Source organism: Nelumbo lutea, chromosome 1, assembly GCF_056320005.1.
Source record: "Nelumbo lutea isolate HS-2025 chromosome 1, American lotus-T2T, whole genome shotgun sequence".
In the NCBI taxonomy this organism is placed as follows: domain Eukaryota; kingdom Viridiplantae; phylum Streptophyta; class Magnoliopsida; order Proteales; family Nelumbonaceae; genus Nelumbo; species Nelumbo lutea.
Window position 1 is genome coordinate 40,768,075 of NC_142684.1, and position 72,089 is coordinate 40,840,163.

Genomic DNA, 72,089 nt, shown 5'->3' on the forward strand with positions numbered 1-72,089 from the left:
AGTTACAGCATAGAAAATTCCAAGAAAGGAAATGTTCCTTTCAGGCACGGAGTCACTCTCTCCAAGAAGATGTCTCCCAAGACTTCTGAGGAGATTGATGGCATGAAAGACGTTCCCTATGCCTCTGTCGTGGGGAGTATCATGTATGCCATGCTGTGCACACGTCCTGACATAGCTCAGGCAGTGAGTGTAGTAAACAGATTTCAGGCCAACCCAAGGCAGGAGCATTGGACTGCTGTGAAAAAAATACTTAAATACCTTCGAAGGACAAAAGAGTTTTGTCTAGTATTCGACGGTAGCTCACTACAGATCCAAGGGTATACAGATGCCGATTTCCAGTCAGACCCAGATGATAGAAAGTCTACATCTGGATATGTTTTCACGATAGGATCTTGTGTTGTTTGCTGGGAAAGTAGCAAACAGGGGTCCACTGCAGACTCCACGACCGAGGCTGAGTACATTGTCGCAAGTGAGGCTGCCAAAGAAGCCATATGGATGAAGAAGTTCATTCATGAGTTGGGAGTAGTTCCATCCAACACATCACCCATCCCATTGTTGTGTGACAAAAATGGAGCCATTGCTCAGGCTAAGGAGCCACGAGCCCACTCGAAGTCGAAGCACATCGAGAGGAAGTACCACGTACTGCAGGAGATTGTTGGTAGAGGGGACGTCCTGATTCAGAAGGTAGCGTCAGCGGAAAATGTAGCAGACCCATTGACAAAGCCACTATCACAGAAAGTGTTTGAGAAACACGTGGAAAGCATGGGACTCCGGATAGTACCTGATTGGACCTAAGTGCAAGTGGGAGTTGTTAGACAGTTTTGTATGCCCTTATCTTCAATCAAAATTAATGTACTTTATGAGTTAATTGTAAATGATTAAGGCGCGAATTTCAAAAAATTTTCTTTCCCTTCAGGATCTTGACATCAGTTCTTTGAGAAAGGATTGAAAAGGAAGTTGTACTCACGTACCATTCTACTGATTCTTGCGAAGGACAGAGTTCTTGGGGAATAACACTATTGATTCTGCTCCATCCTGCACTCTGCCATTTTCAGTGGGAGCAGTCTTTGGATCCTTCCTTGGGCGTGAACACCTTCGTTGGGAGATATTACTTCTCCGTATCAGGTATAATTCTCTCCTATTCCTTTTGGTTCAGATCTGGTTCAGTTTAAGGTTCAAGAATGATCCTTGAAAATATGATTTTCTAAATAGGGAATGTGATTCCCAGTTGAAGAGAGAGAAAATTTTTTTAAATTCGCCCCCTTATTCCACAATCTTTGGGCATCCATGAGATGGATCTCTCATCACTTCAGGCCTGGCCGAATACACTGTTATGGACAGTGCACCCCCTGAAAACCCATTAGATGGGCTCTATGGGCCCAACACTTACCCTTAGTGGTCCTTGGGCCAAGCCACCTTGTAACACCCAGGGACTGTGGGCAGATGCAAGATTAGCCCATTAAGTATTATCCTCAATGGTCATACACTTAACCTCTCAGCCCATAATGATCATACACTGCCCGACAAGAGAGGACCTCTCCCTCGGCTGCAAGGAACGGTGTTGCACTCTCTCATGTATGGATCCCGTGAATTAAAACCTACTTGCAAACATTTCGAAATCATAATATATAGACTTTTATATCTCATATAAAATATATTTTGCAAAGCAAATCTCAACAATTGAAATCGGCTGCCGACAGTCTTGGTTTCCATCAGTGAGAGTGCATCCCCGATCATTACCTTTGTCCGACAAAGGGGCTGATCCTGTCACTATGATCACCCACTCAGATGAATTCTCAGATTGTGCCAACATAACTAGGTTTTGACCCCCGCTAAGGATCTCACTGATTGGTAAATCAAAGACAGCCTAATCCGACACCTAGTGCAGTATCATAATCGAGTTTAGGGGTCGAGTGTAACTTTCCAGTTTTTGCCCATCAATCTCCAAGGTCCAAGGCAATACTGGAAATCTGGTCCAGTTCAAATATTCAATTAATCCCACACTGTATGTGCCTAGGGTCTCACACCGGTAGCTGAGACAAGCCAGCCCAACTGACTTGGTGGCACCACAGTGTCAGCCTTGTCAGGATTGGTCTCCCCAGACCGACCCACTGGCTGTGAACATTCAAAAATAACACGAGTCTCATTAAGTGTCCAGTTTAAGGGTATCACACAGAAACATACCAATGGAACATGAATCAAATATGCGCTTTTATTCATTTACAATAAATTCATAAAGTACATCATTTTGATTGAAGCTAAGGGCATACAAAACTGTCTAACAAACATAACAATAAATACTGAAATAACATAAACTTTTACAAATAAACTAGTTGTTTGTTGAACTGATGTTGTCCAAGTCAATCCAGGAACTTGATATTCTTCTTAGGAACACGCAAAGACCTTCTGGGTCTATTAATACTTCCCCCGCCAGGAGGAACCTTGTCCTCAAGGTTCAACGTAGGAAATTGAGTCTTGAGAAGTACCACATTTTCCCAAGTAGCATCTTCAATGGGCAACCGTTTCCACTTAACTACACATTCTTCTAAGAACTTAGAGCCCTACTTTATCCAGCGTATCTCTAAAATCTTCTCTGGTTCCTTCTAACTGAGATCCGTCACTCCCACAGCCGTCACCATGAGATTGATTGTCGGTGTGGCATTCAAGAAGAAGCAGTTGCGGACCTTGGAATTTATGGCCAGGAGTGAACCTCTCATTGCAACCAAAACAGAGACCTTGAACTCGTCTCTTTTGCATTTCTTCCCAGCTCAAACATTTAGGGGTCACCGGCGAGGTCCGCAGCGCTTGAGGGGCATTTGCAGGAGAAAGGTACTGGGGAATTGGTCTGGCAAACCTCCGCTGCCTTGCGAGTTGCTCGTCCTTCATCCGTGCCAACCCGATTGCCTCCTTTAAAGTCTTGGGTTTGAACATGCGAATTCCATCTGCCTGATTTCAAACCTCCCATGAAAGTGCCAACTAGGGATTTTTGAGACCAGCCCTATACCCGATTGCCCAATTTCTCAAATTCCCGCTGATAGTCCCGAAGGGACCCAGTTTGCCTTACACGAGAAAGAGCCTCATCAAAATCTTCTCCATCCGTCGGTCTAAATCGAGACTAAAGCTCTTCAGAAAACATGGTCCAAGTCATCGTCCGATTTTCCTTTGTATGTTCGGTTCAGCCATTGCCACCACTGGTTCGCTTCACCTTCCAAGTGAAAAGTCGCCAAGACCACCTTCTGCTCTTGAAGAGTTCTCTGAAATTCAAAGAACTGAGCTACACCATTGAACCACTTTGTTGGATCATCCCCTAAAAATCATGGAAACTCAATTTTGGTTCGAAGAGGGAGAACATTCAGACGGTAGTTGTCTGGTTCATCCTGTTGGTGCCGATGCGATTGACCCCGCTCCACTGAGTGCGAAGTTGTAGATGCTTTTGAGGAGAGAACCACGTCAGAAAGAGCCCCAAAGACTCCTCAATCCGCTGCATTCGATCTCCCATTCTAAGCCCAAGCTATTGCACTTCATCCTGTAAGCCTCCCAACCCTTACAAAAGAGACGAGTTCAAAGTCTCTGTTTTGGTTGCAATGAGAGGTTCGCTCCTGGCCATAAATGCCAAGGCCCGCAACTGCTTCTTTAATGCCACACCGACAATCAGTCTCATGGTGACAGCTATGGGAGTGACTGATCTCAATTAGAAGGAATCAAAGAAGATTTTAGAGATACACTGGATAAAGCAGGGCTCTAAGTTCTTAGAAGAATGTTTAGTTAAGTGGAAATGGTTGCCCATTGAAGATGCTACTTGGGAAAATGCGGTACTTCTGAAGACTCAATTTCCTACATTGAACCTTGAGGGCAAGGTTCCTCCTGGCGGGGGAAGTATTAATAGACCTAGAAGGTCTTTGCGTGTTCCTAAGAAGAATCCCAAGTTCTTGGATTGACTTGGACAGCATCAGTTCAGCAAACGGCTAGTTTATTTGTTGAAGTTTCTGTTATTTCAGTATTTATTGTTATGTTTTGAATTTGTTTTGAGTCAGTATTTTCCATGACTTTGTTTCCTAGAGTCAAAGTCAGTTAGCTAGTATTCAGGAATAAGTTGTTACGTGGACTAGTATTTATGTTTTGAATTTGTTTTGAGTCAGTATTTTCCATGACTTTGTTTCCTAGAGTCAAGGTCAGTTAGCTAGTATTCAGGAATAAGTTGTTACGTGGGCTAGTATTTATGTAATCACTTTAGTCTGGAATAGAGCAAGCTGAATTTTTTTTCAAGTGGTCTATATTTCACCAAAAGAAAGTCATTTATTACTGGTTTGCATTGAATCTGATTGGGACTTGTCATTGGTATCAGAGCCACAATGGCAACCAACAAAGAGCGAATTGAAATATTAGAGCAAGCTGAATTATTTTTTCAAGTGGTCTATCTTTCACCAAAAGAAAGTCTTTTATTACTGGTTTGCATTGAATCTGATTGGGACCTATCAACCTTAGTTGGTATACTTATGGTGAACATAATGTTGATAAAAGAGCAGAGTTTTGGCAGACCTCTTTACTAGGTGTTGTCATCTTATCTCGTATCCCTAGTGTGCAATTGGAGATTTAACTCAACCCTTTCCAAGGATGAAAAATATGGTGGTGATGATCCATTTGTAAGTGGAATACTTAGCTTTAGAGAGATGCTTAAAAGAACAAATTTTATTGATCCTGGATTCAAAGGACCTACTTACAATCGGTCCAATAAGTGTAACATCAATCAGCTAGTTTTTGAAGTACTGAATAGAGAGCTTGCTTCTACATACTGGTGTTCTAGATTTTCTGGTGCTTCTGTTAACCATTTGCCGGCCACTGAAAGTGATCACTCCTCGATTCTCCTAACGATGATGCCACGTCAAAGAAATTTTTTTCAATTCAATCGTGTTGAGGCTGCTTGGACTAAGGATCCAGACTTTTCTGAGGTTCTCAAAGACTTCTGGGGAAGGTTTGCTTAGCATGAGTTTCACCTCAAGTGTGGTGATTGTAATAAAGCTCTGTTTAAATGAGTATCAGCTAAGGATGACATTTGTTGGAGGTAAAGGGCCCAATGTGACTGGATGACTTCTGGTGATAAGAATTCAAAATTCTTCCACTTCATGGCCATCATCAAGAAGAGAAATGAATTGTTTATTTAAAAATCCTTGATGACAATGTTATCACCGATCGTAATGCTATTTTGAATACACTATTGCAATCATTTCTGTGTTATGCTTAGTGCTGAACCAAATGATGGTACTTTAATTTCTGCTGATAAAAATGAAGATTCATGTGGAATTCCCTCAAGTGAAGATGTCAAAGGTGTATTCTAACGAGTCCATTGAAAGCACCGGGCCTGGATGGACTTCCAACCATGTTCTATCAAACCTCTCGGCAGAATTATTAGTAAGAGATAACTAAGTATATTTAGAAGGTTTTCAGAACTTCTTCATTTGGTAAGGTGGTTCACAATAAGGGTGAGCATTTATTGGTTTGATTTGGTTCCAAGGCAAAACCTAGAGCCTATCTTCCAGGTTTTTGAAACCGGGAGCATTGATTGTGGAACATGTTCTTTCTTTACCCCCCTTTAAAAAAATGAAATGTCTTCTTTAAAAACTTGACTAACATAACCCCTATTTGTGAACTTAATCCCTCTCTAATTGTGAGGATTGATCTATATCTATATTACTATAATAGGAAGTGTGGAGTAGATTTTTTCCTGTTTTGTGATTTTAGTCCCTCTCTAATTGCAAGGACTACAAATTTTACATTCCATCTACTACTTTTCATCTCATTTAATTCCCTCTCATTTAGTCTTAAATTTTAGGTATTGACTCCCATTTCTCTCATTAATCCTATATTTAAATTATTTTTCACTAACAAATTCTACTAATAAAATCTATGTCTAATATTTTTAATAATACAAAACTCATGTTTTTTAAAACCAACCCAAAAGCAAAATCATTCTTTTCCAAGTGGTGACTAAGTAATTCAACCGTTTGAATCAAATCATTCAACCCATAATATCAACCTTTGGGCCAAATGTGTCAACCTTTGATGTAATAATTACATAATACAAATTAACAAAAAGATAAAAACACAAAAAATATGAAAAGATATAGTAATTTTGCATAAAACAATTGGACAAATAATATTCATCATATTAAACAAAAAATAAATGTGATAAATCAGAATTTTTATACACGTAGAAATATTAAGAAAATTGTAAAAAAATCAAATACATATATCTACACTGCTGAATGAGCTTGTCGGACTTTCTTTAAACTAAAATACTTGTTTTTTTAAATTTAGTTTCTATCTAATTGTGATGCAAAAAATATAATTTGAACTACTACTTTTCAATTCCCTCATTAAATCTCACAATTAAGATCTTAACTCCAATTCTCTCTCATTGTATCCTATATTTAAAGATTTTTCTCATCAATAAATACTATTAATTAGATCTAAATCCAATTCTTTAGTAATCCATAACCCATGTCTTTTAAAAACAATTAACCCAAAAGTGAAACTATCTTTTGTTCACATGGTGGGTAAGCAATTCAACCATCCGAGTAAAATGGGTCAATCCATGATGTATGATGAAATAATAAAAATAGAAAAACATAAAAACATGAAAGCATAAAAATATAAAAAGCATAAACTTTGTAGAAAATTTTGACACTTTTACTAATATCATCATCATCTAAAATCGAGACATACAAATAACTTATCAATATAATTCAAATTTTGTAAATATTACTTTTACATTATTTATTATATTCAAATATTAAATTGAAGAAAAATTATCAAATCATGTGACTCAATAATCAAGTTAGACCATGATCTTGTAACCATGAGTGTTTCGATTCAAATCTTCACATTCTCAGAGTATTTTAGGATTTATTTCAAGACAAGTTTGGTTCCAAGGCCGATACCACCAAGGCCAATCAAAATTGGTTCTCCACATCAGTTCGGGTAGGAAAAACCCCTAGACCCTAGAACCGCCTAGGTAGGGGTTGGTTCCAAGAATTTGGAACTAGGCAAATTGGTCCATGTACTGTTTGTATAAAATAATATCTAAAATATTATTAGACAATAGACTTAAAGCCTCTTCTCAACAAGCTCATTTCCTTGAATCAGAATGCACTCTCCCATCAAGGCACATTGTGGATAATAATTCTGTTATCCCCTAGGAAATCATTCATTTCATGAAAATCAGGTGGTTTGCTGTTAATTACTTTATGTTAAAGCTTATCATGGCAAAAGCCTATGATCCAGTAAACTGGTCATTCTTATTGGAGGTTTTAAGTCAGTTGGAATTTGCTTACCAGGTTTTCCAGCTTGTTGAGCTCTAAATCGGTACCGCCTCCAAAGTGGTTTTGGTAAATGGCCTACCTTCCTTAGGAATTCATTCCTTCTAGGACGATCAGGAAAAGCTGCCCTCTCCCCCTACGATTTTCTGTACGTGACTGAACCTCTCTCAAGAATCTTAACTGCAATCCAGTGGCAAGAGTTAAGGAGTCTATATTAGCAGAAATGGTCCGGTGCTTACTCAATATTTGCTGATGACCTAATCTTTAGTCAAGCAAATCTTAGTTAAGATTCAGGATGCCCAAGCCATAAAACATTCTTTTTGAGATTTACGATTTCCAAAGATCAGTTCTTGCCTAGTCAAGCATGGCCTTTGGCTAACATAGGCAAATACTAAATAAATGGCCCAGCCCAAAACATCAAACAACGTTAGGAAAAGGTATCAGCGTGAAAAATGCCAAGTTCACCTAGCGAACATTTCTTTGTTCACATAGAAATTTCAATCTGCAAAATCTGCAAACAAAAGGAAACGGAATACATTATAAAAGAATAAGTGTACGACCAAGTACTGTATGTTTCTAAATTACATCTCCTGGAAACATAATTACATTAGCTTACATGAGAAATTGCAACTAATCCAGAACAACCCCCCCCCCTTTCCAAATAGCCTCTTGAATAATTAGCTGGACCACAACCTTTGACAACAGAGAGCCAGGTTCATACGTTTGTGTAGGACCAAAACCACTAGAAGACCTTGAGCTTTCTACAATGCTGCTTTTTTTTTTAATCTATTCCAGCATCGGAAGTCAGAACCAGTAAGAATAAGCGCTTCCAAGAAGTTTTCACTATATCTGATTAACACTATGCAACCTCCGTATTTAATAGAGATGATGCTCCGGCAGGCAAATGTAGACAAATAACCAGTGAACCATGGCAACATACAATTAGATATAAAGGCAAGGCAAAAATTCAATTTACTATTGACAATTTGAAATATACAACAAAATTCCTTGGCATCAGTAGATGTTCTCACTTTCTCATCGATTGCAAAATTTTTTGATTCCAGAAAAAACAATTAAATTTGTCACTTACCATTAATAGAACTCATCTGAAATTTAATGCAAAACCAAGAGCCTGCATCAATTGTATGCACGACTCAAGTTTCCACCATGGTACTCCTCTTAGTCATGGAGATCATTTGGCTCTACAACTAGGTTAAGTATTCAACTATTTACACCGGCAGATTAGAAAAAGCCAAGTAACATGCGCTTGTGCTCTTTGCTCAGCCTAGAAAACCACTTTCTTAAAATATTGGCATGAACAGATCTACTTGTAGTAACTGCGTGCTCATTATCACACTCAACAAGTTCTCTAAAATCAAGATTGAGAAGACTTGTAAGAGCATTAACAGTAGCAAATTGAGTAGGAAAACCCCATTTGGTTGAAGAATCTTGATCCAGAAAACCAGACAATGTACACCTCAACTCTTCAACTTCCATCTGTTCATATCCATTCACAACAATCCCAAGCCTGAAAAACAGGAAAAAAGTTGAGTACCCTTAAAAGTAACTAATTCAATATGGAAACATGATAGGTCGCAATAAATAGAAAATTAATTGGCTGTATAAGGGGGAGATTTGTCCAAACGCAATGGAACCCAAAATTACAATAACCAATGATCAATAACCCTACTAATTGGATTGGATGTCACCAGGTAAAACAGGGACAAATGGTGCACACCAACTTGTCCAATCTGTACATGGCACAACATTTTTGGATCTCCATCCTCTTGTAATATAAATGGCTTATGGTGAGAGCTTTACTGAAAAATACTATCTAGTAACCAGAAAAAAAAAATGCATCCTAAATTGTAGGAATTGCATATATCTAATACAGAAGCCAACATAACCTAAATGTTAATTGTTCATGTCACTGCAAAATCAACAAAAGCAGCAAAATATGAAAAGAAGGGGAAAAAAGTCAAAAACCTTATCCAATAACTCTGGGCCAAAAAACAGAAGCCTTCTCTTTATTATTTCAGAAAAAAAAAAGAAAAAAAAGCATTCCCAATAACTCAATAACCAACTCTTGTGAGGTTTCTTCAGACAAGAGAACTGAGACTTGCATATACGTGGGTCCACAGATCAGGCTCTTTTGGGGGATCTTTTGGCCCTGAACAGACAAGGAAAAAAGGGGTTTATGTGATTCAGTTTTATGTAAAAAGATGGAATTAGGTCATGGTGACAGGTCACTCTTTGGGGCAGGTACTGGAGGTGCATTTGGAATTATAAGATAAGCAGTGATGGTGATATGCTTGCTTTATCTTCTGATCTACAATGGCAGAACTGATGGTTGTATACAAGGCTTTAGATTGGAGGAAGTATTACATTATAGTTGCATGGTAGAAGGAGGGGATTCGGTAGTTATAGGATGGTTAAAGAATGGTACCGGATCATGGAGGTACATACTATAATGAGGGAAATAAAACATCTGGCTAGGGTGGCAAGAGTATGGTTGAAGGAGTGAATCAATATGTACAGATTTAAAGGGCAGATAGCAAGGTTAGCCAAATTATAAGGAGTTTGGAATTTCAGCTTGCTCCTTTTTTCTAAAATCAATGGAGTTAACTGTCAATGATCAAGAGAATAATTATTGAACTTCCAATATTGACTGTTGAGATACCAATTTTTCTAGATGAGGTAATCTTTGTATATAACTATATATTACTTTTATATCTTCCTAACAAAATTTCGGCAGTTACTAATTATGCTAACAAAAAACTTATATTAAGTCGATTATATTATAGGGGTTCACAACACAAACACAAACAATAAAAATATTATTACACAAGGTCAGAGATGCAGAAATGATATGAGGGGTGAGAGAAACTGCCATAACTTTGGGTAATAGGTTGTGGCAACTAGAAGTGTAAAACAGCCCAGGCGGCCAAGCCTATGTCTTTCATATATATTATATTTACATATATATAATATTTTATATTAAATGGCATATTTTATGCATATAAATTTATTTTATATATTATAAAATATAAATATTATATATAGTATATATTATAAGTGTCATATTATAACATTTATAAATAAAATATAGGGAAATTTCTACTACGACCCACCACATAAAAAAAAAAAAAGAATTGCACCGGGCCACAGGCCAGGCTGTGCAAGCCACCCCGCACTTCCGTGCCATGCTAGCATAGCTCGCTATAATGCGGGCAGCACAACAAAAGAATGGCACAGCTTACATTACACCTGTAGTGGCATCTCCCAAATGGCCAAATCCCACAAGTAATACTTAATTCTCAAAGGAATTGACTTACTTTTCCCATTTGTCTTGAAAAAAAAAGAAAATGAGAGAGGGAGTAAAGGAAGAAGGGTTAGGAGAGAAATAGGGTGGGAGGGTTTGGATCTATTATGGATTTTTGATGGAAGAAATAAACATTTTTTTTTTTATTATTTTTTTTTATGAAGGGGGATTAGGGAGTTACAGAGTAGTACTTAACATTTTAATGGGACTTTTATGTTTGGGGGGTGGGGGAACAAGGGCCCACCATGTCCGCCCCTGCCTTCATCCAGTAGCTATATATAAGTAATATTGGTTTTAACAAAAAAGTTTGGGGGGAACAAGGACCCCCCACTATACATGGCTCCACCGCTGCTGATCAGAAAACAGTATCATACTAATTACATTAGTTCTTTCCAAAATGAACATGCATGTATCAAGTCTCAGAGGATTCAAATTTTGGCATCTCAACATAGTGTATATAATTGTAAATCTACTTGATTCATATGAATGCTAAGTCAGACACAGGATCAGTCGAGTCCATCACTGGTGTACGACCACTTGTTCTAATTCCAATTGATGTTGGACCCAAATGACCAAGGTATGATGAACCTAGGAGGGTTAGGATATCATTTTAAGGCTAAAGACAGGGCTTTGTTAGGTTAAAAAAATCTTGAGTCCAAACTATAAAAGTTGCAGTTTTATCCCAAAATGTGAAAATTTCAAATTGGGGAAAATAAGTCTAGGATTCCATTTTTAATGAAATTTCATAGGTAAATTTAGAATGGATAATTTTAGATGACCAAGTTTGGTCAGGTTCAGAGTACAATGGGGACAAAATGATGAAAATTCTAGCATTGGAAGAACTCAAAAACTAAGGAAAATGAAACTTTGGGATAATATCCAGAGGAATAAAAGGATGTTCGAACATATGGGGGCACAGGACCAAAAATGGTTTGGTAAAAAGAGACAACAGCCAAAATTGAAAATGTTCAGGTTAATGAAAATTAAAGTAAAACTCACCTAGATCAGTTTCAATACTTCGTGAAAGTTGAAATAATATCTTTTAATCAAGAACTTATGGTTGTTGATAGAAAATAATAGATTCTTGAAAGACTTCAAATAAAACAGAGATAAAGAAGAGAGTAAAGCCTAGAATCACTAAACAGGGTGCCTCAAATGAATCTGGGGCATTGGATCACTCACCTTACAAACTTTAAATCCCAAATAAATTTCATTCATTCATCATATCCATGTTTTGCACTTTACACATATACAGACACTACAAGAGTAAGCAGTCCTAATTAAAACAAGAGGAAATGAAAACTACAGAATTGCCATTGTCATAAAGAAAATTAAATAACTCCAAAGCTACTTATAACCAATGACTGAATTTTCTTTCTTTTTTTTTGGATCAATAACTCACAGATTCCATTAAAATTAGAGAAAAAAGATACAAAGGTACAACAAAAGGGAGATAAACTCTCTTACCTCACCTAACCAAAACAAGACGAGAAAAACTCTCTTGTCTTACCTAACCAAAACAACAAGACGAGAAAAATTACAAGATAGCCCAGAAAAAAGAGCCCCTAGTTGGCCCTTGTTTAGCTACCCCATCAACAAAGGAGCTAGTACTTCTTTTAACCCAACTCATCTTCACCTCAATTTTCTTGGTTATCCAATTGAATTTCCTCTTCTCATTGCTGTAGTTCCAAAAATTAGCAGTATCATTTTTCAGCCAATCCACTACCAGTTTAGAACCACCCTCTATGACCAATTTGGTGATGTTTGGTTCAATTGCCCTTTGAGTTCCTTTGATAACAGCTGATACCTCAGCTCTAAGAGAATCACCCATTCCAATTGGCCCCGAAAAGAGAGCAATTATCACACCTTCCTCGTTTCTTAAGACACCCCCAATACCTGATGGACCCGGATTACCCATGCTACTTCCATCGAAATTAAGTTCAATAAAACCACTAGGAGGAGGAGCCCAAGAGGGTAGGGATGTGCCTTTAACCAGAGCTGATCTTGCAATTTCCTTCCAATTTCTGAAGAAATCAACAGCCAAACAGTCTTTAAACAGGACCAAAGACTTCAGCCAGTGTACCACTCTTACCTGAACCGACTTCAGAATTTCTGGCAGACTTATTTCCCTTATCTGAGAAAATTCTCCCCTTTCTTTCTACCCGTGACTCTTCCTCTTTTTTTCAACCGGCTAAACATGAATGGAGCAAAAAGGCTCTGTACATCTGGTGGAGGTGACCATCTGCATCCAAACAAAGATAAATACCACTCCGAAATGTGATTAGTAACAGAGCAGGAAACCAGTAAATGGTAACCAGTCTCACCTTCAGCCTTGCAAAGAACACACCAGTGGGGAGATAAACAACTCATAGGTCTCTTTCTCTGAAGAAGATCACAAGTGTTGACTCTTTCCAGGATTGCTTCCTAACAGAAACACCCAACCTTCATAGGAACCGGTTTGCACCAGACTTCCTTTACTGGAAAAGGGTGCCCTAACTGACTTGATGGATGAACTAGAGCTTTGAAGTAAGAAGCACAAGAAAAAACAAAAAAACAGAGGCTAATAAAGTCCAGACCCTTCTATCTGATTTAGAGGGATATAAAAATTTTCCTTAAAGAATATTAAGAAGAGACAAAGTATTATCCAGTTTTGACTCCCTAACTGCTCTTCTAAAACCCAAGTTCCACCCAAACCCTGAGGAAGCTTGTGAGGGTCCCAAGAAACTAGAAATAGGATTATTTTTCAGATTAGACAAGACAAATAGAGAAGGGAACTGATCCTTCAAGGGAGAATCCCCAATCCGAACTTCTTCCCAAAATTTAATGAGATTACTGGAATGCAGATCATACCTTGTCCACGGGATGAAGAGAGGCAGAGAAACTTGGACAGCATTCCATGGAGAAGCTTCCTAGCCAAAATTCCAGCATCCCATACATTCCTCTTTTGAATACTCCCTTCTGAATATTCCCTAAACCTAGGCCTCCACACTCTTTACTTCTGCTCACCATATCCCACCTAACTCTATGATCCTTTCTCTCCTCACCTGGGTCCCATAGAAAATCCCTCATTAATTTTTCAAGCCTTCTAGAAATCCTCCTTGGCATTTTAAAAACTGACATAAAATATATCAGAAGGTTGGCAAGGGTAGATTTTATCAAAGTGCCCCCCCCCCGAAGAGAAATAATCTCTCTACCACCCCAAGTCCTTCACTAGCCAATTGGATACCACACACCCTGACATGCTTGCACACTCTACCACTCTCTCCTCAAGATTCACCACAACTATACAGCTTTTAGATTAGACAATTGCTCGAACAGCTATAAGGCAAGTTTCAAATTCCTAAGCCATCTGCAATCGCCATCTTCACAAAAGAGAAGTGTATCATCCGCAAATTGCAAATGAGTTAAGAGATACCCCATCCTTACTAGGGGTGTTCACGGTTCAGTACCCGAACCATGGGCCTTTTTTTCGAAAACCGGTAACCGGAACCGAACCAAAACCATTCGATTAACCTGTTGACCAGTTCGGTTTTTCGGTTTTTTGACTTTATAATATTTATTATAAAAATAAATAAATATATAATAAAAAATTATAAATATATATAATATTATATTTTAAATAATAAATAATATACAATGTATTATAAATATATATATATATATATATATATATATATATATTTATATATAATGCATATTTATTAATTTATAATATATATATATATATAATATACATAAATATATAGAAAATATATAGAAAAACTTGTATACCGGTCGGTTCGGTTAACCGTTGGTTTTTTAACTTGTTAACCGAAACCGAACCGGTACCTTCGGTTTTTTAAAAACTGGTTCGATTTTTCGGTTTTTTTTGGCTCACCCCTAATCCTTACCAACTCTCCATCCTTTTATTAGGTTCCTAGAGTCTGCTCTAGTGACCAATCTTCCCAAGACATCTACTATCAAAGTAAACAAAAACGGAGATAGGGGATCTCCTTCCCTTATTCTCCTTGGAGTTGGGAAGAAATTCACCACTGTCTCGTTCACCAAAATGGAATAGTGACAAGTTCTAACACATCCCATCACCACTTTTACACCATCTCTCTCCGAATCCAAAGTTCAACATTACCTGGAGCAAAAATGACCAGTCCACCAAATCATACACCTTTTCTAAGCCCAATTTACACATCACACCTCTCTTCCATGGTCTTCTAAAATCCTCCACACTTTTGTTTGCTATCAGAATTTGACCAATAATCTGTCTTTCCTCCACAAAAGCTCCTTGGTCCACAAAAGCTCAAAAAAAAAATGACCACACTTTTGTTTGCTATTCACCTAGGGATGCAAACTGATTGGAAAGAATTCGAATCAGGGTATATTTGAATCCTATCCGGCAATGCTCATGTCAGATCCAAACGGATCTGATAGGACTCGATTGGAATTTGAATCCTATCGGTAAGTTAGGTCTTCGAATCTGATCCGATCCAACTTATATTCTTTAAAAATTAATAAATTATTAAAATAAAAATAAAATATACTAATTTAAATAAAGTAAAAAAAAATAATACAAGTGTTTTTTAATCATTTTCATCATATATATACATGTTTTTATAAATAAATAAATAATATAACAAATTTATAAAAATATAATATAAAAATGTATTTATAAATAAATAAATAACATATATATGTATTATATATTTTTAAAAATAAATAATATATATCGGATCAGATAGAGGGTGATGCAAATCCGATCCGATTTCTGACTGGATCCTATTATCCATAGTTGTTAAGGAGACGCCTAGGCGACTAGGCAGTTCTTCATGGTCGGCTCGCCCAAACGCCCCAAGTTTTACATACTAGGCACCTGCCCAGAGACTTAGGCGGGCACCTACATATAAGGCAGGCGCCTATTTACCTTACAATAAAATTATTTTTTAATTTAATTTATTGTTTTGCAATTTTATTGGTGGTTGTATTGTTTTAAAATATGTCTGGTATCAAACTATCACTTAACTCTTGTCTCTTCAAGATTTTTCGATTGGAGAGAGAGGAGAACCGAACACCAACTCGAGCCCCAGCCCACTACGATTGTCCTCAGCTCTGGCAACGATAGGTAAGTTTCTTCTTCTTCTTCTTCTTCTTCTTCTTCTTCTTCTTCTTCTTCTTCTTCTTCTTCTTCTTCTTTATTTATTTAAATGTTTTATTTTGAATTTGATTGTATGCTACTATGCTGATTGCTGAATTGAATATCTGAGTTATGTTTGAGTGATTATATGGCTGATTAAGTGATTGTATGCTACTATGCTGATTATATGGCTGATTGCTGAATTGAAAATCTGAGTTATGTTTGAGTGAAATGTTTTTTTTGGGGGGCTCAATGGCTGATTAAGTGATTATATGGCTGATTTTTATCAGTTTTGTATTTTATTTTATTTTTTTTGGCTGATTATATGCTTCATTATATGGCTGATTTTTTATCAGTTTTGTAACTTTTGTTTTTATTTTTTTATTTTTTATTTTGGCTGATTATATGTATATGGCATTATGGCTGATTTTTTATCAGTTTTGTATTTTTTTTGGCGATTATATGGTTCATTATATGGCTGATTTTTTATCAGTTTTGTATTTTATTTTTTTTTATTTTGGCTGATTATATGGCTGATTTTTTATCAGTTTTGTTTTTTATTTTTTTTTATTTTGGCTGATTATGGCTAATTATATGGCCGATTTTTTATCAGTTTTGTTTTTTATTTTTTTGTTTTGGCTGATTGCATTTGCTGATTTGCATTATGGTTGCTTGCTTACTTAGGATTTAGGAAATATATGAAATTATGAATCTTGCAAATTTGCAATATTGTTTGAAACTTCATTGCTTGCTTTGCTTTGTTAATTGTTAACTATTTTCTAGTTTAACATAATAACATTTTTGTTTATTTTATTTGCTGATTAGGTTTTCTTTCAATAGAAATAGAGGATGACATCTAAAGAGGAAAGTGGCAGTGTTAGGCGTAAGGCTCAATCAAAGGACCCTGCATGGAAATATGCATTTTGGCATGATTTAGAAGACAAAAATACAATTTCATGCCCATTATGTGGTAAAGTTGTTAAAGAGGGAATAAAAAGGATAAAACAACATTTGATTGGGGGCTATGGGGATGTGACTAAATGTCCCAAAACTACTGCAAGTATTGCCAAGGAGATGCAAGAATATATGCAGAAGAATAAGAGGAAGAAACCATTGGATGATTTTACAGTTGAAGATAATCGTGGGGCATGGGAGTAGATTATATCTGAAAGGGGTTCTAACAATCAAAGTAATCAACCCATAGAAGGTGTCTCCATTTCAAGTGGTAGGAGCACTCCAATTTCAAATCCCCCCTTCCACCAAAAAGGAAGGAAAATGTCAAGAGGACCTATGGATAGTTTTGTCAGACCAAATCCAGAAGAAGTTGTTGAAGCAAGGCATAAAGGACAATTGGTTCAAACAAACATTGAAAGCCATTTGAAGAAGGAAGAAAGAAGAAAAGTACATTAACATATAGCAAAGTGGTTTTATCAAGCTGGGATTGCTTTCAAAACGATGAAGTTGAAAAGTTTTGAGGTTATGGTTGAAGCAATTGCACAATTCAGGTCCGGATACAAGCCTCCAAGTTACCATGAGTTACGAAAGCCACTCTTGAAAGGGGAGGTTGAGAAAACAAAGCTAATGTACAAGGAGTATGAGGCTTCTTGGAATACTTATGGTTGTACCATCATGTCAGATGGATGGGCTGATAAAAGGCAAAGATCTTTGATTAATTTTTTGGTGAATTCTCCCAAATGAACTTTTTTCTAAAATCAATTGATGCATCAAATGAAGTTCATAATGCAAGTTTTCTGTTTGAGCTGGTTGATAAAGTTGTTGAGGAGATAGGGGAGGAGCATGTGGTGCAAGTGGTTACTGATAACCACTCTGCTTATGTTGTTGCCGATGATCTTTTAAGGTTGAAGAGGAAGAATTTATTTTGGACTCCTTGTGCTGCTCGTTGTCTAGACCTTATGTTGGAAGACATTAGAGAATTGAGGTCTACAAAAAGTTGTATTGCCAAGGCAAGACAAGTGACTACTTTTATTTATAGGCATCCTCTTATTCTTGCATGCATGAGGAAAAAAACAAATGGAACAGATCTTGTACGATGTGCAGTCACAAGGTTTGCTACCGCTTTTCTAACTTTACAAAGTTTGTATACTTTCAAGGATCCCTTGCGTGCTTTATTTGTTGATGATGTATGGAACAACAATAAATGGGCTAACAAATCAGATGAACTAAGAGCATCAAGCACTGTGCTTTCTATTGGGTTTTGGAAAAATGTAAGAGTTGCTCTTTTGGTTGTTCAACCAATTGTGGAGGTTTTACGATTGGTTGATGGTGATGAGAAACCCACAATGGGTTATTTTTACCATGCAATGGAGTGATCAAGAGAAAAAATAAAAGAAAATTTTAGTGGAAAAGAAAGGGAGTATAAGCCCATTTTAGACATTTTTGATAGGCGTTGGACTAATATGATGCAACATCCGTTGCACCATGCTGGTTTTTTTTCTTAATCCATCCCTTTATTATAAGGCTAAAGCACAAGATGAAGCATCGGTTGGAAAGTTTGAAATGAGCTTTCTAGATTACATTGAGAGAATGGTCGGTGATATTGAAATTCAAGACAAGATCTCTCATAAGTTGGAAGAGTATAAGCATGCTCGTGGTGCTTTCTTTAATGAATTGGCAATTAAACAACATGAAACGAAGCAACCAAGTAACATAAGCTCTCTTTTCTTGAAACTTATATTTATATTTTATTCTTGTTATCTTAAATTTATATTGTTTTAATTCATTTTTTCTACTTTGTAGTTGATTGGTGGCATAGCTATGGACATTGCACCCCCAGACCTTAGGTGTATTGCATTACGCATATTAGGTCTTACATGCACTTTTTCTGCTTGTGAGCGCAACTAGAACACTTTTGAGCATGTAAATTCTAAGTAATGAACCTAATGTTTGGTTTTGTGATAATTATTTATGAAAGCTAAGAACTTAAGATGCTTATTTTATAATTTTTCTTATTTTGTTGTGAATGTAGATTCATACAAAAAAGAGGAATAGGCTTGATCAGAAGAGACTCAATGATCTTGTATTTGTTCAATACAACCAACGCCTCCGAGAAAGATTTACAACAAGGCGTGCAAATCCAAAGCAATTTGACCCTATTTGCTTTGATAATGTAGATGAAACAAGTGGTTAACTGGGAAAGACCCCTCAAATGACTTGGTCCATGAAGGGTGTGATCTTACATGGACTCAAGTTGATGAAGCACTAGGGGCATCTGAAATCCTTGAAGGGTCAAATAGGCCAAGGAGAAGTGGACATGGACGTAGAAATGCAAGTGGAGGTCCAAGTAGAGGTAGAGGTAGAGGTAGAGGTAGAGGTGGTTGTGGGAGAAGTGAGTCTATAAGACAAGATAAAGGCAAAAGTGTTGTTCAAGAAGAAGAAGAAGAAGAGCAGATACGAGACAATGATATGGAAGATAATGAAGATGAACAAGAAGATATTGATGTTAAAGAAGATGATGATGATAATGACAGTGATGATGAGGAGGATGAAGATGTTGATTATGGTGCTAATGATGTTGGTGCATTCAATGGAGGTTTTGGTGATTCTTACTTATCAGACACTCCAATTAATTAGGAATAGAGAATTTTCTTTAAGGATTGTATTGTCTATGATACATTTTAAGTTTTAAACTTCATATTTATTTTTTGTGGACTTGTGGAGAACTGGAGATGAATGATGATTTATAGTTTAGTTTTAACCTATTCATTATATGCTATTATGCTTTTTATTTTTTAATGGTTTCATGACTTTCAAGTTTCATAGTTTCATCATATTATTTCTTAAACTACCAAGCATCAACCAAGGTATGTATTGTCTATGATACATTTTATATGAAAGATTTTATTGATTACGCTTAGTGTAATATGTATCTAGTAAGCAAATATATCTTAAAAAATAGTTTAGGTCCTTTAGGAAGTATAGAAATCCATAAATTAATATATTTATAGATTCCATCGCCTATGTGCATGGGCGCCCCATGGTCGCCTAGCCTCACCTAGTCGCCTTGACAACTATGCTATTATCCGATCCGAAGATCGAATTAAGGGTGATCCAAATTCAACCAAATTGGATCGGATCGGATCTTGGATTGAATCATGATCCGATCCATTTGCACTCCTATATTCGCCAAGCTAATCGGTCTGAAATCTCTTGGGTGAATGGTTTTTTCTTGGGAATTATGGCCACAAAGGTGGGAGTTCAACCCAGGATTAATTTTCCCCTTCTTTATAATTCCTAAAAGACTCCCAAAATGCCCTCCTTCAATATTTCCCAACAACCCTGATAAAAGGCCAATGTGCATCCATCTAGATCCAGGGCTTTGGAGCGATACATAGAGAAAACTGCCTCTTGGATTTCTTCCAAATCAAACATTCTTTCTAACCAAACTCTAACCTCAAACTTCCAAATCAACTTGTTTTTTATTTGACAAAAAGCAAAATATAATTGCATTACTGAAGAAAATGGATTGGATCTCACAACACAGTGAATAATTGCACTATGTAGGAGCATTCACAAAACATTGAAAGCATACTAGATACAAAAATTGAATTGTAGACCAATTAATGCCTTTACCCAGGAAAAGATATTTGCAGTCATCTTTCCGATAACTTCAGTTTGAGAGGGTTTGTTTTCAAAGATTTTGTGATTTCTCTCCACCTAAACAGCCCATAAGGCAGCAGAACAAAGCATGAACCAGATCTTTCCACTGCCAGTCAGGCCCTCCATGTGCCAACTCTCTAAGAATTCAGGCATTGTCTGAGGAAAGACCTAATTCAGCTGAGGTGGGACCAGAATTGTATGCTAAGAGGGCAGTGAAGGAAAAGATGGCTTGCTGTCTCTAAGTTACCAATGACTCTAAATAAACTGCACAAACATAAAATGACCAAGATACCCCAATTGTCTTAAAATACAAAAATACATAGAACTTCAAAAAAAATAGTTTTGGCATCAGACACCAGTCAATTTTTGGAGATGCACTGACTTGTGAATCCCATCCTAGAATAAGGCATCCTTGTAACACTGCCTCTGTTAAGACCAACAATGTTGAGAAAGGGAAAAAATTCATACCAAGCAATGATCGACATACATATAAACAATGCATATGATGCTAATCACAAATCCGTCGCATAAAACCATTGTTCATCAATTTCAAGTGATTCATATCAAGTTACACATTGGAAGATACTTAGGTTGCACTTTTTGGAAATACTGAACTAGTGGAAATATGCACTCTGGTTCAGGCTTGTGTTCATTTTTTGACCCACAAATTATCTTTCAACAAGGCTGCCATTGTGTATCGAAATTCATATTTGCTCTCAAAATGGATGCAACCATCCCACGATTAATATGATCAAGGCAATGACCAGTAGATATTTTCTATAATGATTCAGTCTTATTGACGTTATTTCACTTGTTCAAGCAAATGAGTGGAAAAATATACCCATGCTTGCACCCTATAACAAACAAACTAGTACAAACATCAGTGCAAGGCTGAACCTACACGGATGGTTGCAATCTATTTGCATTTTTCATGATGCATCAGTGTTCTGCATCACAAATAACTGCAACCTTAAAAACTTGCAAAGGTCAATATGCTAATATACCAACTTGTTAAAAACTGAACTGTGCAACAGTATGAAGAATTGACTTTCTTCAAAATAGTGGTCATAATAAACAGAAGGCTTGCAACTGTCAAATATCACATGATGGAACTTGTCTAATATAATCAAAACGGAGCTTACCTCCCTAATTGACCAAGAAGAACAAGAATAGCAGCTGCAAATTTCTCTGAGGTACATGATTCCAGAATTTTCAAGAGATGAGGAATGATTCTTCTGCATGTCCAGTTCCAATTCTGAATGCAAACAAGAGAGAATTTTCCAAAAATTAGATACTACCTTTCTCCCAAAGAAACATTTAAAAATAAACAGAATTAAAAGAAACTTTAATGCTGTCAATACCCAATGGTGATATAGAATCACAAACCTAGTATGTAGAAAAGTTAGTAATAAATGTTAAGAACATGAAAACAGAAGGATCACAAAAGAGAGGATATAGTAAAGACAAGAACGATGAAACACACATACCATGCTGCATGCAATAAGCTCCACCAGTGAAAGAATATCACTTAAGTAACTCAAAGTCCTATCAATAACAGATCTAGATTGAACAGAATTACAACTTTCACAATCATATGAGCTACAGGAGATATCAAAGTCCAAATCTAGAATGCAGAGACCCTCTTTATACTGAGAAATTTCATCAGCCACTTCATCCATTTGGGGCAAGACTGTGTAGTTTAATGAATCAGGATGTTCCATCTCATGTTGATTTTTGATCCCTGGAATAGCACAACTCTGAAGTTTCTCTAGCAAGAACAGTGTAATTTCATCAACAGAAAAAGCACTTTCAGAAAATGGGCATCTTCCACATTTATGAAACCCAGTCCAATTGTCACATGTTGTAGGAGAAGATGTAGATATGATACCAAATGATGAATTTCCTCCCTCAAGAACCAAAACTAGAGATTTGATGGTGGCCATAACAAGTCTGAAGTTGCTCAATGTGAAATACTTTTCTCGACATAGATAAGCAAACACATGGAGAACTTTCAACATCAAAGCATAATCAGATTTGCACATTCGAAGAATGTTATAAGATGCCTCACAAATAAAACTAGTATAATCAACTGCTGCACAAATGGATGCTAAAATAATGCTTCCAGCTATCAACTGCTCATGAGTTGCCCTTTTAGAGGACGGAAACATAGTTATGTCATCTGAAAAGATGTTGCTCGTTGAACTAGGTGGAACCAATGGTTCAAATTGAGCGTCACTATACACCATCACTTGACCATCTATAAGGAAATTCTCCATGAGGCTTAGCAGGATTTCCAATTGGCATAATTCAAAAAACATGCACCTTGTTTCCACATCATCCATTACTGCCAGAAGATAACATTAAATTGATTAAATTAAAGAGGATTCATGGATATTGAAGTATCGCAACAAAAGAATAGCATAGATATAAATATTGTAATGTAAGAGCAAACCTGCTTTAATATGTGCTGCAAATGAATCTGAACAAAGATATGCATCACTAGTCAAGAAATTTCTGAATTTCACAGAAGTGACCACAGCAAAGTTATGCAGCAATGATGAAAAGAAGACACAGACCTTCTCCCTAAAGCAATAAGTGGAGAAAGAAAATCAGCAACAATAATCAATTATTTTAAAACTTAAGATAGAATCTACCAAAAAGGATAGAAACATAAGATAGAATCAATCAAATATCTTTGCGATTGAAAAAACAAAATCTAAAACCATTATCTTTTCTTTGATAAGTAAAATCTAAAATTAAAATCAACAACCTATAATAACATTTCTATGTGATAAGAAGCACACCAACTATAAAACCAAAAGTAGCTGTGTCAATTACAACTCATTCTCAAGACCGCCAGCTGCTTGATTTTAAATAAGAGACTTTTTACAACATCCCTAGCAGGGGCAGAACCAGGTATAAAGATGGGGGGTCCTTGGCCCCTCAAACTTTTTTTGTTGAAACCAGCATTACTTATATATAGCCACTGAGTGAAGGCAGGGGCGGACATGTAACTGTTTCTTTCCCATTCTTTCATAACAGTAAGCATTATAACCATTTCTCCATTCATATCCTTCATCTCTAATCACCCACAGCCCTCATTTACCCCTACAGAATCCATCACCAGATCCTAAGTTAGTGGGACTCCTTCCTTTCCTACATCAAGAAGCTTTGAGGGAACATTATAAAACTATGGAACTAACAAAGTGTTGGAAATCTAAAATGAACCTTAAGACAATAGGCATCATTGCACATATAAAACTCATTATACAACTAAACCATACATAATTAAATAGAACATAGCCATGGCCATGAGGTACAGCATCTTCTATCACAAGTAAATAAAACAAACGAACATTCATTTATGTTCATTTGCTATTTTCAATTTTTCTGTTCTAGCCTGTTGGTTTTCTTAAGTTTAATGTATAATATCATCTACTATTTTTGGATAAAACAAACTTTATCTATTATGTTCTTTTGGAGTTTTAATCTACACACATTTACATTTCAAATTTTCAACCAAAATAATGTATCTTTCATTTTATGGTTGTAATATTTCTAATGGATCAATCGAAACTTTCTGAAGTTCTACTAAATCTAGACTAAATTTTGGACAGGAAAGTTTTACTTCAGTTGCCATTGAAGTGAAAGCATTTAAGTGGAATTAATTCAATTTCCATAGATGTTTCATTTTTGAAACTATTTTTGCAAGGGACCTGAATAAATGAAATGGGATATAGAAGAAATACTAAGGCATAATAAAGATGCAAGTTTAAGCTTAGCAGAAACACACAAAAGAAAAAATTGTAGATCCCCTCGAAATATAAGATACTAGAAAAATTATATATAAATAGTATGGCAGAAATCCACTTACTCAGGTAAAAGGTTTTGCTCAATCATGAGGGCAAGCAGAATTTTTTGCACAGCCCAATCTGTCTGAGAAGCCATAGAGCTCCGAGATAAACAAGATTCCGTAGCACAGAGTATCCGAGAAATGTTGCTTTCCTTCTTTGAGCTTGAAAACACAACACAATACTTGGAATTTCTCACATTTTTAAATCCGGAATTGCTTGCACAAAGAATTTGTGTCTCCTCAGTTCCAGAAATTAGAATTTGTTTAGCCATCTCCATCCCCATGTCCAACCCCCCAACCTGGGGAACCGAAGATTTTCCAGCATCTATTGCATTATGAGACACATTTTCATTATTTTCTAAATGTTCAAAAAACGTAACAGAATTTTTTACCTTATGCAGATTGGAATCAATTTCCACATCAATGACATCAAAGCTGCAAGACATAATGAAATTGTCATTTGCACATTTTCTATGGATGCCCTCCTCTGACAAACAAATGGAGAAATCCCTTTCAAATGTTTCAATGCTAGGAATTTTGATTTCAGGTAAATCCGGTGATAGAGGATTTTCAATTGCCATCCTATACCTTTCCTCATCAACAGTATTATCCAACTCCAGCAGCTTCATATAATCTCCAGTAGACACATTTTCAAAGCATATTTCTTTTTCTTTGCTGCTCACAACAGCATCAATTGTTTCTTCCCTGCAAGGATGATGAGTTTCTCTTAAGCAATTCACAGGTGATACAGCTAGGTTGTAGACAGCTGCATCTTCAAAGTCCTCAATTTCAACCATGTTCATCTGCTTACTCTTAGCATTATCAGTACAAGGATGAAAATTATTTTTTTCAGACACCTTTCTCCTTTTTCTAGATCCATAGTTCTTGGCATGTAGGTCATCAGACGATTTAGAAACTAGACATTTTCCATCTTGCAAGATAGCTGGCTTTGCATTACTTCGCGAAAAAATTGCAGGAGGCAGATTATTTTTATGATTTAACATATCATGTAATGAAGACAACTTTTCTTCTATCTGCAGATGCAACCTCTTATCCTCAGAATATAAATACTCAATACATTCCACTGCATCCTGCATCCTCTTCTTCTTCCTGCCACTAGATTTACTATTTTCATGGTCATTTGACTTCAAACACAGATTTTTTGGCTTTCTATGAACTGGTGTTATGTCATCTTCATTAACCACTGCAAGCTTTTTGTCAGACTTCAATTTGGTAACTTTCCCAGCAAATCCAGGAATTGCTGATCCCTGTTTTGAGTTCTCTTCCACCAATTTTTCTGATGTTTTTACAGAAAAAGAACCTCTTCCATGTGACCCTACCAACTCTCTATCAGAAAAGGAAGCAGTAGTGGAATACATGCAAGAACTCTGTGACTTGTTTCTGACAGATCCTCCAATCAGAGACTGCAATTCAGAACTAATACCTGAGACTGAGACTGGTTCAGTAAAGCTCTCTCCAGATATTGGAAAAAATGGGCCAGTACATTCTGGTGTTGACCCAAGATTTTCGAAGTCATCATTGATTGTGTAATGAGGTCGCCCAAGCTCAATTTTACTTTGCTGATATAAGTTCCATGGTTCTGTACCAGATAGTTTGTTTTTCAAGTTCAACAGTTGAAGATTTAAGTTGTCATTGGCCTGCAAGATGACATAGAAAATTCAATAAAAAAACATAAGTAAAATTCCATATGCTTTGAAGGTAGAGTATCATTTGTTGGGGATGTGAAAACTTAGAAGAAGCAGTGTGGAAACCAGCAAAAGTAAAAATGCTAAATTCACAACCTATTTCTTTGTTTACTCCCCAATCAGAGCATGATGCAAAAAGAACAATTAAGAGATGAGCCTGGTTAATGGGAAGAATAAAGCTCCAACTAGATTATTAGAGTGCAGACACAGGATGCTCCTCAAATGAACCTTTCAAAATACAGGTAGATGACCCCATGGTCTGGTATATGGGCTTCCCCTAATCCTACAGAATCCAGAAATCATAACAGTATTGGATACTCATAACATCAAATCAGAGGTCTCATGGATATGGGCACTTTCTTGGAGGTCTCATCATGGATACTTATAAAATCAAATTGGAGCTGGAGATTCATGATTTAGCCCATATCAAGGTAAAGCTCACATGAAACCTCTGAAGAAAGTGTGAAGTCTGCTTAGAAATCACAAGAGTATTGACACTTGAGAACTTTCCAAATATCTCTCAAGGAGTAAGGCCAAGACCTATGTCTAATCATAGCCCTAGTAGCATGGTGATCTCACCACAAAATAAGGATAAAAACTCTGCTTCCAAAAAGAGAAATGAGAAAAGGAATAGGTGCAGTTGGTCATCATAATAAAGTAACAGTAATGTCCATGCCTCCATGAGCATATGGATAAGCCCACCTAATCCGTTCATGAGACACCCTACTCATGCCTTGGCCCAAGCGATAGGCCAAGTCCTATTCATGTCTTGATCTCCTACTAATCCCATGGCCAGTGGCCTATCCATGCCACCGCCGAGGCAAATTGTCAAGGACTCACAAACCACCATCACCTGAAGAATCTGACGTCCTCGTTCAAGCAACATGCACATCGGTGCTATCAGGTTACACTCCATGTGTATTTGGATTATATTACATGGTCCGATATGCAACCCCACCGTAAAAATGTTCTCTCTAAAAAGTGTATGTTATCTTGTATATATTTGATGCCTATTAATAAAGCTGTATGAAGCACAATAGAAATGCATGTTTCTTATGCCTCTAACTATGCTGGAGGCATACACCTTAAGCATCTATAGTCCTCTATACTGTGCACCTCCAGGTGTTTACTTAACACCTTGCCTAGACGTGTGCCTTTTAAAACACTGGAAGAAAGGATAAGCCAGTGTTATACCAAGAAAAAAAAATTGAAAAGTTAAGCTATCAAGAGAAAACCAAATGGAGACAATTTATAAGAGTTGCTTGGTTAAAAGATGGTTAACAATAATACCAAATTCTTCCAATTCTTCCATAAAACCAAAAAAAAAAATGCTAGAAACTGAGGAAACTGCATAAAAAGGTGCATATCCAACTTGGAGGGGCAAGAGAATCATTTTCTTTTTTTATTGGAATCAGTAGCATTCATTAATGAAGTAGTAAAAGGAGTACAACTGTCAACCACACACAACAAGAGTGTTGACCCCAGAATTTATCTCAAATATTACAATACAGCCCAAAACATATCATCCCTGAAGGTCCCTTGCTTTGCCAAGCAGCCAAGGTATCAGTTAAACAATTTGCTGATCTCCTAATCATTTTCTATTACAAGTCTCTCTATATGATTATATCATGAGTCGTGGAAAACAAGACAAGGCTGGATGGATTAGGCTTCCAAAACATGACAAACAATTTTCTGATCTCCTAATCATTTTCTATTACAAGTCTCTCTATATGATTATATCATGAGTCATGGAAAAGAAGACAAGGCTGGATGGATTAGGCTTCCAAAACATGACAAACCAATAAGCAAAAGACTTGGAAAAGCTATTCTTAAAGGAGTCGGAAGCCCTAATGACTTGGGGGGAGTAAAGTTTGAGCGCCTAAGGCCTGATGATTTACCACGACTTTCTTCATGATATACTGGAGTATATTGCAATATGGTATTTTGAAACCACTTAACTAGATCATTCAAACAAAGGCTCAATGCTGCTATCATCTTGGTTTTTGAAAAGAAAGCAAACTCAAAACTACAGGATTTGAAACCAGTCTCATTGGTAGCATATACAAATTGTTGGCAAAAAAAGGCAAAAGGTAATGAAAAGTTTTCTCAGCTTCATTATCTTCCCCCTGTCAAGGTGCTTTTTGAAAGGAAGGAAAATACTTGATGCTCATTGGAAATGACATTGCCATGACAAAATTGTTTCCTTTTACTATCAAAAAAAAGAGGGCCATTAGCAATGTCCACATGGAATTTTTTGTTGAAAAAACAGTAAATTATTGGATTAAAAAGAAAACATAACCACAGCAAGAAGTTGTGCCATACAAGAAGCTAATTACAAAAATAAATAAATAAGAAATGAAAGAAAGAGCTATACAGGGGCACCAATGTACTCCAACCTCTTTAACACATGTCCACATGGAAAAGGCTTATGATTGTGTCATAGAAGAAACTTGCATGCAAGGTTCAAAATATCGATACAGGGCGATACGCTGGTAGGGCGTATCAGCCTGTATCGGTACTGTTTTTTATGTGTTTTTTTTTTTTTGAAACTGGTTCAGAGGGGCTGGTTTAAGGCCGGTCTAACCGCTGAACCACTTACCGACCCGAAACACCCCCTGTGGGGGCGTATCGGGAAGGCTCTGATACGGCCCGTATCAGCCGATACGTGACGAAATTTTGATCCTTTCTTGCATGTTCTTAGGTAGGGAGATCTATTTTTTCTTCTTTTATTCATCTTATTTCATGTGTAATAGAATCACTCAGTCATATTGGCATTAAGTCCAGGCAGTGGGGGTTACATAGAAGGTTCCTAAGCAGGAGATTACCTATCTAAATTTAATCTACTCCAATTTGTGGATGACATATTGTTCCTTCATGGTGCCTCTCAGTTTCAGATGCTCTATCTCAGATGCAACCTTGGACAGTCTGAGGCAATATCTGATCTTCATATCAACCTATCAAAGAGGAAAGCACAATGGTAGGGTCAGTGAACAATATGGAAGATCTAGAGGTAACACTTGGATGCAAATTAGGAAATCTCCCTAACAAATTGCATAGGTCTACCTCTGGGAACAATATGTGCATCCAAATCTATCTATATAGGACCAAGTGCTGGAAAGAATGCATAAGGGATTGCATGTTAGAAATGCTGCTACCTCTCCAAGGAAGGTACATCACCCTTGTTAAAAGTGTGCCAGTCAACTAATCCTTTTTTGTAAGAAACAGTAACTTTCATTGGTTAGAATAATTTAAGTACAACTGTCACCACCGAAAGAATGGTGGAGAACCTTCATGAAAGATTCTTACAAAACAGCCCAGAACAAAGCCTCCCTATTTACTCCCTGTTTTGCTAAAACATCAGCAATACCATTTGCTGAACTTCTTTTCCACTTGACCTGCACCCCAATCTCCTGAGTTAAAATCAAAATTTCCCTTAAATACTGCCTGAAAGACCAAGCACCCAAGCTTCTCGTATGCAATCAGCCATCCAGTCTACGTCACTAACAGAACAGAGAAACTACAATGAAATCTTCTTTAGAAGGGCTGGAAGGATGTACTTAAGTATCATTTGGTGGATGGGAAAATGTCAGCTTGCCATTAAAAAATGGAGTGTTCTTTTTTTGTGAAAAGGTAAAAGTATTATATTCATTAACAATAATTATTTACATTTCAATAGGGAGTAGGCTGACTTTAATTAAGGCTACACTTGCCAACCTTCCAACCTACTTCCTTTCTGTGTTCAGGATTCCTCTAAGGGAGGCTATGAAACTGGAAGAGAGAATGAGGGACTTTCTATGGGAACCAGGAGAGGTGAAAAATGATCACTTGATCAGATGGGAGATAGTTAACAAACCAAAGGAAGAAGGGGGTTTAGGGATAGGGAACATAGTGTTGAAGAATGTAGCCCTTCTAGGGAAGTGGCTATGGAGATGGCCCCGAGAGATATCTCGTCGAGCTACCCTTACTACACCTTGGAAGGCTATACATGGTATTCTCCCTCTCTTCCTCAGATTCATCAGGTATGATGCTTGTTCTGGTAATGCTATTCTTTTCTGGGAGGATATTTGGGTGGGTACTCAACCCCTCAAAGATTGTTTCCCTTCGCTCTATTCATTTTCCCTTTACGAACATGAGCCAATTGCAACTTTTCTCCTGAGCCCGTTAAACCCCTTATCTTTAAACTGGGACTTTGGATTTTGTAGAGGGTTAAGGGATGGTGAGTCGAATTGTGTTATTGAGCTAATTCATTTACTAGAATCCGTTTGCTTGGACCCCACTTCTTCTGATCAACAGATTTAGACTCCTCTTCCAAAAGGTACTTTTACTTGCTCTTCTTTTCTAAAATCCCTCAGTTCTAACCCCCTCTTACCAAGGATTCCCTATCAAAGAAGTCTGGGCACGACCTATTCCCCCAAAAATTGTTGTATTATGTTGGGAAGTCTTCTATGGGAAGATCAATACTTTGGAAAACTTACAGAAAAAGAGACCCTCGCTTTGTCTTTCCCCAAATAGGTGTTCCTTGTGTAAGGCCAAGAATGAGGACTGTGTCCATTTGTTGATCTCCTATTCCTTTGCTACAGCTATATGGAGGTGGAGCCTTTGTCTATTTGGAGGTAGGTGGTCTCTGCCTTCTGATTTAAGCTTGTTATTCAACCCATTTGTCTTTGTTTGGCACACTAGAAGAGGTAAGGTCATGTGGAGATGTGTCAGGACAGCCACTCTATGGACTTTTTGGGAGGAAAGGAATGCATGAATTTTTTTAGAGAATGAAAGAGGGTTAAATGAAATGAAGGATTGTATCCTAACAAGAGCAATCCTTTGGCTGAAAACTATGGATATCTTTGATGACTTCTCATTTGATGATTTGTGGAGAAATTGGCTAGTAATAGCCAACACTTCAACAAAGAAAGATAGAATTCTGTCATAATGGGTTCCGCCTTTGGAAGGTGTCATTAAGCTGAACTTTGATGGAAGCAGCCAAGGCAATCACGGGCCTTCAGGTATAGGGGGTATCCTGAGAAATAAGGACACTAACATAATTTCCCTATTCTCAGGACCGATGGGAGTGGGGGATTCCACAAGGGCAGAAATACTTGCTGCAGTACAAGGAATTCAGATCGCCAACCAGCTTGGGGTGGAGCATCTCCTAGTTGAAGGGGACTCTCAAGTGATACCCAGGTGGCTCCTAAACTTGGATACCACCATTTGGAGCTACAAAGATCTCATCAAAAAAGTAAAGTGGCTAACCAGCAATATGAGAGTTGAGGAAAAATGGGTTAGTAGTCTGCTAATTCTTTGGCTGATGCTCTAGCCAAACAGGGGGTTTCTAGGGAAGATCTTTTTTGTGCTTCTATGTAAGTTGTTATTAATTCGGAAATTTGTACTTAACCATCCCGGAGAGGTTGCAACTCGTACCTTTCCAAGAGGACTTTGTACTATTTTTATTGCTGATTTATAAAATCATTTCAATTATCAAAAAAAAAAACAAGAATTATTTACAGCCCTTTCTGCAATCAGATTCTGTACAGTAATCCAGAGGGCAACTAAGGGTGTGTTTGGTTCCCTAAAATGGATGCAATAATAAAATAGTGATACATTAATTAATTAATAAAATGATAAATTATTAATAAACTATTAATAAAATAGAAATAGATTATAGTACTATAATAAAATATTAATAAATTAATAACAAATACTAAAATATTAATAATTGTATAATAAAATCATAATGTGTTAATAATTAAGTGATAATAAATTAATATTAAAATAATAAAACAAATATAATAAAATATTAACAAAACTAATAAGAAAATAACAATAAAATATAGTAAAAATAATAAATTATTACTAAACTAGTAATAAAATATTAGTAAAGTAATAATAAAATAATGTATTAATAAAATATTCAAAAAATTATAGAATAAGATTCTAAGATTGTAATTATTAAATAATAATAAATTATTAATAAACTTGTAATCAAATATTAATAAATCAATAATGAAATACTAGAGTAATAATTAAATAATAATAAAATATTAATAAACTAATACAAAACTGAAAAACTTCGGTTGATTCCAGTTCCAGTATCCTGATGAACCAAACAGAAACAATTGGGATCCAGCTCTAATTCCCACTGAACCAAACAAGCGTTGAAAATAGGCAATTCCAGTTCTGATTCCAGGGGATTTCAATTCCAATTCCAATCCCAATGATGACATTGGTATAATTCACGCCATATTTCTCTGCTACAAGTATACACCACAAACTTTTAGTTTCAGTGTTGACATGCCAAAGGCATCTACCCAACAAAGCAGTAATGAAAAATGGTTTTTCAAAACTGAAAGTTTTCATTAAAAGATAAAGATTTCATTAAACACAAAAAAGAATGTAACAAGGGGAATGTGATAATGAATCACCCAAGAGAAGAACTGAACACCAAGATGCTAGCTCTCCCAATAATCAATAACTGAAAGTTTATCAAAAAGAATCAATAACTGAAAGCTTTACAGGCATCCCTTAGAGAGGCACAAAATGCTACCTCTCCCAATAAAATACATATCACATTTGATCCCAATACAAACAATTTCTATTCACCCCTTGCTTAGCTAAAACATCCATCATTCCATTAGCCGATATTCTCACCCACTGTATCCTCACATTCATATTTCTGGTAAGCCATTTAAATTTCTTGATCTCGTCTCAATAGCACCAAATTATAGAATCTGGGTCTATTAACCATCCCACATCAGTTTTGAGTCCCCTTCAATCTACACATTTGAGAGATACCATGGGTGAAAAGATGGATGCAGTGAACCAGAAAACTAGCCAAAACACTTTATCAATAAAAAGATAAAGCTACAGCTTTAAGGTAGCCTCAGCTACCCTACACAAACTTGACCATAGGACATCAGCTAACAGATCTTTAACTTTTAACTTTACAAATTAGTCCAGAAGCACTTTTCCCTGTTTACCCCTTGCCTTGCTAAGTGATCTGCTAAACCACTGGCTGATCTTGGGATCCATTGAAGAACCAACTGCATATCCTTTGACAGACTCCTAAACTTTCTGATTTCATTTTTGAAGCACCAAGGAGTCTTCTCAGTTCGTTTTAGCCAGCTCATTACAACTTTAGAGTCTCCTTCAACTATCAGCCTCCTTACCCCCAACTCCATGGCTTTTTGAATCCCAAATACCACACTGTCTTCAACTCAGCTGTTGTCATATCCCCTACCCCAAGCAGTCCTGAGAACAAAGCCAAGATTAGTACATTTACATCCCTTATTACCATAAAAAATTCCAAACGGACCCGGGTTGCCAAAACTACTACCATCAAAATTCAGTTTGAAGAATCCGTTTTAATATGGGTCCCAATCGCTTAGGATTTTTTTTGATGAATTCTCTTAGGATTTTAATTTTTGAGGATGATGAAGCTTCAACTGTGCCCCACAATCTGATTATATCATTAAGAGTGACCAAGAATAAACTCAATGATCTCACCCAATGTGCCACCTTTACCACGATGCTTTCTATCAATAATTCTTTGCTTCCTCTCTTCCCTCAAAAAATTCTTAAATTTCTTTTCTCCCAAACTGTAAATAGGACTGCAGCCCTTGTACATTTCCATATCTCCCCTTTCTTTTTGGCCACCTGAAAGTAGTAGCATCAAACAACTTGTCCAGACTATTTGGACTGTTCCACCTGCAACCAAAAAGAGAAAAGAACCAATCCCAAATACAGCAAGCACACGGGCAGGAAATTAGAAGATACACAGTTTCACAACTAGATTCGAACAAAATATACCAATTTAGGGATAGATATCAGCCAAGGCTCTTCCTCTGCAACAAGTCAGAAGTACTAATAGCACAATGGAAGACCTCCAGAAAAAGGCACCCACTTTGGGAGCAACAGGACAGCACCAAACCTCTTTGACTAGGAAAGGCCAAGGGGAAGCAACTGAAGAAGACAAAGAATTAAAGGAAGAGGCACAACTGAACACCCCTGAAGGATGACTAGACCAAATACAGCTATCCTCCTTACTGTCATCAAAGAAAACCCTATCAAGAATTTGTAGGAGATCTGAATCAAAGTCCAATTCTGTATATCTTACATTCCTACAGAAGCCCAAATTCCAACCAAAACCAGAACCAGGGGAAGAGGGAGTTACAAATTCAGAAATGGGTTTGCCTTTGAAAGATGAGAGAGCAAACAACGAAGGGAATACCTCCTTTAAAGGAGCCTTACCCACCCATGGATCTTCCCAGAATTTAATTTTGTTACCAGAGTTGAGGTCAAACTTGATGTGATTAAGAAAATGCAGGAGAACCTTATGAATAGCTTTCCAAGGAGATGTGCTGGACACTCTGTTAGACACTCCATTATCCCAACCATTCTTGGAGAGACCATGAATGCTGACCACCACCTTATGCCACAATTTATCTGTTTCTCTCAAAAATCTCCACAACCACTTACCTAATAGAGCCATGTTCTTTCTTTGATTCATCTAAACCTAACCCACCACAATCCTTCCTTCGACACACCAATTCCCACCTAACTAGGCGATCCTTTTTTTGATAAGTAACCTAACAAGGTGATCTTTCTTCTCCCCACCCCCCACCCCTCGGTTACCATAGAAAATCCCAAATAATTTTCTCAACCCTCTTTACAATGGCAAAGGACATACTAAACACTACCAATTTCTTTTCAAACCTTTCCACTACAGAGTTCCAAAAAGCTAAGGTTCTAGGTTTTGCACCAAGAGGAAGCCCTAAATATTTCAATGGCCAATCAGTTGTCAAGCACCCTAACTCTCCTACCCACAATCCTAATTCTTCTTGCTCCATATTAACCCCTGCCACGACACGCATGTTTAGATTCACCTTGAGATTCAACACACTCAAAGAAGCTCCCCAACAATTTAAAACTTGTATCCCCTTACTCACCCTCAACTTCATAAAAAATAATGATATCATCAGCAAATTGAAGATGAATTACCTCCACATTATCTCTTCCAACTATCCAACCCTTTATTAACCCCACCCTATCTGCTCTAAAGATCAATCTGCTGAACACCTTTGTGATGAGAGTAAACAAAAAGGGGGAAGGGGATCCCCTTGTCTCACCCTTTGCAGGAACCAAAAAAATCTTTGACTACCCCTATTAACCAATACTAAAAAGTGGCAGGTTTGCATGCACCCTCTTATTCATTTGCACCATCTATCACCAAACCCACTCTTCTTCATCACTTCAAGCAAAAAATCCCAATCCACAAAATTATAGGCCTTTTCCGGATCTAACTTGTCCACACAATCCCCTTTCTTCCTGATTTTCGAAACTCTTCAACACATTCATTAGCCATAAGTATTTGACCAGAGATTTGCCTCTCTTGAATAAAAGCTCCTTGAAACTATGAGATAATTAAAGGAAAGGCCTTTTTTAAATGAAGAGAGTACCTTGGTAAGAATCTTATACTGGCTAGTCACCAAACTAGTTGTTCTGAAGTCCTTAGGGTGGCAAACACAAGATTTCTTAGGGATCAGGGCAATGAAAGTTGCATTGATACCCATGTTTTGATAATCCCTCTACGAAAAATTCCTCAAACATTATTTTTTTATAATTAATTCCTCAAACATTAATCATCAAAAAGAAAATTCCTCAAACAATTTCATAAGATCCCCTTTCACCCATTCCCAACAGTCCTGATAAAAGGCCAAGATAAAACCATCAGGGTCTAGTGCATTAGACCTATCCATAGAGAATACAGCATTCTTTTCCTCTTCCTCTTCAAATTTTCTCCCCAACTCTCTGCTCTAAGGTCTCTCCAAAACTGGCCAATCCAAACCCTCTATCTTCCATCTCCTAGAAACCAGCCACCTATAAATTGATTTAAAATGATCCACAAAGGCCTTAGCAATGTCTTCATGTTGAGTGGTTGCACGGTACCTTCTTCTAGTTCCAACATTGAGACAATTCTTCTTAGTTGCTATCTTGTGAAAATAATTTGTATTATCGTCTCCTTTGATCCATCTCATTCTTGATTTTTACTTCCAAGTCATCTACTCTCTCAACATTATAATTTCCAAATCTTCTTTCAATCTTACTCTCTTCTCTTTTTCTCATCCTGCCATCTTTTTTATCAATTTCTTCAATTTGGCTTATCAATGCTAATTTTCTTTCTTCAATTCTTTTAAATTTGTCAAGATTTCACTCTTTAATCTTTGCTCTCAGATTTTGAAGTTTCTTATAGAATCTAATCCCTTCCCAATCAACCTAGGAAAAATCCTCCTCCCAACATTCTCTCACCATATGTACAAACTCTGGAACAATGAGCCACATATTCTCAAATCGAAAAGGGGTTGGCCCTCCACCATTTAATTCTTGACAAAGACAAATTGGCCAGTGATCTAAAGTTAGCCTTGGAAGAATTCTACCAATCAATTTATCCCAGTGCTCCTCCCAATCTGAGGAAACAAGAAATCTATCCAATTTTGAGCACATAGAATTCTCCATGCAATTGGTCCAAGTAAATTTATTTTGTTCATTTGCAATTTCATTCGACTCCAACGTCTCTATCAGCCTATTGAACTTCCTCATGCTATTGGTTACCTGTCGTCTAGGGTTACTAGACTTGGCTATATATCTAATCACATTGAAATCACCTCCTAGACACCACGGGCCTAGCTAGAATCCTCATATATCAGTCCATTCTTCCCACAATTCATTCCCTTCCCTATATGATGTAGGCCCATAAACATTTTTTACAACCCAAACGAAATTGTCATCCACGCTCTTCAATTTCACGAAGACTCCACGGGCCTATCAGCCTATTGAACTTCCTCATGCTATTGGTTACCTGTCGTCTAGGGTTAGACTTGGATATATATCTAATCACATTGAAATCAGCTCCTAAACACCACAGGCCTAGCTAGAGTCCTCATATATCAGTCCATTCTTCCCACAATTATTCCCTTCCCTATATGATGTAGGCCCATAAACATTTTTTACAACCCAAACAAAATTGTCATCCACGCTCTTCAATTTCACGAAGACTGAAAATCTGTCAATCAACTCCTCTAAACATTCGACAGATTCTTTATTCCAAAGGCTAATAATACCCCTTGACCCCGACTTACACCAAGAAGGGGCTTGAGCCCACCCTATACCTCTCCCTCCCCAAATACTCCTTACCCATCTTCTATTGATTTCTTGTACCTTTGATTCCTGCAGCAACACCAAATCTGGCTTTTCCCTCCTAACAACATCCTTAATAATTCTTCATTTCCTTGCACTCCCCAATCCTCTTACATTCCATCTAATTATTTTCATTTACTTGTCTAAATTACTAAAACCCTTTATCTTTAAAACTCTACCCACTGCCTTTCCTTCTCCCACTTCTCTCACTAAACTCCTCTCCCTTGTTCCAATCATCTTTGAGTTTTTCCACCTTGCTTACTTTCCTCTTCCGTTTTTTCTCTTCCACAGCTCCTTCCTTTACAAGAGTTTTTCCTAAACCTGGTTGGTGATCTTCAAACTCATTCTGTCTGCCCACTATCTTAATGGAATCTCCTCATCAGTCCTATAGCCTTATCTACTTTACACCACTCTCATGGATCCCTACCCCCTTCTATCCCTTCCCCCCCAACCACTCTCTCCTTCTCCCCAATCTCCCTTTCTCCTCTATTTGGACCACTATCTCTGCTTTCTACCCTTCTTTCACTTGCACCTTCTGTATTCAATGGTTCTTCGATAGGTTGGACTAAAGCTAGGATATCTACAAGTTCACCAATGCCAACATTAGTACCCGAAAACATAGGAACAAAGTTACCTTGAGGGAAGGGGTGTTTACGGGAACATGACTCAAAGGGGCATCAGTAAACAATCCTATCCCCTTGTTTAGTGGAATCCTTTAGCTAGACACTTTCCGATGCAATTGCAGGGCATGAGTAAGGAAGAAATATTCGAGCATTTGCGTTCTATTTTTGCAGGTACAATTACTGGCAAGCCCAAGACTAGACTGTACTAAGACATTTCCGCTCAACATTGCTCAAAAACTCTATCTACAAGGGTATGTTCTGCCACAAAAATGGCAACTCTACGATGGACAGAATAGAAGTGCTTGTGTGTATATGAGCAAATTGAGGATGCCTTGGGACCATATCCCACAAATGGGGAGTTGAAGGTAAGGGAATTCTGCAAGACTCTTACAAGCAAAAAGCTTATACGTGGTTCGTCAATCTAGCTCCAAACAGTATTCAGTCATGGGCAGTGTTTTAAAAGCGCAAGGGACAATTTGCGCCTGAGGTGCAAGGCGCACGCCTTTTTAAGCAAGGCGCAAAATTACAAAAAAAAAAAAAGTTAAAAAAATCAAAAAAGTCAGAAAATTCAAAAAAAATGCCAAAAAAACTAAAAATGCAAAAAAAAAAATCAAAAAATATTAAACATAATGTTAGTAAAAATATAAACTTAAATTTTAAAATAAATGTTTTAAAAAACCTATTATCTAAAATTAAAATACATAAACATAACATGTAAAGCGTATTCAAATGAAAATTTAAAAATAAAAGCAAACATATAAAGCATTTTCAAAAGTAGGGTCTGAAGCAAACTTGAATTCTTGATTCTATGAGTTGCCTTTGTACCACGCCACTCGAGGCAAGCCCGAATAAGTCTATGTTAGGGTCTGAAATTCCTATTTCTCACATAAAAAACACCCAGCTGTTAGACTCAAAAAAAAAACAAAAAGCACAAAATTTTAAAAAGGCGCACGCGTGCGCCTTTTGAAAGGGATGCACCTAGGACCTGGGTGAGGCGCATACCCCAAAATTCACCTCACTTGTGTGCCAAGGCGTGCGCCTTTTAAATCACTGGTCATGGGATGACCTTTTCAATAAGTTTCTAAGAAAATGGTTTGTCACAGAAGGGCACGTAACAAAAGTAGACCAGCGAAACATCAGGCAAGACAATATTGAAGACTTGGTAGACTATGTGATCAAACTCCAACAAGCAACATTGACAGCAAGACTAGTTGGCAAATGGCGCAAAGCAGGCTCACAAACAGCAGCTAGGCCAGAATCATACTTGGTAGAGAAGAAGCAGAGATGACCCATGACGCGAAGTGGAAAAGGCAACTTGCCACTGCCTCCTCCACCATTCCCATGCAGTATGTCCAAGGTACTGATAATAATTAACCATTCCCATGCAGTATGTCTGAGGTACTGATAATAATTAACCATTCCCTTGCAGCAATTCCAGGGTACTGATAATAATGAAGAAGCTACTCAACAACAGCTAGACTAGTTGATCCATAAGCAACTTAGGGTTAATCAATATAATTCAAACCAGTTTGCATATATTCAAGTTGTTTTCTACCTGATGCTTCAGGTAACATAATCATGCATTATTCTTTTTCCAAATACTTGGTGCAACATTTTAAATAAGAAAAATGGATGGTCCTGCTTCCATGATCTAGAAGGCAACATTTTTTCTATTGGTATCTATAAGACAACCTTCACATCAGCCATACTTTAGAAAATGTAAGAAGACTACAAGAGAAAATAACTTTGTTAGCTTTGCTTGCCTGCTTGGTGAAAACATACTAAATAGCACTAATGTTCCACAAAAACAAAATGTTAAGAATCACCATTAGTGCAGGGTTTGCTGCAAAATTTTCCATATTATTACAGGACTAATCTACCCAATATTTGTGATGCCGGAGCACTTTGGCAACCATGTGTCATAGGAAAACAAACCACAACCAATAATGAAGGTATCATTTTTCTTATGTTTCTTCATTCAAACTTTCATCTTAACCAAAGTTTGGTTTTAATATATTTTTTTCCAATTTGCAGGAACCTGTATATTGTTTCGGAATCAAACCACATCTTCTAACTCAGATTAAGAATGCAAGCTGATTGTGGCTTCAAGTAGAACAAAAATACGAACCTTTGCTGAACCATCTAAACCTTCCCTACTGTGAGAGCAACAGCCATCCAATATGTTCAGGCGATGATTGAATTGGGAAAATTCCTGCCTCAAACGATGGACTTCTTGTTGTAATAAATTCTTTTGAACTTTTTCAAGTTTAGCCTGTCTTTTGGCATGCTTTACCTGCATCTTTTTGAGCTTCAGTTGCTTTTCTAGAACCTTGATATTTCCATTTGTAGTATGTACCTCCAGATCAAATGGAACAGGAGGCATCTTTTCCATTTTCATACGCGATTTAGTTTCCAATATCTCCTTCTGTAAGGCCTCATTCCTTCGCCTCTCCTCCTCCAGCTTCTGAGAAAAATCCTCAGCACGATTTTTTTCTTCTGCTGCTTTCTTCCTTTGTGCTTCAGCACACTTTCTCATCTCTTCTGTTTTCTCAACTTCTGATTCTGCACGTTTTTTCTCTTTATTAACCTTCTGCTTCTCAGCTTCAAGCCTCCGGTTTGCATCTTCAGTCTTGGATATTTCAGAATTCAATTTTCCCTTTGCTTCATTGAGTTCTTGCTTTGATGCTTCCAAGCGACGGATATAATCTTCAGCCCTACTCCTTTCAACATCAGCAAGCCTCTTCTGTTCTTCTGCCTTAGTCTTTTCTGCCTTCACCATTTTCCATGCCTCTGCAGCTTTTTTCTTCTCTGCATCAGCCTTCTTTTTCTCTGCATCGGCCTTCTTTTTCTCTTTCTCAAGAAGCTCCTTGATTTGGTTTATCTTCACCTCATCTTCTGAAACACAGGTTCGGAGCTGTATCACTTCCCTATCTAGATCCTCGTCCCGTGAACCTCCTTTGCTCTGTAACAGAGCGATCTCAGACTTCAAATTAGAGACCTCGTTCTCCAAACCAACTTTAATAGTAGATTCTTTCACTTTTGCCTCTCTCTCTAATTCCGCTCGAGCTCGCTCCTCCTCATAGGCTGCGAACCAAATATACAATTCTTGTTAATGCAATTGAGCCACATCTAGTCTTCAGAAACAAAATATATGAGCCAAAATATAATTATTCGTACTATCTTGCCCTATCAATCCACACCAAAACCAAAATTTCTTTTGCAAATCCGTACCTTGAACTTGAAGAGTAAAACAAATTTCAAAGAAAGAAGAACCGAATGAACAAAACGGAAGAAAGTTGCATCGACTTACATTTTTTCAGATTGAGATTCTCAGATTGAAGCTTATCAATTTGATGCTCCAGAAGTTTCACAGCTTGCCGAAGAGCGTTCCTTTTCTCTTCAGACTTCAAGAATCTTTCTTTCAACTAATCCAAATAGGGGAAAACGAAGAGATTTAGTACAAACAGAACTACTTGAATACGTGACTATCAAATGTCAGAAGGAAAACATTACCACTGCACAGCAGGATTTCGCCGGTTCTCGTTCAATGACTACATCTGCCGCCATTGCTGTGAGAAACCGAAGATGAGAAAGAATAAGTTAAGTATAAAAAGCTGTGTTTACTAGAGAGAGATGGAGAGAAAGAGCCATAAAGCAAACGAGAAAGATATAGAGGTTAGGAAAAAATGGCTCTTAACAGAGTAGAATTAGGGTTTTAGGGATGCTGAGTTCGGTTGGTTTTTGATGGCTGCAGTTGGGCACTTGCATCTGCCATTGTGAAGACAGTTTTTTGGCAACGAAGACGGCTTATTGAGGGTGAACGTGAAAGGCGAAACACCGAAAAACCCTCAGGCACTGTTTGGTTTGTGGGATGGGATGGGATGGGATGAGAAAGTGTGAAGTCTTCATTTTCCATCATTTGGTTTATGAGAAAATTATTAAAAGAAAACATGACATAAATGAGAGTTGAAAATAAAACTATTTAGCTCCAAAAATCAATTGTCCCTCCAAAAAGTTTCAAACTTTCATTGAATCCATAATTTTTCACATAACAAAGAGCTATATCTAGCAATTGGGTTGGGTGGGTTGGGTCAAGTTATTTCGCGTTGATATCGAGTCGGGTTGAATTTCTGTTGGATTGTCAAATGCTAGACCCTAACCCTAAATATTCGGGTTAGGGTTGACACATCCCGAAAAATAATTGAAGTTTAAAAAAAATAAAGAAAAATGTCAAAATTAAAAGAATTAACCTTAAAATTCCAAATATAAAATAAAAATTTTAATATTTAACAATTTAAAGAGTAAAATAGAAAAAATTAAAGAGTGGAAACTTCTAACAATGCACAAATAATCCCAATTATACTTGACAATCGTTTTCGCATTCGGGTAGCTTAATATGAGACCCTAACCCTATTTTTCGGGTTAGGTTGGGTCGGGTTCGCAGGTTGGGTCAACTTTTTGCCAAGTCTACAAAGAGCCATTGCTATCCATGAAATGGCATTTGTGACTGCAGAGGTGTAAATTGAATGAATTTAGTCAAACTCGATCCAGTCCAATGTGAGTCCATTTATAAATGGATTGAACCTAATTTATTCCACACCAAATCCAATCCAATCCATTAAGGATTAGATCCAATCCAAATCGAATGAAATATCAAAAAATATATAAAAGCATTTTTGTAAAAGTACTTTGATAAAATATTTTCATAAAAGTGCTTTTACAAAAGCACTTTATTGAAAGTACTTCCATAGACTTTTATAAAGTGCTTTTGTAAAAGTATACTTTCTTAAAAGTGCTTTTGAAAAAATACTTTTATAAAAGTACTTCCGTATGTGTTTTCATAAAAGTGCTTTCATAAAAGTTCTTTTGTAAAAATGCTTTCGTAAAAGTACTTCTATAAAAGTGCTTTCGTAAATGTTTTTTTCTAAAAGTGCTTTCGTGTAAAAGTACTTTTATAAAAGTGCTTTCATAAAAGTTCATTTGTAAATGTGCTTTTATTATAATGATTATGTAAAAGTGCTTTTATAAAACTACTTCTATAAAAGCGCTTTCACACTAATACTTTTGCAAAAAGGCTTTTGTAAAAGTATTTTTATTAAAGTGCTTTTATAAAAATGTTTTTGTAAAAGTGCTTTCGTTAAAGTACTTTCATAAAAGTGATTTTATGATATTTTCAGTTTTGACTGATTTCAAATTGGATAAGGGTTTAGATTCATGATCGGATTATTGAAAATTTGGTTTAGGTCTAATTCAAACCAATAAGAATATGGACCAAATTTTTTTGGATTAGCCTAATCCAATAATTATAATGGACCATCCAAATCCATTTTGATAAGGCTTTGAACAAATTGGATCCAAAACAAAACCGGTGAAGGGATGAGAGATCCATCATATGGATGGCTAAACACTGCAGGAACATAGGGCGAAATTTCAAAATGAATGAGAGGGATATACCTGATACGAAAAAATAATATCTCCCAATGAAGATGTTCATGCCCAAAGAAAAACTCCAAAGACTGCTCCCACTAAAAATGACACAGTGTAGGGTGGAGCAGAATCAGTAGTGTTCTTCCCAAGAACCGAGCCCTTCACAAGAATTCGATGGAGGCAGTGAGCACAACTTCAAACCAATCTTTCTCCAAAGACTGATATCAAGAGCTGATCTTGATCACTCCCACAAAACTGGAGAACGAACTGGCAGTATGGCGGCGGCAGGAAGAGAACGCAGGGAGAAGGTGCAGTCACACTGTATTCGACTTCTCTCTGTGCTATGAGATCTTGTATCTCTGGAGGTTGGAGTATTTGGAATGCTTGGGATTATCTGAATGGTTCGCCCCCTCCTCCTTTTATAGCCTTAAAGAGAGCTCCTAATCTCATTAGGAGTTTCCTAATCCAAACCTGAGTTCTCTTTAAGAGATAAGGATAAGCCATTATCTTATCTGCAGATTCAGATCTGGAAACCTCCTAACGAAAATCAGTAGATCTGCCCCCTTATTTAATTGATCATATCAGCCCAGTTCGAAATGGGCTTTAGGCCTATGAAGTCTAAGTGCTCTAACTGCTTCTAAACTGCTGTCCAGTTGGGCTTATTTGTATGGTGTAGGACCCAAATATTGATGTACACATCAGCCACATGAGTTCAGCCCAACCTCTGTTACAAGGCCTGGCCGAATTCACTGAAAAGACAGTGAACCCCCTGAAGCCCATCACATGGATTACTAATGGGCCCAACAGTTACACTAAGTGGTCCCTAGGCCAAGCAACCTTATAAAAACCCAGGGACTGTGGGCAGATGCAAGATTAGCCCATCAGAAATTACCATCAATGGTCTTACACTTAACCTCTCAGCCCATAATGATCATACACTGCCCGACAAGAGATGACATCTCCCTCAGCTGCGATGAACAGTGCTGCATTCTCTACTCACATGGATCCTGGGAATTAAAACATTTTGCAAACAATTTGAAACCATAATTATATATATATATATATATTTGCAAAACAAATTTCAACAATTGAAATTGGTTGCCGGCAGTCTTGGTTTCCATTAGAGAGTGTATCCCCGATTGGCATATCAAAGACAATCCAATCTGACACCTAATGCAGTATCATAATTGAGTCTAGGGGTCAGGTGTAACTTTCCAGTTTTGCCCACTAATCACCAAGGTCCATGGCAAAAGTGGGAATCTGGTCCGGTTCAGGGTTTCAAGTAAACCTATACTACATGTACCTCGGGTCTCACCCTAGCAGCTGAGGCAAACCACCCCAGCACTTGGCGACACACCAGTGGCAGCCTTAATAGGATAAATCTCCCCAGACTTATCCAACGGATGTGAACATTATAAACTAACACGAGTTTCATAAGTGTCCAGTTTAAGGATATTACACAGAAACGCACCACAATAACATGAATCAAATATGTACTTTATTCATTTACAATAAATGTCATAATGTACATCAATCTAATTGGAGCTAAGGGCATACACTGTCTAACAACCGGTCGATTGACACCCCTACTTGTGAGGAGGCACTTTAACCCACTTTGTCCTATAGTATCATGATTCATAAATTCTTTTTCTTCCTGTAGTGATTTCAAGTGCCCATAGGCTCCAAATTAGATGATAGGGATCACGACTAGTGAGATGGGCTAGGATGAGACAGTTCCAAGCGAAGGTTTTTGACAAGTAATTTGGTCGAACATATGGTGGGTGATTGCAGTTTTTCAGATTTAGAGTAGATTTAAAGGTGGGCTTCAACAGTACTTGCCAATGTTGGGATTCGTTTATTGGTTTCTAGGTTTTAAAACAACATTGTATCTGTTACCATTAAAGGGCATCTGTTTGTTCTATAGTTGGATAATTTCTAAAAATAATTAATTATTAGAATGAATTGAGTGCATTTGGAAATAATTTATGAAAATCACCATTTTAATCCAATGATAGTGGTGTTTGGAAACATTTGGTGGAAACCATTGTATTAGAATAACAATAACATCCATGTAGTAGACAGGAGAGATAACATAGAGGTGGAGAGATGAAGAGAATAAAAGAGCTTTGTTTTTTCGAGAAAAAATATGTTATATCTATTAATCGAAGTAAAATGGTATAAGGAAATCAAGTGCTGAAGAGAGAGAGAGCATTGGTTGTCGGAAACCATGGCAGCCAGGCCCACAGTGATTGCACGGTATATCTATTTGGGTTTTGGAGCTAAAAAATAAAGAGGAATTAAAAACAATTGAAAAAGGTCAGAAGGAGACAACAATCTATCTGAAAAAGTCAACGGAAGCTTGGACGTTGCTATTGGGTAGAGGAAATGGAGAAGACAGACAACAAACTCTTTTAACAGAAAAACCCAATACTCTTTCCCTTTATTTTTTCATTGGGGTCGCACCCCAAATCCCAATTTTTGAGAAAGTGTGTCCCCCTATTTTCCCATCCCATTTCCATGCATCTCACAAAATAAACATGGGAAAATATAATATTTTAGGAATATTCCATCTTTCCCACCTCTTTCTAGCAAATCAAATATAACCTTAATTGAAGAAATGAGAAATCCATCATATGGATGGCCGAACCCTGTAGAAAGCTTAGGCAAAAATTCAAAAATTTCTCTCTCTCCCATGTGGGAATTGGATTCCCTATTTTAGAAAACTTCATTTCCAATGATCAATCTTGAAACCAAACCGAACTAGATCTGAAACCAAAAGGGAGTGGAAGGATATAAATAATACGGAATAATAGTAACTCCCAACGAAAGTGTTCACGCCCAAGGAGAAAACCAAATAATGCTCCCACTGAAGATAACACAATATGAGCAAGAGCAGAATTAGCAAAATGGCTCTTCAACAATAACCAAATTCTTTAGCAAAAGTGTGAGGGAGGGTTGGTGAAAACGACTTCAGATTAACTTTTCTACAAAAATGTAATATCAAGATCCTTTCTTGATCACTCCCACATGTGGAGATTGAATTGAAAGGGGCGGTAAGAGCAGAAGACAAGAACAGCCAAACTGTAGATCCTTCTCTCTTGTAATCTACGAAAGGTTCACCCTGTTGCTCTATTTATAACCACCTTATAACACCCAAGGACTGTGGGCATATGCAATATTAGCCCATTAGGTATTACTCTCAATGGTCTTACACTAAAACTCTCTGCCCATAATGATCAAACACTGCCCGACAAGAGAGGACCTCTCCCTCCGCTACAATTTACAATGTTGCACTCTCTACTCACATGGACCCCGGGAATTAAAACCTTTTGCAAATATTTTGAAACCATAATATATATATACATATATGTGTGTGTGTGTGTGTGTGTGTCTATATAAATATATTTTGCAAAACAAATTTCAATGGTTGAAATCAACTGCCAACAATTTAGATTTCCATCAAAGAGAATGCATCCCCGATCATTCACTTTGTTCGATAAATGGCTTATCCTGTCACTATGATCACCCACTCAGATGAATTCTCGGACAGTCCCAACATACCCAGGTTTTGACCCCCTCTAAGGATCTCACTGATTGGCATATCAAAGGCAGCCTAATCCGACACCTAGTGCAGTATCATAATCGAGATTAGGGTGCAGGTGTAACATTCTAGTTTTACCCATCTATCTCCAAGGTCCAAGGCAATACTGAATTCTGGTTCGGTTTGGGGTTTCAAGAAAACCCACGCTGCATGTACCTCAGGTCTCACCCTGGTAGTTGAGACAAACCACCCCAACCAACTTGGCGGTACGCCAGTGTCAGCCTTGGCAGGATAAATCTCCCCAGATATATCCAACAGCTATAAAAATTCTAAACTAACATGAGTCTCATAAGTGTCCAGTTTAAGGGTATTACACAGAAACACACCACTATAACATGAATCAAATATGTACTTTATTCATTTACATTAAATGCCGTAATGTACATCATTCTGATTGGAGCTAAGGGCATACATTGTCTAACATTAATAAACTTTGTATTCGAAAAAAATAGGAAAAAAATGCAGATTTCTTGAAAGTACCTATATGGTTTAGGAAATTGATTAACTCTATCGTTATTGTTACAAATTGTCTTAAAGTGACTTTAAGTTTTCTAACAATTATCTAAAACCTCCTTTGTTGTTAATTATCTGTCACATGTGACATCAATTGATATATTTTATGAAAATTCATAAAATACGATTTCTGTCACATGTCACATGTTTTCCGTTTCGCTACAACTGCCACTGGTAACGGTGCTACCTTGCACAATCCCTAACTCCACCGGTGATGGTGTTTCAACCATCACCTTCATGGTTTCATATTGTACAGTGGTGGCAATAGTAGTAATGGCTGTAGGGGCGTTGGCAATACTAAAAAAAGAATGTGAACTTTTAAAAAGGAGAGAGAGAGAGAACTCCTTCAAAAAAATTTCTTATAATAGACGATTTGAATCAGGCCAAGCGTCACCAACGACTAACAAAACATGAATGCAAGATGATCTTGCATGGACCACACTCCTTTCACTTCTTGATTGTTCTCTCTTGGGAGGCCGAATCAGCTCCTCACACACACATCCTATCATGCATTGGGAATATCTCCCATACTTATTAGTTATAATTCATGGGAGATGCTCCCAATGCATGGTGGATGTGCTTGTGAGGTGACCATTTGTGAGGAACAAATCCCATGTCCTCTCTTGGTAGCTTTTCTTTTGATTTGATCGTTGCATAAGCCGCAAGTCATCTTTCCCTTGTAGATACTAGTTTCGATTGTCTAAGAGCTACAAATTAATAGGCACCCAACCCCCTCCCTCTCCATATTTTCTTTTTCATTTCTATCATCCGCTGCCTCCTCCCGCCCGTTCGAGGCGTGGGCGAGGGTACGCGTACGTGCGTACACTACACCGAATCAGTTCTATTTTGACCAGATTGATCAATTGACTTTCAAATTTCAAAATTTAATTTTGAACATTTTCTTCTCCATTTCCGTGTCTCTTTGAATAGATGCACTATTCTGAAGAGGCCTCTATTTGAAAGCACACTTTTGTGTCCATTTGGGTGACTGAAAACACTCTATAAAATGAATGTTGGTTGACCCAGTAACACACACCATTACATTTGACAACCTTCTCTTCTTTGTCTTCTTTGTCAATCTGAGCATCATTCTTTGTGGTTTACGGAGGTCTGGTAAGCGAGTACACGCCTACTAGTGGCATGTAGGCTGTTTTATCTTATTAACCGATTTGCAATCATCTGGCTGCACCGTATGGGGCAAATGTGGTTTTTAAGGAGAGTGACCAAGTGGCACGACTTAGCCCCCATACTCTCTGCAAATTCTCGATTTCACTATTTTGCAACACTACACTACTGCAAGTTCCTAATTTGGAAAGCGATTACCGATAAGTTCCATTCTTCCTTCTTTATTATTTTCTAACAAAGATATTTGAGACTATTGGGAGAATTATAACAATTGTTGTTCTTGCTACAAGCATATGACGGTTATATCCTTGAAGACAGTTTCACGGGTCTGTTTTCTATTGCCCAATCCAAGACAAGCAAGAAACGATCTCCATATCTACCATAGACATGCAAAAGATCATCTATTGAGAAGTTGTAGTAGTCATAGTCCACCAAGAAAGCATAGCTACATGGATTGAAATTCCAAACACAAGTGTGGTTTTCATTGCTCCAGACAATCACAATGAAATTCTTGGCAACAATTGATACCTATGTGAAGAAGGGTAATTTGGTCCGACCTCCCGACTAAGCGACACATGTACGTGACTCAGCATATACGACAGCTCGACATAGGCGAACCGGTAAGTGGACATGGCTCGATGTAGGTGACAGCTCAGCAGGTGTCAGCTCGCCATGGAGCGAGCTCGAGTACGCCGATGCCCCGAGTTGCATTCCGAGTTAAGTTCATCCAAACTCGTGAATTAGAACAATGAGTTTGCTCCAGGCCCAAGCAAGTGGGCCACCTCGAGGATAACTAGCCTCAGGTAGAATCACCTCGGCACACCACCAGTAGCTCGTCACAAGGTAGCTCGCTATGGGGCAGCTCGACGTTCTACGGGAAGCTTCTCATCTAACAAAGTCGTACCTGCCAAACTGCACCCGCGTCCCTTGTCTAATGGCGCAGTGCCTGCCAACTCAGAAGGTTGCGCCCCTGTCTCCCACTTGGCGGCGTCGTGCCTACAGGTTGTCTCCCGGCTAGTGGGACCATACCATGCAATGGTCACTGTAACCCACCTACCCTCAGCCTTGACAATAACGACCAACCACTCTGAGGTACGACTTGATAGCGGATCGCCACAGCAGGGATTTGAGATCAATTCCACTAAACCTGTCAAACGTCAGTTTATAAGCACTCTGACCCCTTAGAGGCAAAGGTATCGCATATTCACCATTCTCTAGCTCTCATCTTCTTGCAGACTCATTCTCTTTCTCAGCTCACTACCAAGTTCTAACTTAAGCATCAGAGAATCCCCGTCGGGTGTTCAACCCTAGGTCCCTTCATCCTTCGTGCAGGTATCTCTTGCTCGTTGCTAGCTAGAAGCCTCGTCACTTCCAGCTAGGAGTGGTCGGATTGCGCATCATCAATTTGCGTCATCTATGGGAAATGTTTCAAAAGGCTTCTCTACCAAACTTTCACCAGCATCTATGGTGTCTTCTAGCAACGCCGAGCTTAACAATGGAAAAAACACCTATGGGGGGGACCTCCAAGCTCCCACTGTACGCATTGGACAGTTTACTATACCCCCCAACACCTTCAGAGTTCCCACGCTAGACCTACCCCAAGTCGCTGAGGTTGTGAGCTCCCCACTCCCTTCTGCGGTGAACACCACCTTCGCTGAACCCGCCGTGGTCCCCCCCCATGGTGGAGCAGAGCCAGCTTGGAGACTTAGTGCAGTGCGTACGAGTCATGCAAGCCCAAATGCAGCAAGTCTAGCAACTTCAGCATTACCACCAACAAGTAGACCTGTTCATGGGTCGGGTGGCCCGATGGGCCGGCCCGGCCCAATCCCAAGATGGGCATGAACATGCTTTTTGGCGCATGTGCTTAACCTCAGGCCAAAAAGCTCGGCCCACATAAAATTTGAGCAAGGCTCGGGCTTTGCCAAAATAGCCTGGCCCGCATAAAATTTGAGTCGGGCTCAGGCTTTGCCAAAATAGCCCAGCCGAACCTGACCTATAGTTAAACCTAAGTAAAAACCCTATGTGATGTCCATTTGAATAAATTTTTTGATTTGAGAATGTTGTTGATTCACTTGTAGGCCCATTGTTCATTTAAATGAGGAAAAAACATCTAAATGAAAATAGAAAATGTCCATTTGAATAGGGAAAATTTTGAATTTCTTTTGTTAGGTCGGGCTTCGGGCTCGGGCCTCGGCCTTTTTATCAGGCTCAGGCTCGGGCCCAAGTTGTAGGCCCATTGGTCAGGCCGGACTCGGGCTCGGGCCTAACATTTTTCTGTTAATAGAGAGTCAAAGCCCGACCCAAGCCTGGCCCATGAACAGGTCTACCAACAAGTCTTGTGTCACTTCTACCAGCAGCAGTTCCCAGCGCTGCAACAAAGCCAGCAGCCAGCCCAACTGCGGTGCCCCATAACACCGCTGAACAAGCAGTCATTCGATCGCCACCGAAGTAGCCGACCTTCCCACAGGGGGGAGACCTCCCAAGCCTCGTCCCACAATAGGAGAGGACCAACATCCCCCGCCGCCTCGCAGCAACAGGGCAGGCCGGGGAGTGCCCGTCCCACCAAGGCCGGTTCATCCCGGCATGTGCATCCAGAAACCTCATTGATGAGCAATCGATTCAAAGTCCCGACAACAAACTCTAGGCGAAATCCTTCAGCTCGCAAAAGCCAGTTCTAGTCAAACTTTCACCAGGCCAAGTCCCGACCCGGCAACACCGAAACAACTAGCACTAGCGTGAACTTAGCCAAAAACCAGCGGAAGCGGCGTACCAAAGCCCGCCGTTTACTAATCCCTGAATAGCTCGCGGAGCTCGACCAGCTGGAGCAGCCCAAAGGTAAGACAGGAGCAGACTCAGGAGTCACAAAGACCGCGCCCCTCCTTTCGGTACCATCTCCCCTCTCTCATGCCCTCCTAACAGATCCCTTGCCAAAAGGCTTTAAAATTCCCCCTCTGGACAAGTACGATGGGTCGTTCGATCCAAATGACCATGTGGACTCCTTTCAGTCCCAAATGCACCTCACCGAAACTAGCAAAGCCTGCATGTGCATCGCCTTCTCCACGACATTTAGAGGAGTAGCGTGCACATGGTATAGAGATCTCTCATCCGGGACAATCCAGAGCTGGGCGCAGTTCGTGCAAGTGTTTACCTCACACTTCATCACTAGCAAGAAGTGTCCAAGGTCGCAGGAAAGCCTTCTTAGCATCATCCAGAGAGAGGGAGAGTCCATTCGGAGCTACATCAAGTGCTTCAACGACACCTGCCTCTTGATCCCAAACTTGGACCCCGCGGTGAGACTCGCCGCGGCCAAAAGAGGAGTCACTCACTGGGAGTTCAAGTGGCATGTGGTAGCGAACAACCTAAGGATATCACCACTTTCCTCAAGCTCACCAACCAGTTCATCGAGACTGAAGAGGAAATGAACCAGAAGGCCGGAGCCCCAGCAGAGAAGAGGAGGGGAGACGATGACAAGGCACACTACGGAAACAGTAAGAGGAAGAAGAGCAAGTCCCCAGCCAGGGGAGACAAGTCAAGTTGGCACCCCCAAGCTCCTCTAGTTGAGGGGACGAACTACACACCTCTCAACGTGAGGTGTATATTGCCATTTCCATAAAGACCACGATCATAGTACCGAAAACTGTAAAAGTCTACGTGACAAGATTGAGGAACTCATCCATTGCAGGTACTTAAAGAATTTTGTATAGAAAAATAATAAAAGCCAGGCAGATCGGTATGGGAAGCAGAGGAGAGATGACAAGGCACACCACTTTCCTCAAGCTCACCAACCAGTTCATCGAGACTGAAGAGGAAATGAACCAGAAGGCCGGAGCCCCAGCAGAGAAGAGGAGGGGAGACAATGACAAGGCACACTACGGAAACAGTAAGAGGAAGAAGAGCAAGTCCCCAGCCAGGGGAGACAAGTCAAGTTGGCACCCCCAAGCTCCTCTAGTTGAGGGGACGAACTACACACCTCTCAACGTGAGGCGAGGGGAAATCTTAATGACAATTAAAGATGCACCATTTGTAAGGTGGCCACCCTGGATGAAGGGGGACCCCGCCACCAGGAATAAGAATGTATATTGCCATTTCCATAAAGACCACGACCATAGTACCGAAAACTGTAAAAGTCTACGTGACAAGATTGAGGAACTCATCCATTGCAGGTACTTAAAGAATTTTGTATAGAAAAATAATAAAAGCCAGGCAGATCGGTATGGGAAGCAGAGGAGAGATGCCCCTGAGTCCAGTAACAGGTGAGCCGAACAACAAGAACCACTCAAAGAAAGACCAGTCTACGAGGTAATAAACACAATTACCGGCAGATCCACCGTTGTAGGCTCCATCTCGGCGATAGGGAGGACCTCGGTCCGCGAACTAGATCATGAAGAACGGAACCCTCCAAAGCGCCCACGGCCTGTAGACCCCATATCTTTCACCGAAGATGACGCACGAGGAGTCCGGTACCCCCATGACGACGCTCTAGTCATAAGGATGAAGATCAATGACTTCGAGGTCAGACGTGTCTTGGTGGATTCAGGAAACTCGGCCAATATCCTATTCAGAAGCACCTTTGACAAGTTACAGCTCTAGGAGATTGACCTCCAGCCTGTGAGCACCCCTCTAGTGGGCTTTAGTGGAGAGGAAGTTAGGCCCCTCGGCCGAACCTCATTGCTTGTATAAATTGGGACATGGCCCAGCATTGCAAGTTTTGAGCACACCTTCCTGGTGGTAGCCAGGCCTTCCCCATACTACACCCTTATAGGAAGGCCCATCACCCACACGCTTCGCGTCGTGGTGTCTACCTACTACCTGACGATGGAGTTTCCCACGGACTTTGGCATAGGAGTAGCCCAAGGTGATCAACTCGAGTCCCGAAGGTGTTATGTAGCGGCCCTAAAAGGGAAAGCCAAGCTGACGAAAGGTGTTGAGCTCGAGCGGCCCGTAGAATACCCTAAAGAACGAGCCACGCCAATTGAGGAAATGGTCTCCATCCCGACTTCAAAGGAAAACCCGACCAGGACCCTCCAGATCAGAGCAAGTAGTAGTGGAACCCCTCCGAACTCGGCTGGTAAGTTTCCAACTCCAAAATTTAGACATATTTGGATGGTCCACATCCAAAATGCTCGACATAGACTTGGAAATAATTACTCACAAGCTAAATACTAATCCCTTAGTCAGGCCCATTAAACAAAAGAAATGCAACCTCACCCCGAACGCTGGAGGATAGTCGACGAGGAGGTTGGGAAGCTTTTTGCGGCCGACTTCATTAGGGAGGTCCATTACCCGAGTTGCGTGGCTAACCCCGTTCTGGTAAAGAGGGCCAAGGGTAAATGGCGCATGTGCCTCCAGACTTCGAACCTCTTGCCGAAAGCGCACCCTATCCTCGGCCGTCCTCGAGGACCCCTCCCTGTAACGAGTGTTCTCCTCGATCAGTTGGCAGATCCACGCTTCCTGGTCTTGAACAACTAGCCCCTGGGCCTCGCTCTCCTTCTTGGCCTGGAGGACCTCACCCCGGGCTCGATCCAGCTCATGATTGAGCCTCCATACTTCCGTCCTCTGGGCGTAGGCATCCTTGGAATGAACGACCGTCTGATAGGCCATGACATGGAGGGTGGAGTTCAACTGCCAATATAAATCCGAGGTAAGTAAAAAAAAAAAAAAGAGGAGGAGGGAGAAAAAGAACAAGCACTTACCGCCATGCAGTGAGTCGTAGCCAGCCCCAGGAGCCACCTAGGGTGCATCCCCGACCATTCCGCGACCTCCTCATGGAAGATCGAATCCAAGCTCCTCCGCGTGGCCAAGGCATAGTTGGTGATGCTCTCATTTTGCCCCTCAGTGGGGAACGCTGGCATGTCGGAGAGGCCGGCTGGCGCGGATGGTGGGTACGGTCCCGGAGGAGGGACCTCTTCTTCACCACCTTCCGCAGCTACTCCCTCAGGGGACGTGGGTGGGACCTCCGGCGGTGGAACGGAGGACGGGTCCGCGACCTTGAACTCGGCGGCCCCAGAAGAAGACGCTTCATTTGGCAAATCATCTTCGCCCTACGCTTGCCCCTCTAAGAGTTCGACAAGAGGCGACACGCATCCACGTCCGACATTTATAGCTGCAAAAAACAAAGAGGCTGGATTGCATGAGCTTGTCCTCGACCAAATAGTCCGTGCAGATGAAGTCAATCTCTGCCTAGGACTATAGCGTTTCCCGCGTCCTCAGATCCAAGCTAATGCTCGGATCCAGAATTGCAGCCCTCCAATGGGTCGGAAAGGGCCACCCCTCGGGATTACGAACTACAAAATAGCACTGCTTTCAGGCTGGGATCCTATTAGGCAACCCGTGGAGAAGCTTGATGCCAGGACGGGGGAAAAATTAGTAAGAGCGCCTATTTGCAGGAGCTCTAGGGGAAGCATTCTTGATTGATAGGATGGAGGCGAAGGTATTGAGAGAAAGAGGAAAACAGTACTCATAAAACAAAGAAATGGTCCCCACCAAGTTCTGAACAGAATTTAGGTGCAACTGGTCTATGGTGACATTAAAGTGAGTGAGGACCTCTACTATCAAAGGATGCAGGGGAAGGCGAAGACCAGCCACGAGCTACTCCTCGAAAATCATGATTTTGTCATGATCATGCTCCCAAGGATAATAGCCGGTTGGAAGGCTGTAGGTAAGCTCCTTTGGGAGGTTGTATTGGAAGACCAAGGCCCGGAGTCTCTCCATCGACATAGAAGAAGGGCCAAAACTGTCCAACTCCCAACTTCAGGAGGAGGAAGCCAGGTTACTAGAGGATTCCTAAGCCTTCGGAAACTACCCCTCGAGAGGTCCCCGAGCTCGAGGGGGCTTCGCCCTGGTTACCAGCCCAGGAAGGGACACCACCGTACGGATACCCAAACATAGTTGGATAAGGCAGAAAAGACTCATCGAAGAAGACGAGCTGAAAAGAGCGATGCAAACGGGGAGAACTAGAGCAAGAGAGGCCTGGGGCCTTCATATTTATAGCCACTGTGCTCGAAAAACAATAGCCCCGATTAAAGCAATCCAACGTCTCACAGTAAAACCGGTTGCATGTCTCTGAGACAGAAAGCAGTTTAGCGTGTTTTTTGGCACCCGCATGATCTATAAATCGCGTGACATCCGCGCGTGCACCTCATGCGGTTTGACAAGGTAATTTGAATTATAGGCCAAATCCGCCTGTCACTTCATGAACTCCCCATGCTAGGGCAAGACCCCTAGCTCGGGGAGTGGGGGGCAATTGATGAAGGGTAATTTGGCCCGACCTCCTGACTAGAAGACACGTGTACGTGACTCAGCATATACGATAACTCAGTATAGGCGGACCAGTACGTGGACACGGCTCGACGCAGGTGACAACTCAGCTAGTGTCAACTCGCCACGGAGCAAGCTCGAGTACACCGTTGCCCCGAGCTGCATTCCAAGTTAAGTTCATCCTGGTTCACGAACTCAAACAACGAGTTCGCTCCAGGCCCCAGCAAGTGGGCCACCTCGAGGACAACTTGCCTCAGGTAGAATCACCTCGGCATGCCACCAGTAGCTCGTCACAGGGTAGCTTGCTACGGGGCAGCTCGACTTTCTACAGGAAGCTTCTCATCTGACAAAGTTTTACCTGCCAGACTGCTCCTGCGTCCCTCATCTAACGGCGCAACGCCTACCAATTCAAAAGGTTGTGCCCCTATCTCCCATATGGCGGCGACATGCCTACCGGTTGTCTCCCGGCTGGCGGGACCGTACCTGCAATGGTCACTGTAGCTCGCTTATCGTCGGCCCTAACAGTAACAGCCAACCACTCCGAGGTACGACCTGATAGCAGATCGCCACAGCAGGGATTTGAGATCAATTCCACAGAACTTATCAGACGTCAGTATATAAGCACTCTGACCGCTCAGAGGCAAAGGTATCGCATATTCACCACTCTCTAGCTCTCCATCTTCTTGCATACTCATTCTCTTTCTCAGCTCACTACCGAGTTCTAACTTAAGCATCGGAGAGTCCCCGTCGGGTGTTCAACCCCGTGTCCCTTTGTCCTTCTTGTAGGTATCTCTTGCACGTCGCCAACTAGAAGCCTCGTCACTTCCAGCTAGGAGTGGCCGGATTGCACATAATCACTATGTATGACCCACTGGTCATGCTTTCTTTGTCGTTGCAAGCCATGGAGCATCCACTCATGAAATTCTGGTCTTCATAACCTGTTATTTGGGACAATGTGTCGCGCCCAATTGTAATGAATATGTTGTAGGTGTGAGAGAACATAGATGACAAAATATCTAGGTCTACGTAGGAATACCATGACTTAGTTTCACTTCTTGAATGATTATAGCAATTATTTCCCATGAATCCATAAATGCACAATTGGGTTAGTGATGGCGACATTTATAAAATTTTCCGGTTACCATTTGATATGAATAGCTTATGAGGGTTGAAAGTATGATTGCATGTTAGGTTGTACCCTTAAAGTTGGAGGTTTTGCTTACTTTGGTCTTGTATGGTTTAAAACCCTATCAAGTTGAAGTTTTTTTTTTTTTTGCAAAGTTTCAGTCAATGATAGGGGTTCTCAATAGGGATGCAAACGGATCATATTGAATTCAAATTAGGGTATATTCGAATATCATCCAACACTATTTTTGTCGGATTCGATCCGATCGGATCTAATAAGACTCGATTTGAATTCGAATCCTATCGGTAAGTCAGATCTTCGGATCTGATATGATTCAACTTGTTTTCTTTAAATTTTAATAAATTATTAAAAGAAAAATAAAATATACTAATTTAAATAAAAGTAAAAACAAAAATATAAGGATTTTTAAATTATTTTCGTCATATGTATACATGTTTTTTATAAAAAATAAATAATATAACAAATTTATAAAAATATATTTATAAATAAATAAATAACATATATATGTATTATATATTTATAAATACATAATATATATCGGATCGGATAGGGAGTGATCCGAATCCGTTCCAATTTTTGGTCGGATCCTATTATCCGATCTGAACCGAAGATCTGACTAGGGTGATCCGAATTCGACCAAATAAGATTGGATATCAGATCGAATCATGATTTAATCCATTTGCACCCCTAGTTCTCAATCTCTCATAGTGGGTAATTCGGCACTAGGGGTTCCGTCAACAACAACGAAAAAGAAGGGCAATTGGGCACTAGGGATGTTGAAGTAGTAGATCAAGATGGGCATATTTCTGAAATTTTAAAGAATGATGGAGGATAAGATAGTCTTTTTCATACTTTTGTTAACAAATGTTAATGACAATGAAGTATTAGTCAATTGTCAGAAAACTTAAAGGGTAATTTAAGACAATATGTAAATAGTAGAGGTAGAGTTATTCAATTTCCTAAACCATAGGGATACGTTAAGAAATTTGTCCCAAAAAAAAGTTTTAACCCATTGGTAAGGGCATAAATATTTATGCCCCCCAATCATGATATGAGACAAATCGTTCACATGCCTCCCATTTTGATTTAATTTAGGGTATGTTTGATTGTTGGAAAAATTGGATGAGAAAACGAAAAATTATTTTCTCTTTTAACTATATTGTGTTTGTTTGCTGAGAAAAAAATTGTGAGAAATCAAAATTTCCAATATTTGTCTTGCAAGCAAATTTATAAGAGAAAGATCATGTTTAGCTATAAACATGCATGTAATTTACTTTTACAATGACATAGCGTGAATATGACAAGTTGCATCCCAAACTCATGACACGTGCAATTGAACTTGTCACGTGACATGGTAGTATTATTAAACTTGCTCATATAAAAAATTTAGTAGGAGATAAAAATGATCTATTCTTTGGACATGTTCATTCATGAGAGAACTTGCTCATACATTCACCAAATGCCTATTCATTCTACAAAAAATTTGTTCATGCATTAATAAAAATAAATAAACATATTGGGAGCTAAAAGCGCTCCATTATTTGGACCTCTTCATTTACCGAAGAAGTTGATGTATTCATCAAAAACTTATTCATGCATTCATCATAAATTTTACTAGGAATAAGAAATGCTCCATGTTCATACATTCACTAATGGGCCCACTAATTCATTAAAAACATATCCATGCATTCAAAAAAAAAAAAAATACTAGGAGCAAAAAGTGCTCCATTATTTGGTCATATTCATTCATCAACGAAGTGGTTCATGTATTCATTAAAATAAAAATCATACATAAATCAATAACCTATTTCGTCCAACATTTTAACGTGTTATTGCATTCAATAACCTATTTCATCCAAAAAATCACACATAAATCAATAAATCAAATGAAGTCATCTTTAACCTATAATTAGTTCATCAATGCCACCAATTTATTTAATGCACTCATAATCATCCATAAATCGGTAAATCCATTGAAGTAGAATATAACCATACATTTTACCTAATACAAATATAGTTTAATAATAATACAAAAACGGTAGATTGACAATCACAAAAAAAGGAACAACCATTAAATTACTAGTGCATCCCAAAATAATATACAAAGTGGATGCAAATGCTTAACCATCAACAAAGTTTTTGTCATATATAATTAGTACCTGGTTTGCTAATAAATATGAGTTTTAATAGTTCAAGTCTTTCATCCCCCTTTAATATGGAGGCTCCAACTTAATTTGAAACCATGTCTTCCTTGGATGTGGCTCCACTGTATAAATGTCATAACTCGACTTTCAAAATCAAATAAAAAGTCATAATATCTGCATACATCTTTTCCTTGCTAAATAAACCAATCCCTTTCTCAATTGTAGATGCAAATTTCCCAATATGCATAGCAATGTCTTACACTTATTCAACAACAATTGAAGCATTTTACTTTCATTTCCCTAAAACTCTTCATTTCAAAAACTATCTGCCTCCATTGGCCTTGCCAGAAGGTTAAGATCTCCAAAATTCTTAGTCCCATGAATATTATCAAATACATGCTTAGCATTCGGTGTTGCACCAGTGGCAGTTGTGGAAATTGCATTTTGTTTATTCAACTCCTTAGTTGTAAAGTCACCATTTCTAGTCAATGCCAATTGGTCATAGTTGAAAATGCTTTTTTGTCTAAATTGCTTTACCTATTCATTTACCATGGGAGGTTTGTAAACCAAGTGCTTATAGTAAGTGTTATTAATCTATTTTACCTCAATATATATACCCCAAACACCAGGTGTTGCACCTATTTTCATGGTTGAATTATTCCATGCAAATCCACTTTAATTAATGTGGCAAAATTCTAGCTTATTCCATATGTCCTTGAGTACATTCAACTAAAAACTTAACGCTAATAGCATGTGTTGCTGTAGTGTAAGCTGCTACTTTAAACTTTTGTCAGCCTTGAACAAGGTTGACCTGCTCAACAAGTGTCTCAATAAGTAACTTATATATATCTTGTGTCCAACACATGTTTTATTTTCCATTATTGTTTTAAGACAGGAAGCTAGAAGAGTTTATTTTCGTTTCATGCCAATCAAATGAATAATGCAATTCAAATATGTACATCCATAATATTAATTCACATAAGGTATTTTTGTATAAATAGCAATAAGCAATTAATAAATTCAAACATCATAATCATTTAAAAAAGAGAGTGCACGTAGAAAAAAAAGTAATGCAATAAGAGTTTATTAAAAGTTATATATAAAAAAAAGAGTTAGACAACATCACAACATGAAGAAATTAACGTTGAGCCTTAGGTCGAAGAAGACATAATTAGCCAACATCTAAGTAGTTATTTCATTTATGAAACTAATTGCTTCCCTTAACTGTTCATTTCTAATGGTTCATTAATATGGTTACAGAGTTATGTATTGTCTGCTCTATCATCATTTAAATCATCAACTACTACATTATCCTTAATATTAGCTGCTTCTTAATAATACTGGCACATGATGAAATCATATGGATCTACACCCATGACATGGTTGTGTAAGATGCAATATGTGAACACAATCTTCACCTAAGTATTGGAAAAGTAATGTTGCTATGATATCAAAATTGGAAAGCATTTCTTCAATACCCCAAAGATCTCTGTTCAACGACATTTCTAAGGGATAAATGTTAAAGGTTGAATAGTTCTTTTGAGTTTTCAGGTTGACTCCATTTCATTCCTTCAGATGATATTGTGTTTCAATATGGTGTAACGAATTCAATATTTAATGAAAATCTTGCGTCTATGAGATAATATTAACTATTTAAAATATACAAAGTTAAAAACGCATACATACTTACCTATTAAATAAGAAGGTCTCTTGTGAGAGTTTATTAATACCTCGAGGGACCTCTAATCTATGTTATCTCCTCAGAACATTGTTAAGAATGTAGGGGTCTAATGCAACACCCTACCAACCAAATAATACTTATGTGAATTGCAAATTCAAAGTGCATGCACCAAGGACGTTTTGCATGGGGTAAGATTTATGACTTTGGAATAAAGCAACATCAACAAAAGGAACTTTCGCGGGGAGGTATGAGCCACTGATTGCCCCAACACAATCCTATAAGTATACTTAAGTATCTTATTGTGCATTATTATGGGTGTGTATGTCATAAATTATACTTTATCACTTATATTTCCTTGAAATATGGCAAAAAACCATGTTTGTTTTTAATTTATGGAGGTGTTTCAATACCACTTGATTGAATTAAGTACTTATCCTCCAAGCTCAACAATAGGGATGATCATTCAGTTTATTCATTTAAAAACCTAACTGAATAAATAAAAAATTTCAAAACCAAAAATAAAAAATAAAAACCGAACCAAAACCGAATTATAGAAAAAAAGAAATAACCAAATAAAAAGTTTTGGTTTAGTTTTTTGTTATTTCGGCTAAAATCGAATTTTAACCATATATACTCTATAATACACACACACACACACACACATTATATAAACACACATATATATATATATATAGTAAAGTGATAAGTGATTTTACAATGACCAAAATACCTCTTTAAACAACTAAAAATGACTAGTTTTAGGGTATTTTGGTTAATTGAATTATTTTCAATTCCCATAAATAGTCATATTCTCTACCATTCTCATCATACAAATTCAACAACTCTCTTCTCATACTCTCTCAAGCTGCCATACACTTTATAATCTCAATACTCTCTCTACCATCCAATTCTTAAGTTTTGACTTTTTCAAGTTTTAACAAGAAAAAAGCTTGGTCAAGTATCTCAAGTTAGCAATTTGGGAGGCTTTAAGGCTTCGACCATTGAAATCAAGTTGAGATTCTGAACTGGCAATTCGGATAAATGCAATTAAATTATTTTTTTTATAATTAAAAAATTGTCAATTCTTTTCAAAATCAATTCCCCAGCATGTTCAATGCCAACGATGTTTAGTTGCAACATAATAGCGTCAGCATTGATATATATGCTACTAAAATTGTTAGAGATTCAACCCTTATTATTACTATTGGGGTAGGAAAAAGAAAGGAACTAGATTGACTATCTCGGTTTGGAAATTATTTAAAATAGAGGAGGTTGAGGGGAAGGGAAAAATGACCATTTGCCAAAAATGTATGAGTGACTTTAGCTATTGTATCAGGGTGGCTAGGGGAAATTTCAAAAATTTCTTTCTCCCATATGGAATCCTATTCCCTAATTTAGAAAAACTATAATTTTTAAGGTTCGTTTTTGAAACAAACTGGAACAAATCTAAAACCAAGATTAGGGAGAGGAATACCTGATACGGAATCCATGCAAAAAGCTCCTCCCAACATAGGTGTTCACACCCAAAGAGAATACTAAATCCTCCTTCCACTGAAGATGACACAGCTTAGGCTGTGGTAGGATCAGCAAATGGTTCTTCAGCAAGAATCAAATAAGGTAGTGAGCACAACTTCAAAATTGTTTCTTCCACCAAGAAAAAATATCAAGATCGGATCTTGATCACTCCAAGAAGTGGAGATCGAACAGGGTAAGGTAGCAAGAGAAGGAGAGAGAAATGAATGCAGAAAACTGAGGAACTATCTAACATTTTTCTAGTTCACCCTCTTCTTGAAGGGATAGGATATCCATCACATGGACGCCCAAAGAATGTGGAATAAGGGGGCGAATTTCAAAAATTTTTCTCTCCCTTTAATTAGGAATCGAATTCCCTATTTAGAAAATCATATTTTCAAAGATCATTCTTGAACCACAAACTGAACTAGATTTGAACCAAAAGCAATAGGGAGGGATTATACCTAATCCAGAGAAGCAATATCTCCCAATGGAGGTGTTCACGCCCAAACAAGGATCCAAAATCTGCTCCCACTGAAGATGGTGTAGTGCAGGGTGGAGCAGAATCCGTAGTGTTATTCCAAAAGAACTTGACGCTTCGCAAGAATCAGTTGGATGGTGTGTGAATACAGCTCCAACCAATCTTTTCTCCAAAAGATTGGTATCAAGATCAAATCTTGATTTCTCCCAAGAACTGGAGATCGAACAACTAGAGGCGGCAGCTGTAGGAAGGAAGCGGCAAAAGAGTATTTGCAGGGTGAAAAATTCTCTCTTCTTGTGATCTTAGCTCTAAAGACAAGAATGATTTTGGTTACATGTCTAAAGGTAGCCGCCCCCTCTTCCTTTTATAGACTTTAAGGGATCAACTCCTAATCCTATTAGGAGTTGCTAATCCAAATAATATCTGCATAAGAATTCCCTTTAAGTGATAAGGGATAACCCTTGTCTTATCTGGAAAACAAATCAGCCATCTCCTAGTCTAATTAGGAGGTTTGCAGATCTAAATCTTATTTAGATCTTGAACTCTCTAAGTGGATAGGGTCTAGGCCCAATCCTATCAACTGATCAGTTTCAGAATTCGCCCCTTAAGTGACTAATCAAATTAGCCTAGTTCGAAATGGGTTTAAGGCGCATTTAAGGTTATGTATTCATTTAGCCTTCCAAACTACTGCCCAGTTGGGCTTCCTTATATGGCGTGGGACCCAAACATTGATCTACACATCAGCCACATGGGTTCGGCCTAGACTTTGTTACAAGGCCTGGCCGAATACACTATTAAGAACAGTGCACCCCCTGAAACCCATTAGATGGACTCTTTGGGCCCAACACTTACCCTAAGTGGTCCCTGGGCCAATCCACCTTGTAACACCTAGGGGACTGTGGGCAGATGCAAGATTAGCCCATCAGGTATTATCCTAAATGGTCTTACACTTAACCTCTTAGCCCATAATGATTATACACTACCTGACAAGAGATGACCTCTCCCTCGGCTGCAAGGAACAGTGTTGCACTCTCTGTTTATATGGATCCCAGAAATTAAAACCTTATTGCAAACATTTTGAAACCATATATATATACTTTTATATCTCATATAAAATATATTTTGCAAAACAAATCTCAACGATTGAAATCAGTTGCCAGTAGTCTTGGTTTCCATCAGTGAGAGTGCATCTCCGATCATTACCTTTGTCTGACAAAGGGGCTGATCCTGTCACTATGATCACCCACTGAGATGAATTCTCAGACTGTCCAACATACCCAGGTTTTGACCCCCGTTAAGGATCTCACTGAATGGTATATCAAAGACAACCCAATCTGACACTTAGTGCAGTATCATAATCGAGTTTAGGGGTCGGGTGTAACTTTTCAGTTTTGCCCATCAATCTCCAATGTCTAGGGCAATCCTTGAAATCTGGTCCAGTTCAAAGATTCAATTAATCCTACACTATATATGCTTAGGGTCTCACCCTGGTAGCTAAGACAGGCCACCCCTATCGATTTGGTGACACCACAGTGTCAGCCTTGTCAGGATAGGTCTCCCAAACGAGTCTCATTAAGTGTCCAGTTTAAGGGTATTATACAGAAACATACCAAGGGAACATGAATTAAATATGCACTTTTATTCATTTACAATAAGCTCATAAAGTACATTATTTTGATTGAAGTTAAGGGCATACAAAACTGTCTAACACCTCTTTTATATATACCTTAAAGAGTTCATCTCCTAATATGATTAGGAGTTTCTTGATCCAAATTATTATTTCGATCTGAAATCTTTAAGTGATAAAGATAATCCCTTATCTTATATGTAGATGAAGATCAATTACTCTTAATCAAATTAGAAGTTTCCTGATTCAAATCTCTATTTGGATATAGATTTTTTATGTGGATAAGAGTTATCCTTTTATCCTTATCTATTGATCCATACCCACATTTGCCCCTATTTAATCAATCCAATTAACATAGTTCGAAAAAGGGTTTTAGGCCCATTTAGCTTTTAGGCTCACTCTTTTTAATGTTGGCTAGCTTGGCTCTCTTTGTATGGCGTGGGACCCTATCATTGATCTCCATATAAGCCACATGATTTCAGCGTAACTTCTGTTACAAGGCCTGGCCGAATTAATTATTGAATATAGTAAATCCCTGAGTCCATCAATATGGGTTCTTAATGGGCCCAACATTTACAGTAAATGGTTTTTGGGTCCAACCATCTTATGAAGGCGTAATGACTGTGGGCAGATGTGGGATTAATTCATTAGGTTTATTATCCCTAAATGGTATTACATTTAATCTCTTAGCCCTTAATGATCAAGCATTGCTCGACAAAAGAGGACCTCTCACTCGGTTGTAATGTACAATGTTGCACTCTCTATTCACATGGATCATAGGAATTAAAACCTTTTGCAAACATTTTGTGAAACCGTAATATATATGTATATATCTATATACATATATTTTGCAAAACAAATTTCAATGGTTGAAATCAACTGCCAACTGTTTTGGTTTCCATCAAAGAGAGTGCATCCCCGATCATTCACTTTGTCCGACAATTGGGCTGATCCTATCATTATGATCACCCACTCAGATGAATTCTCGGACAATCCCAACATACCCAGGTTTTGACCCCCTTCTAAAGATCTCACTGATTGGCATATCAAAGGCAGCCTAATCCGACACCTAGTGTAGTATCATAATCGAGTCTTGGGTGCAGGTGTAACATTCTAGTTTTACCCATCTATCTCCAAGGTCCAGGGCAATACTAGAATTCTTGTCCGGTTCGGAGTTTCAAAAAACCCACACTGCATGTACCTCAGGTCTCACCCTGACAGTTGAGACAAGCCACCACAACCATTTGACGACACATCAGTGTCAGTTTTAACAGGATAAATCTCCCCAGATCTATCCAATGGCTGTGAAGATTCTATACTAACACGAGTGTCATAAGTGTCTAGTTTAAGGGTATTACACAGAAACAAACAATATAGCATGAATCAAATACGTACTTTATTAATTTAAAATAAATGTCATGATGTACATTAAACTGATTGGAGCTAAGGGCATACTCTGTGTAATAGTGACACCACGTGATGTATAATTTTTTTTCAAAACCCAATTTTGCCCTTCTTCTTCACCATCCCTCACCCTAGTGGCAACTACAATGAACTACTCTCCGACAACTGTTAGCATAACGAACCAAGGGAGGCCATTACATGTTACCGAACCTCTACTGGAGATGTTAGCCACTGCTGCAAAGCAGTGATCAAACAGGGCCACGCTCTAAATTCCTCCACCATCTTTCGCCTCCTCAAACTCTTCTAGCAGATCCCACCTCGTCCTCACTAGAATCGTCGAGCTAGGGGTTTTAAAAGGGCTATCTTCAGTTTCTAACTTCACCCATCTCTATCCGTGGGTGGGTTTTTAGTGACCAATTATAGTGCTAGTAGTATTTATGGGTTTCTTACTACAAATTAATGCTCTGACTCTCGAAGCATTTGGGAGGCATTTGAGGGGATTCTATTTGTTGGTTTTGTTGAAGTTGAAGTTTTGGTTTACAGCACATTCTAGCCCAATTCGTGGCACTCCACCCACTTCACAGATATCCCCATCAAATAATTTGAGAAATACCTCGTTGTCTGTACCGGTGGTGTTCCACTACCCCAAACAGAAAATTGTCCTAGCATAAAATATATGTCTTGGATTTTGATTTCTTTTTATGATTTTCTTTATGGGATTTGCAATTGTGTGAAGGTTACGCCGAACATGATTTTATCCTCTTTAGTACCGTTTTAGCAACTCTAATTTTTTTTCTCTCCCTCTCTCTCCCTCCGTCCCTTTGTCTCTGTATGTGGAAGATTGCCGCCATCGGCATTGATGGAGGGTGATTTGACCTGACCTCCTAAGCAGACAACACGTGGATTTGATTTGACATAAGTGATAGCACAGCACGATAGCCTGGCTACTCGGTGCAGTGAACTCGCTAAAGCCCTTGCGGGCCAGCTCGCTACATGACAACTCATTATGGAACAAGCTCACTATGGCGCGAGCTCGAACACGTCGGTATGACAAAGGGGACACTCCAAGCTAAGTCTATCCTAGCTCGTGAGCTAAGACAATCAGCTAGTTCCAATCCTTAGGCAAAAGGGCTGTCTCGAAGACCTCAGACAGAATCACCTCGGGATGCCTCCAGTAGCTCGGTTCAAGGTAGCTCGCTATGGTATAGCTCGCTACAAGGCAGCTTGCTATGGAATAGCTCGCTACAAGGCAACTCGCTATTAAGCAACGCGACGTTTTCAGGAAGCTTCTTATCCGGCAAGACCGTACCCGCCAAACTGCACCCACATCTCCTGACTGATGGCGTAGTCTTTGCCAGCACCAGTGACCTGCACCCATGTCTCTCGACAGGTGGTGGCGTGTCTGTCCTTTCTAGGTCATGCCTTTCACTTGATTGGGCAGTACCTGCAACGGTTACATGCGCAGCCCTAGAGAATAACGACTGCGATAGAGGGCTAGAGACGGTTACATCCGATTTGACAAGGCATCAGTATTAAAAGGACCCCGATCCCCAAGGAGCAAAGGCATTGAACTTGCTTCATCTGCACTCTTAGCTCTCTCTTTGCATTTTCTACAGTTCTCTTAGAGTTCTAACTTAACCATAGGTGTCTTCCTGCTGGGTGAGCTCCCTGGGAATTCTTCACCTCCCTCTTCTTCTCAGGTACCGTCCATCGCTAGCTAGGAGCCAAGTCTCCGCCAGCTAGGAGTGTCTGGATCGCGTAGCATCATTTGGCGCCGTCTGTGGTAAGCGTTTCAAGAAGCCTTTCTCTAGTCTCTGCAACTCTCAGAACTCATCATCCATGGCTTCCTACAGCAATGCCAGATGAGGTGTCGACGGGAACACCTCTGAGGAGCAACCTCAGCTTCCCACTGTCTACATTGGACAGTTCACCATCCCCCTCTCTGTGGACGGAGTTCCCAGCATAAATGTGCTCAGACAGTGGCACCTGTGCACATTCCACTTCCTTCCATGATTGGAACAACCTTCACTGAACCCTCCATCGTTCCTCCGGTGACCAGCCAAAACTAGCTTGAAGACCAGGTGCAGTGCATGCGGGCTATGCAAGCTCAAATGCAATAGTTCCAACAATTTCAACTCTATTTTCAGCAAGTGCTGCATCAAGTTTCCCAGTATCAGTATCAACAGCAGTTTCCTCCACTACCTCAGGCCCAACAACCGCTTCCTCCTTGGCATCTGGCCACGCAACAAGTTGAGCCTCGCCGTCGGAACGAATATCCTTCTCGTCGGGGAGAGACTTCGACATCATCTCACAATAGGAAGGAGAGACCAACTACCCCTACCTAGCTACCTGTAGTCAGCGGGGCCTCTCAGCCATTCAGGCCCGTGTCGCCTCAACATTCGTAATTCGAGCTCCCACTCATAGAAAATTAGTTTGAGGTACTACTTGCAGATTTCAGGCAAGGCTGCTCAGTTCGAAGCTACCAGCAACAATCTGAGCTCCGGCCCATCGAGCTCGGTAACACAGAGGCCAGCAGTACTAACCCTGAGCCCGCAAAGAAGCTGTGGAGGCACCACCGAACTCGCCGAGCTGCCACTCACGACCTGCCTGAGCTCAAGGGTAAGGAAGAGGTAAGCTCGGGTGAAGTAAAAGCTGCTCCACTTCTCTCAGTTCCATCTTCCTATCTCCAGATCTCCTTGTTGTTCCTTGCCCAAGGACTTTAAAGTTCCCCCGTTGGATAAGTATGATGGATCCTTTGATCCGAATGACCATGTTGGTACCTTCCAGTCCCAGATGCACTTGGCAAGGGCCAGCGAGTCCTGCATGTGCATGGCTTTCTCCACCACCTTCAAAGTGGTTGCCCGCACATGGTACTGGAACCTCGCACTCGGATCAATAAGAAGTTGGGCACAGTTCGCGCAAGTCTTCACTTCTCATTTTGTCACAAGCAAGTGGTGCCCCAGAACCCAGGAGAGCCTCCTTGGCATAGTCCAGAGGGAAGGAGAGTCGATTCGGCTCACTGCGGCCAAGAGGGGCATCACACACAAAGAATTCAAGTGGCATGTGGTTGTTAATCTACCCAAGACTGTGACCGAGTTCCTCAAGCTCGCGGATCAGTTTATAGGGACAGAGGAGGAGATTAACCAGAAAGGTGAACAAGCCCTCGAGAAAAGAAAAAGGGAAACAGAGTCCTCAACTTAGGGTGATAGCAAGAAGAATAAGGACCAAGCTCGGGGGGCAAGGCCAGGTCCGCCTTTCTGAGCTCCAGTAGCAGAGAGAACGGACTACACGCCCCTGAACGCAAAGCGGGCCGAGATCCTTATGGCGATCAAGGACGCACTGTATGTGAAGTGGCCACCTCGGTTGAAGGCAGATCCTAGTGTAAGAAATAAGAATTCGTATTGTAATTTCCATAAAGATCACGATCATAGCACTGAAAATTGTAAAACCTCCGCGATGAGATAGAGAAGCTCATCCATCGCGAATACTTAATAAATTTTGTACAAAATAATAATAATAATAATAAAGCAGATCGACAGGGGGAGCAGAGTAGAGACTTTCCCAAATCCAGCAGGCAAGCAGAGTAGCCGCAGAGGCAGCCCCCTGAAGAAAGACTAGTTCGGGGAACTATTCATGTGATCATCGGAGGTTCGATTGTCACGGGCTGCACCTCGGCTACAGCTCGGACATCGGCTCACGAGACCGCTAGGGAAGAGCAAAATCCCCTAAAGTGCCCAGGGACAGAAGACCCGATCTTCTTCACAAAGGATGATGCACGTGGGGTCCACTACCCCCACGATGACGTGCTCGTCATCAAGATAAAGATTAATGACTTTGAAGTCAAGCGTGTCCTCTTCGACTCTAACAGCTTGGCAGATATCCTTTTCAAAGCAGCATTCAACCAACTTTAGCTCCGGGAGAGCGATCTCAAGCCTGCAAGCACTCCCTTGGTAGGTTTCGGCGAAGAGGAAGTCAGGCCCCTAGGAAAAGTCACCGTACCTGTGGAAGTCGGCACCTGGCCTAGCATGGTTAGGCTCAACCATGATTTCTTGGTGGTCGCAACTCACTCCCCGTACAATACCATAGTAGGTCGGCCCATTACCCATGCCTTACGTGCGGCGGTCTCCACCTACTATCTGGCAATGAAATTCCCTACGGACTTCAAAGTCAAGGTGGCGCGAGGCAATCAACTTGAGTCCTGCAAGTGCTACATCGCCGCCCTCAAAGGAAAAGCCAAGGTGGTGGACGACCTCGAGCTGGAGTGACTTGCAGAGCAGTGCGAGGAGCGAGCTGCACCCACAGAAGAGACTATCTCCATCATGGCATCGACAGAGGACCCAGCTCAGACACTTCAGATCGACGCTTCTATTGAGGAGCCTCTGCGATCCCAATTGGTAAGTTCCTTACTTAAAAATTTAGTTGTTTTTGCATGGTCCGCGGCAGAGATGCCCGACATAGACCCTTGCATCATAACTAACAAGCTGAATAATGATCCCGTAGTTAGGCCCGTTAGACAGAAGAAACACAACTTAGCCCCAGAGCGTTGGAGAGCAGTTGATGAGGAGGTCATAAAGCTCCTCGCAACTGACTTTATGAGGGAAGTCCATTACCCGAGCTGGGTGGCCAACCCCGTTCTGGTAAAAATGTCTAACGATAAATGGCACATGTACGCCGATTATACCGACCTAAACCGAGTTTGCCCAAAGGACTTCTTCCCACTCCCCAGAATAGACCGTCTGGTGGATGCGACCTCAGGGCATGAGTTGCTGAGTTTCTTAGATGCCTATTCAGGCTACAACTAGATCAGGATGGACCCAGTTGATGAAGAAATGATTGCTTTCATAACCGAGCCCAGCCTGTACTGTTACAAGGTCATGTCCTTTGGGTTAAAAAATGACGGGGCAACATTTCAGAGACTTGTGAATAACTTATTTGAGCCATTGATTGGTAGAAAAATAGAATGTTATGTAAATGACATGGTTGCCAAAGCCCAATTTTCACATGATTTAATATAAGATTTGCATTCAGTTTTTGAAATTTTGCGTAAGTTTAACATGAAATTGAACCCGAATAAGTGTGTCTTCGGTGTTACCTCAGGTAAGTTCCTAGGGTACATCGTTAACCGGCGTGACATCGAGGCTAACCCAGACAAAATTAAGGCTATACTAGAAATGAGACCACCCCAAAAATTGAAGGAGGTTCATAAATTGAATGGCCATATAGCCGCTCTGAGCCGTTTTATGTCCAATTCGGCAAACCACTGCCTGCCTTTCTTTAAGGCAATAAAAAGTTGGCCTACGCACTAGTCATTACAGCCCGGAAGCTCTGCCCATACTTCCAAGCTCACACTGTCATCGTCCTTACCAACAAACCTCTGAGGCAAGTCCTGCTCAAGCCCGAGGTCTCCGGTAGGTTAACAAAGTGGGCCATCGAGCTCATCTAGTACGATCTCCAATACAAGCCACAAACTGCTATCAAGGCCCAAGCCTTAGCAGATTTGGTCGCATAATGCACCTTTAGCTCCAAAGTCCCCAATCTGGTCGAACACGAGGCCCCCAGCTCGGGTGAGCCTGAGGTTCCTAGGCCGGTTGAGCTTGAGAACCGTGAAGTAGCAACCAGCGCGGCATCTCTCCTAGTAAGACCAAGCACGAACTGGGATGAGGAGCCCTGGTTCCTTCACGTAAATGGCTCGTCAAACCAGCAGGGCAACGGAGTTGGGATCGTTCTGTATGGGCCAAGCGGTGTGAAACTGGAGTATGCACTATGCTTCGAGTTCGCGGCATCCAAAAGTGAAGCGAAGTACAAGGCATTACTAGCCGGACTGACTCTAGCAAAAGAAGTGAAAGCCAAAAACATTATCATCTGCAGTGATTCTCGGCTCGTGGTCAACTAGGTTACGGTGGGTATGAAGCTCACGAGCCAACCGTGATCACTTACTTAGCCAAAGTAAGAAAGGCACTGCTCAACTTCTAGTCACACTTCATTCAGCAGATCCCAAGATCAGAGAACACCGAGGCCGATGCCCTCTCCCAGTTAGCCAGTGATAACACCATGAGAACTGTGTATATAGAGAACTTACCTCAGCCTAGCATTCTTGGGGGGGGGGGGCAGAGGAGGTCGCTCCCATCGTTCAAGAAGAGCCGAGCTGGATCGATCGCTCGTGAGCTTCCTACTGCACGGGACCCTCCCTACAGATCATAATACCGCCAGAAGGGTAGAGCGTCAGGCGGCCAAATTCGTCATAATAGACGAACGGCTGTACCGGAGGTCTTACATGCTCTCCTATCTGCGCTGCTTACGACCTTCGGAGGCCAAACTTGTACTCCACAACACTCATGAGGGTCTGTGCGGCCGACACTTGGGGGCAGGGCCCTCACCCAGAAAGCGCTACGATAGGGGTACTATTGGCCAACGATGAAGG

The 72,089-nt window shown here is 39.5% G+C and overlaps 1 protein-coding gene across 4 annotated transcripts; it reads right to left on the reverse strand.

Moving 5' to 3' along the window:
* Nucleotides 1-8,265: 8,265 nt before the first annotated feature.
* On the reverse strand, nucleotides 8,266-41,576 carry MEE22 (maternal effect embryo arrest 22). Of its 4 annotated transcripts, XM_088986501.1 has the most exons (10): nucleotides 41,263-41,576; nucleotides 41,060-41,174; nucleotides 39,878-40,833; nucleotides 24,822-25,891; nucleotides 24,626-24,668; nucleotides 24,255-24,532; nucleotides 22,833-22,963; nucleotides 21,868-22,724; nucleotides 21,523-21,635; nucleotides 8,266-8,844 (listed from the first exon to the last, which is right to left on the reverse strand). In XM_088986501.1, exons 1-10 carry the CDS (start codon nucleotides 41,314-41,316, stop codon nucleotides 8,559-8,561), a joined length of 3,903 nt encoding a protein of 1,300 aa, XP_088842627.1. In that variant the 5' UTR covers nucleotides 41,317-41,576; the 3' UTR covers nucleotides 8,266-8,558. The 4 variants fall into 4 exon arrangements, with proteins under 4 accessions (XP_088842627.1, XP_088842617.1, XP_088842608.1 ...); XM_088986491.1 differs by having other exon boundaries at nucleotides 24,255-24,668; XM_088986482.1 differs by having other exon boundaries at nucleotides 24,626-25,891.
* Between the last annotated feature and the right edge of the window lie 30,513 nt (nucleotides 41,577-72,089).

Bases quoted from the DNA above. Each gene is read 5' to 3' on its own strand.
- MEE22 (XM_088986473.1), bottom strand. From the start codon at position 41,316: ATGGCGGCAGATGTAGTCATTGAACGAGAACCGGCGAAATCCTGCTGT. The intron at 41,175-41,262 runs GTAATGTTTTCC...TATTTGGATTAG, and splicing joins CGAAATCCTGCTGTGCAGTG to TTGAAAGAAAGATTCTTGAA. The intron at 22,725-22,832 runs GTTTGCTCTTAC...ATCTTCTGGCAG, and splicing joins TGCAGCACATATTAAAGCAG to TAATGGATGATGTGGAAACA.